The sequence below is a fragment of the Brachionichthys hirsutus genome, chromosome 21 (assembly GCF_040956055.1).
Source record: "Brachionichthys hirsutus isolate HB-005 chromosome 21, CSIRO-AGI_Bhir_v1, whole genome shotgun sequence".
Lineage (NCBI taxonomy): Eukaryota > Metazoa > Chordata > Actinopteri > Lophiiformes > Brachionichthyidae > Brachionichthys > Brachionichthys hirsutus.
Window position 1 is genome coordinate 2,316,415 of NC_090917.1, and position 72,089 is coordinate 2,388,503.

General features: G+C 45.6%; 1 protein-coding gene across 1 annotated transcript; it reads left to right on the forward strand.

The window, feature by feature from the left end:
• The first annotated feature begins 35,975 nt into the window (after nt 1-35,975).
• LOC137910139 (thyroid hormone receptor alpha-B) lies at nt 35,976-56,031 on the forward strand. Its single transcript, XM_068754568.1, has 8 exons — nt 35,976-36,031; nt 43,242-43,303; nt 46,218-46,318; nt 47,002-47,149; nt 47,306-47,511; nt 53,146-53,292; nt 54,374-54,632; nt 55,781-56,031. Exons 1-8 carry the CDS (start codon nt 35,976-35,978, stop codon nt 56,029-56,031), a joined length of 1,230 nt encoding a protein of 409 aa, XP_068610669.1.
• The last annotated feature ends 16,058 nt before the right edge of the window (nt 56,032-72,089 follow it).

The window sequence follows — 72,089 nt, forward strand, 5'->3', positions numbered from 1 at the left end:
AACGACTACTTTTTGACGCCCTCATTAACTGAAGGTGTAAACAATAGGCCTTGTTGCATGAAGCTGTGGAAGAGAGGCGGGGTCGAAGTCCAAATATCTCTCCTCCGGATTCATTCCTGAACTCGCGGCCCTTTGAAAGTCTGGCGAGGTTCAGTACTACAAACTCTATTTGACTCCTTTGGCCAGTCTAAGCTTTAGTTAGACACTTCATTTGGCTAAAGGATTAGACTACTAAGCCTTTAAGTGGTAATCTGGTCACATGAAAATCTAAAACCGGGTTGCATAGACAAGAAAACCTTGCACCTCCTTTGGAGATTTTCCTCTCTTGAACTCTGAGACTCCGCCCATGCCATCCCTGACTTGGCGGCACATGCATGCATCAGTGGCCATGTGGATTTCCTTGTGCAGAGCTGCGGCTGTCTGTCGGATTTAGCCGACTCCCCGTCTTGCAGGATCCCTCTGTAAGCCTCTTCGCTCTCTGCCCCGGAGGGGGGGTGTTTTCATTTTGTTGGCCAAGATATGAAGGAATCACAAAATGCCTGTTCTGATTACAGATCTCCATGAGACCTGTGTTGGGATAAAGGCTGGAGCCAGATGTGAGGAAACGACACTGAACAGAGAGCGACTGACCACCAAGGTAATGCATGTGTTCAGTACTTTGCAGCTCGGGCTGCTTCCTGGATGAGTGAAGACGATCCTGCCTCTGCAGCTCCTGCGATACCTTTACGGTGTAAATGAGTCTAAAGAGTGTGGAGGTGGGGCTGGTTTTATTTTCCATGCTGGAACACAGTGTCTCATTTCCACAGGTGCAGAGATCAGATTTGGCTTTGGGTGGAGGGAGGGGACCCCACCCCGCATGTAAAGTACCATCTGAGCTATATGTGTTGATCAACCTCCCACAGGTTTGGCTTCAATTTCTCCTTTTCCCAGACGAGGCATACGGGCCAGACTCTGTCTCTCGCTCTCGCTCTCTCTCTCTCTCTGCTACCCGAATGGCACAATGTGATTCACGCAATCGACCCGCTTCGTCGTCCACGATGTGCTTTTGTATCTGGATTATAGCCCTTGCCGCTGCAGGGATAAACATATGCAGACGCAGGATCAGTACGTCCGGCATTTGTGCTTTGTGTCATCGTTTCTATCTACAGACTAACGACTCAGATTGTAGTCAGGAACCAGACGGCTTTCATCTAGAGCCAAAGTCGTCTTTTTTTTTTGTTATCGGGATATCCCGGTTTTCCTTTTCTCACTCTTTTTGAAGTTGAAATTGGATTTTAGCTCCTGAATTTGGTATTGAATCCAGTTTAAAAATGTAAAACTTCTTTCTCTTGGCTGAGAAAAAAAAGAGAGAACAGTTCAAAGCTATCTAATGTCCACAACGTGTCGGTGACATTACCAGCATATGAGGTGTCGGTTATATATACATTTGATGGATTGACACAGCAGCTGTTGATACGTTACAGCAAACGGGTGCGTAGCCTTCATCTCTCCCTAGACGAGGGGGTTCACTGCTAAAAAGTTAAAGCTGTGAGATGGTCGGTTTGAATGAGAATTGAAGAGGAAGCTTCCAGATCGTTTCACCTGAAAAATCTTGCAGAACTGTCAAACACACTTCGTGCAGGAACCAGTTTCTGCAAATTACACAAATGCACAAATGTAAATGTGCATGGATGCTGTCTGTCGATAGTCAGAGAAGGAAATGTTGTCGCTGTCAGAAGGATAAGAGGTGATGCGGCGTGTACGAGCACATTCTGTCCCTGTGAGCCCGAGGCAACGGCAAAGAAGAGTACAACCGCGCCCCCCCCCCCACCTGGGCATGCAAAGGCAAACATGCATGCGGTTATTCTAATGGACAAACATCCACACTCACGCAGGCAGAGCCAGACAAACACAAACACATTTATATTCATACATGGATCATCTCTAAACTCGGCTAAAAATTTAGGTCCGACCAGAGACGGCATCCGCAAATCAGGATGGACCGACCGACTGTGAGTGGGCGCCGAGCCAGCGCCAGAATGACGTTTATTCTCTGTCAGTTTGACTCGCCACTTGGCTGGGTAATCCTGCAGAAGCGCTTTTGAACCAGCTCTCCACGCTAAACCTCTACATTTCAATGTGAGTGAATTGAATTTCTCCGCTGGGCATTCGTCCCTGCCTGGCACGGGGCTAAGAAAAAAGTACGCTTTATGAGGAACACGGCGATATGTAGAAGTCGAGGATTAGTCAGATGGATGAGCGCCCAGACTGTTGTCTCTTTTTCTGGAGCGGTTTCTTGGGCAGGTTTCACTCATTCGTTGAGAGCGCAAAGCGTGCAGAATGTTCCTCCACTCTGTTATTACTCATTGTTATTACTCATTGTGTCATTTCATTCATTCTCGTGCGATCACATCAGCTTGCCTGTTAGAGTCTGGCTTGGTTTGCCGCCTGTCTCTCATAGCCGTATTGGTGTTGGAAGTTGCAACCAAAGGCGCGCCCCACCTGATACCGCCGACGGCTGAATGTCTTTCATTGTCAGGCCCTGCTTAGATTCCAATTACTTAAATCCCGTTTGATCTGATTCCTTATTTGTTCTGCGAGGATCCGGCACCATTTTGACAAGCAAAATGAGCGTTCTTCTAATCATCAAATCATTGCTGAGTCGACTAAAGTTAGGGCTGAAGCCACACCAGTATTTTAACGATAAACCGTCTTTTCTTTTTTATAAAGAACTTTGTTTTCCAGTTAATGCACATCAGTAGGTAAAAAAAATGCTATGATGTAGTGAGTGAAGATAACTTAATGTTCCCTTCGCTCAATGCTTTTAGCTGGACAAACTATGTAAATATAACATTCGTGTCAGAACAGCTGCACAGCTGTATGGATTGTCTGCAGGCCAGACCTTTCTTTCTTAAAGTGCATCCCATGCTGTTGGAGCATATACTTCATCACTTGGATGTGACTCCGGATTCCAGGTTGCAAACAGAAGGGGAAACGAGATGGACGCGTGGATGAGAGTGTGTGGTGTGTCGACAGCTAACACATGCTAAATTCTTAAATCCTTTCTCACGAGTGCTGATAGCGCTAATGCTGCATTTCTTTCTTTTACATTATGCCTCCCGTTTCCCACTGCCCCCCCCCCCCCCCTCCCCCTTTTCGATTCCCCTCCAGGCGGTGTCAGTTGAGGCTCTGAACAGGTGCAGCAGGAAGCGACATGAACACCAACAGTTGGCTCCTCCAGCCATATAATACTGCATGTATACTATACATTCCAGTCCTCCGAGCTCACACTCGTATGGAAAGCAAAAAAAAAAAAAACAGGTTCCGAGTACTGGACCGTGTGAGACGCCTCTTCGCCCCCTGGGCAGCTCCGGCTGCCCTCGCCCTGTCCGGGTTCAGCTGCGTCGCGTTATCTCTTACCTCTGGCTGAGGACAAAGGAGCCGAGCATCTGCTGGTTTACAGGTTTAATGAGTAACACATCGGTGCAGATAAGTCGAGTTATAACACACCGTGTTAGGAGAGAAAGTGGGTCATTTCATCGCACATGCATCCGAGGGGAATACGGCGGATGTTTATGACCTTATATAGGCGTCGGTTGGTATAGGATCTGACTTGGTTGGTTCCTGCATGCAATTATCCTGCCTGAGAGACGTGGATGTAAAGCTTTCAGTGTTAATTTCTATCTAAAAAAAGCTAACTTTGCAACCATAAACACCTCTTTGAACCAAACACAAGTTGTCGTCCCCCCCCCCCCCCCAAAAAAAAAAAATGTTGCTTATTATGTCTAAATTGCTGTAAACATGGTTACAAAGCTGTGGAATCAAACATATCCGTAATCGGGAACAGGCTGGTCTTCCGAGACGGGCGAAGACACAGATGAATAATAATTTAAAAAAAAAGATGAGCAAATGTTTGGGAAAGACCGGAGGGAAGGAGCAGCGAGAGTGGGGGGGGGGGGGCGCAGCAACCAGCTTAGAAATGCATTCCAGCCGCTTTAACGTCAGGCTACAAATATTCCGCGCCGCCATACTCCTACTCCTACACACAAATGAAGTGAACTTCAGAGGACTCTCATAAAGCCTGGAGACAAGGGACGGACATTAAAAGCCCAGGGTTTGAAACTGAACCCGGCGGGTGCCGTCCTCGCCGTCGGAGCGGCCGGTTCCACGGCAACACTCGTGTCAGCCTGCTTTGAGTTTCACCTCCTTTACACACTATCAAATGCAGACGAGGGGGAAAACAAGTAATCTGATCAAGAGGATTCATTAAAGGCGGTTTTCAGATGTGAATTAGAGCCACCTCTCCATGCACAAACATGCACGCCACACTTGAGTAGCACGCTTCGCACCTTCTCGTTAAACGCCCATAAGTTGGAGGGCTGCTTTCGACATGCCGGGACGAGCCGAGGACGTTTTCCCTCTGCCGCCGTGAGCAGACTTGACTTTTACAGATCGTGTTGTTGAGCGTGATTAAATTCACACCTCTCCTTTGTCTATCCTGATGGAGGGTTGGACATGAGCCAGGCTTTGGCTGCGTTCTTGTTCTGGCCCGACTGATATTATTTTATTGCATCTTCTCTGCAGCGGTGTGTGTTGTTATTTTCTGTCATTCGCTCCACGCTGCCAACTGAGGGATTATCTCGATGATGTAAAATTACCCACGTGCCTTTTGGCAAAGCAGCTTGTGTGCGGAACTTCAGCCAAGTCGGTAAAGGTTAGCTGTAGTAGTGTGGTTTGATAAAACTGTGTGTGTGTCTGTTTGAACCTTTTTTCAAATATCTTCAAATATCCTGGTCCCGGGCGGACGTCTTCCTCGAGCCCCGCTCCACGTCTACCTCCAGGTCATTGATCCAGGTGTGTCCTGGTCTGGCTTCGTTTCTTTCTCCTCCTTGATTCAAATGGGGGGGGGGGGGGGGTGTCTTGTGCATCTTCTTTTGCTCGTCGTCGGCCTGGGGAGAGGTTGACCGATCTGCGCTCTCCTGTATTTTCCTTTACTGATAATAAATCGCCGGTCATTCTGAGGGATCTCTTCATCTGGATGACTGCAACAGACAGCAAAACAGGTTTTGCAGTCTTTTAGAACGCCGTCGTCTCTGTCAGATCAAAGGAGTTCCTTGCATTTTCCATCTGTTGGTTATTCTTTTTTATATATATATATATGTTTTTTTCCTTGTAGTCTGTGGTGTCAGCCTTGACCGTTGAGCTCTCTGCACCCTGACTCAGTCTAACCCAAGGCTCCTGAGGTAATATAAATCAACTGCCATGCTTGCAGCGCTCCTATATAACCTGAGCCTCTGCATGAATGCATGTCATCTGTACAGTCTCAGCAAAGTCTGGTGCGCCCAGTTTGTCATGTTATTCCTGCCTCTTCCTGTGTTTTATGATACATACTGTATACTAAGCTGTGCTGCTTGCAGTAAAATGGCTATAAATAGAAGGTGCTGATAAAGAAATAGAATTACCGAGTCCGTTTGAACGCTCAGCCAGGGACGAGGAGGCTCATTACAAGTCTGGGCTGAGCTAAAACCAAGACGAGAATTAAAAGGGTCGGCGTGTTTACCACCAGATACTTTAAATATCTATGTATTTGTATGAAATTTTAGGGTACACCTTTCAAGACTTGATGTATTTACGATTTTCATGGCTCGCAGTCATATACATCAAGCGACCGCACTGCGGCAACATCTGTCTCCATCTCGGAGGTCTGCCACCGTATAATTAGTCAGCATATGTCTGCGAGTCAGGAAATACAGACGTGTTTATGTAAAATATAGAAGCGTGTCCCGCTTTTTGTGTCCTGAGGCGCAAACGTTGTCGGTTTCATTCCAACCTTCGGTCCAAGGTGTGTCCAGTTCGCTTCATTCTACGGCGTTATCTCGTTGGTCGTTTTCGTCGCGTCGTCAGTCCGAGGTTCGGCGAGGTGGACGCTACAGTGCGTGCAGCGTTGCGACCGCATCACAAAATCAAATTAGCGTAAGTGGGGGAAAAACAAAACAAAAAAAACGTGCGAACAAACAGCGTCGGGAAACAAAATGGCGCCACCGCGAGCCTCACCCTCCACATCGTTAGACTTTTATCGCAAGATGTGGCTCGTCCTCGCTTTCATGAGGGTATTTTTGGGTTCCAAAATGCTGGTCCAAAAAATTGGTTGACCGTTACAGACGGCTCCCATACACCTCCCTTTACCGACGACTCCGGGACATTTTTTTATGTTCCTGTTTTTAAATTATATTCCCAATCGCAGATGGAACGGCTGGAAGGCAGTGCGTTTTGCAGAGGTTTCTGGTTTGCCGACCCAGAGAAGCGAGAGGAGTCTGAATCTTCTGGTCTTCGTTTGCTTGCTTAGCCTTTGATAGATAATAGGTGAAACGCACATGGATGGGGTGGACTCTCTTATTAGAAGACTTGCACAGGGATCTGGACTGGTTTTGTATGAGTGTCTGTAATTGAACTATGAAACAGCGGGCGTCCTCCAAGGTGTTACCGAGCATTTAAACTTAAAGCATTTAGCCCCGAGGATTTCAACACGCAAACCATTAATGAAAAGTAAGTCTCATTGCCGGTTTGTCTCCCGCAGCCTCCTAAAAGAAGTCTGAGACTTGGTTCTCAGTTGGGCTCAGCGCTAATGACAGACAGGCGAGCCTTTCCTTCGCACGCCTGTTATCTGCAACATATAACCCCCCCCTCCCCCGTCTGTGCTAACGCACGGTGTGTACACACACACACCTCTGGATATCTATTTGTCTTTATGCACACGCTGCACCCTCTGTGTTACCATCTGTAATTCTCCCACCATGTTAAGAGTCTTTCTTTACCATAGCAACCCCCCCCCACACACACACACACACACACACACACTCTTATTCCGTGCATTCCTTTTCCCCTCTCTTATACCCCAGTTCTGGCCTGGTTTTTATGACTGGTTTTTATGAACCCCCCCCAGCTTACTGCGTTCCTTCAGGAATTTTGGCCCACGTTCAACAATCTTAAATCAACTACAGGCCCGCGCCCTGGGCCCCCTCGCTCCGGGTCCGTCACCCCGCATGTTGACCCCGGAAAGGGGAGGGGGCGCCGACAGGCGACTTGTCCTCAAAAGGTTGAGCCTATTGTTCGATAGCTTTTGGCCCCCCGTCTGCTTCTTTCTGCGTGTCTTTCTTTTTCTCACTCTTTCTCTTGTTGGTTTTTGTCTATGCATAATCAATAGTACAAAGGTATTGAACTTTGCCTTTTTGACTTTGAGTTTCGTCCATCATTTTATGGCTCACTACTTTACTCATCCTGCTGCAACGCATTTCTTTACCAGACACATGCACTTCCGATCAGTTTAAGTGTGACAGCTGCGACAGTTCAACGATCAATTGCATGCAGAGCCCGTCTAAACGCAGCCGTGCAGGAATTAAAAGAGCAGTTCCTCCCGGCATGGTCCTCACCAGCTGTAGAGTAGAGCTGCAGGTATTTTTTAATGTGATGATCGCCTCTCACTTTGTCTCATCTTCTTCCCGAGCTCATTGCGACTCTTCCTTTTATTTTTTTTGGTGGGAAGGATTGGCCGGAAAGAAATGTCTTCCACAGATGTTGCCTATCCTGCAGGCGGCGCGTAGTCGAATCGGGGATTACTTTCCCTTCCTCCTCATCTGAGTTCGTAGCTGCCCTCCACCTCTGCTTGACCTCGTCCCGTCTCCGCAGCGCCGCGACTTTGCTTCTATTTTTTTCCTTCCAATGCATCGTACCTGTCCGTGATGCTGATTAGCCAAAGAGCCTTAAGTTGATTTGCTGCTCCGCTCCTCTGCGGTGCAAAGCCTGAGTCCGCCGGGCTCGGCCCGCCGTCGACGCAGGGGTCCCCTTGTCTTTGCTTTTATGTCGCTTCATTGACAGAAGAGTTATCGGACGCGGAGCTGCTCGCGATGTGTGAGATGCTCACATGCCTGTTGCACATTAGTGCAGTAATTTAGCGAGCTGGGCTGTGGCGCCAACCGCGGCCCCTGCTGCCTCACCTCCCTCGCTCTTCATCCTTCTATAGTGACAGTCTTTGTTCGCCCTTTTCTAAGTGGTCTGGTTCAGATTCCCAGATTGTTGGATCCTCTGAAGGAAGGGAAACACGGATAGAGCCGACGCGTTGTCTTGTGCATTCTCACCAGAGGACTAGAACTCAATACGAGCCTATTGTGTGTTACCTCACAGCAGATTGGCTGTTTATTTGTGTGCTTTTTTTTTTTTTTTTTACAGCTACTTCAAAAGATTCGAGTTTTGTGATTACTTTCCTGGCATTTAACGAAAAGAAAAAAAATCCCCATGTGCTCAAATGAAGTCCGAAGGATTGTCAGGTCGGGCTTTGGATTCCTACGTAGCATCAAACATCATTAGACCGACGGGGGTTGTGAAGTGTTTTGGGAGTGTGTCTGTGGCTTAACGGGCTTAGGGCATCACAAGTTTGCTGAAAAGATCCATCTTTTGTTACCGTGAAATGATCCTGGTTTTTTGTTTCCAAAGGCAAAGCTGCGATAATCCATCCAGCAAACCTCTGCGTCCGGTCAATTCACAGCGAGCGTTAGCGCCGCCGTTTCACCAGCCTAAGTTTGCAACGAGTCCACTCGACTCCCATGTTGCTTTTCAATGTCCGCTCACCCCAGTTAGAGAAACAGCTGGCGAACCACGGCTTGGCGTGCAGAATGGAGGCCCGAAACCTCACCCGCCGTCCGTACCTTGAAAGCCGCATTGCTTTAGAGCGAAAGGTAAAGTGAAAAAGCATGGAGGTCGACACGTGTTGAGGTGGTTCCAAGGTGAGATACGGAAATGCACTTAACGGGGATAGTGTCGTTTGCATTGGCCTGCAGCCAAAGTGAAACTCGATATGGGATCAACGGGCTCTACTTCTCGACCCCACATCGGGGAAATACCAATCGTGCTGTTACGGAGGAACTAAAATAAAAATAAAAAAGTCCCTCGATGGTGCATTTCTTAAAAATGAAAAGCCTATCTTAGCAGCGAGTGTTACGTCTCCAGAGGAAGCTGCGGTTTAACCGCTGCTCTACCTTTAGCCGTGCATGACAAGTCGCTGCTGATGACGCCGCCCGTTGTTTGCTCCAGTGTTAATAAAGCACCATCATCGTTTGGCAGGGCGATTGGTTCTCGTGCGAGACTGCCGGTACCGTTTTTTTTTCTCGCAGCCCGCCTTCGTGTTTATCACGCCAGACCTCGACTCCGATGCAGCGCTTATCAGGCGAGGAGAAAGGAGCGAAAGGAGGTTTGAGCTCAAGACTAAAGTCAAAGTCTGTTCAAAGAAGCTGGGAAGCAAATACCGCTGTAATTGCATTTTTTAAAAATGTATTCTTTCATAAAGTAATTCTGCAGGATCTCTAATATAAATTAAGATGGGAAAAATTACAACCTCTAATCGCCGCTCTGTTGACAATGACCTTTTTCTTTATCGGCAATACTTTGTTTTATTTGGCACATTCCTGGCTGGAGATTTCTAACAAGCACAAACCTCTCTGATGCCTGAGTTCGGGATTGATATCTAACTTTCAAAGGAATTAATAGATGAGCTCTTGCAGAGGCCATTTTTTTTGCAGTTTAGGGAAATAACCTTAAGTTCTCAGATGCTAAATGTTATTTTAACATGGGCAGCAAAAACAAATGAAATTGTTTCTGATGAAAATCAAATGTGCCGCGTACAAATTACATTTCCTGATTTATTCCTCCTGAAGTGATAAGGTAACATGATATAGTACAGTTCTAGATCTTCTCCATCTGAAGTGCACTGAGCTGTAACTCGGACCCATGCTCTCGCGGCTTTACTTGATAAAGGTCTCCCTCTGTTCGCACACATAGACCCACCAGTGTCCCCTCCGCAGCAGAGACAATGCTTCCTCACATCAGTCTTCACAGGCCGCTAGGCAGCGACTCGGACACCTTCCTTATCGATGTCCCGCGTCTAACAGAAAGGAGAGTAGAGGATTACTGAGCCTGGGATTGCAGCATAAATGCAACGCTGTGCTTAAGAACTTAATGCACTTTACATTACACGCGCTGCGATTTGGATGGAGGGGCTGCATTAAAAATCTGGAACTGAGCTCAGACAAACAATTGCGATTCTATGGCTGACCGTTGGATGAAATTCTCTTGAAGCATAAATGTTTTGATTTTTTTCTGGACCGCAGAAGATGGTTCTGTATGGATCCAGGCAGGGTTTCAGCATGTTTTACGACTGTTGGGTAAGAATCTCATAGAGGGCTGTTGACTTCACGGTTTTATTTATCTGTACTACAGTTTACTGTACTTATAATTTCTATCTTTCATTTTGTATGAATGGCGCCATGAAAATGTGATGTTAAACTAACAGAAGCAGCAAATGTTCTCATTTTAGAGGCTGAAACCAGCAAATGTTTCTTTAGTGAAATACTTTAGTGAAATTGACCACACTGCAAGACTACTAATATTACAAAGCAAGAAAAATGTTTGAAATGTGGAAACATTCATTTGATCTTTTAGCTTTTATTTATTTTTTGGGCTAAGCCCAAACAAGACCAATTGCAGCAAACTAATCAAGAACAATGTATTTGCATTGGCTCCATGTTGGCTCTAATATTACTTGGACAAATTACTTTGCTAAAGTCCACATGCACCAGCCAATCAGAGTGCAGTGGCTTTGTGTTTATTGGCTGCAGGTGCCTGTGGTGTAGCGGAGGCGGAGGCAGAGCCAAGAGGTGTAATGGAGCCTCTTTCTGTCTCAAGGAAGTTCTGGTTTCACCTTAAGAAATGCAGCAATGCAGGTTACCGTGACAACTGACACTAGACAACCTAAGGCTTTGTGTTTTTAGGACTGTCTGTGAATTTGAAATGTTTTGTTGTTATTTTGCGTTTGCTTGTTGGCCTTGGCTGATGTTGATCGGCCGGCGATGTGCAAACACATTACCACAAAATAGAAGGGACTAACAGGTCAATGAATGAATAAGAGAGTCATGGAAGTTTTCGATTGTTGTTGCTTTTGGATTTTTGCAATTTGCCTTTAGATTTGTTACTCAACCAGATCAGTGGAGGTAAAATATTTTTTTTTAATTTGAATTGAAATAAATGTGACGTTCCTGCGAGTTCAGTCGGTTTAGAGTTAATGTGAAGACCCAGCAATCAGGTTTGCGACGATAAACCAAACAGGTGTGAATTTTTGACGCGAGTTGGATTTGGATTTGAGATGAACTTACTTCTGACCATCGTGTCATTCTGTTACGGCCTGAACTGGCTTTGGAAATCACTTGAACCGATGAAAACATTGCCTTTCCTGATCTCGTAATTGTTTTGTTCATGTCTGAGATCTAGAAATAGAAACTCTTAGTGTTTTATTTCTTGGTTTGGAATGTTGTCGCTTCAGGCAAGGACAAATTGTCTCGTGGTAGAAAATCAGAAGACAGAAATGTTTTCCGCTGCGCTTCTTCTTTGTTACACGTGTTTGAACTCCCAAATGTTCACATTTAAAGCCTGTTTTACAGTGAAATAACGGTGCCAGTGTGTTTGCGTTGTGCGGTTTCAGGCTTAGATTGTGTGCATTTTGGATTAAGGACTTATCGTGTTTGCTATCTGTGACTGTTAAGCTCAGACTTCTTTGTCAGCCACAAAAACATTTGCTCGTGCTTTTAGGAAAGAAAAATGCTGATCAGACAAAAATGACTATTTTGACTGCTTGAAAGCGGAATGCAGATGAGGTTCTGAACAGTTCCGGTTCTGTTGAATATTTGTACGCACCTCTTTGTGAATTATCTGTACCGTGGAAAACTTCATTTTAAAGCAAATGTAGAGCTTTAAATGTAGTGTTTCCAGATGATGAGATACGGGGGTCATAGATCACTTAGCCGTAGCCACATGTGGAATTACGTGGTGGGACACATGGCTTTCTCAGTGTTTTGTGTGGTAGCCAGTGCGGATTAGCTCAACCGCTAGCTTCTCATTGTCTCTAATTGTGTCATAAAACACAACAGTTTTCGTGGGCATTTGCTAAATCGACTGTGGCAGGTTGTCTCTGTGTGACTTGAGACATCGCACGCCAAACGGGCGTGTTTGTGGACGCGAGTGGAGTGCCCGAGAACAAAGCCAAAAGGTGTGAAAGGTTAATTGGAAGTCAGGAAATTAAAGTTTTGGAAGTCAATAGCGCACGCCGCAATAACGCCTGTAGATACCGCGGCAATGGCCGCAGCTGCCAGTAAAGAAATGTCGCTTGGGTAAATGCTCCCATAAATTTGCACACCTGCGTTTGAACCCAGCCACCTGAGAGTCGTTAGAAAGAATTCAGGTTGAGGCGGCTCCTCGTTGGCGTCACTTCTTCGACCCTGAAGCTCTGTTCATATTTAATCATGTCTGGGTATCCGACAGCTACATTTAAAATACGGGGCCGAGTTTGCCCTCGGCACGTCGTACGTCTGCGGCATCATTAGCTTTAATTAGCATTCATCCTCGTGGCTGTACGTCCCCACAGTGGGAGCAATCCGATATTTCCTGCACCATTGATAAGGTCCTGCTAATGTCGAATCTCTTCCCAAGTCGGGTCGGCTCCAACCCCTCCAACGTGAGCTGATGTGACGATTTAAATACGTCAGATTTCTCTCTCTCTCTCTCTCTCTCTTTTTCTTTTAAAGACGATGGCACACGAGCTTCATGGTGGAATCTGCAGCATGAGAAGGCCTCTCATGTTTTACGCCCTCATTACGTACGTTCCGAGGAGATGAATGCGCCCACGGCCCCTGCAGTGGTCGGGGTTATGTTAATGGAGTGGCTGCACAAAGGAACTGTCTGCGTGAGTGTTGGCCCCATGGCTCCTGCTCCGCTTTCCGTTACTTTGATATTCCTTCGTCCTCTTCCACGTGGTTCCTTCCTTCACTGCCCCCCCCCCCCCCCCCCCCCGTGGATCCCCAGATTTCCCCTCCAGTACACCGTGAGTCAATGCAGACTAATCCCATGAATCAAATGTGTCACCTACACTAAGCAGGAATTCATAGGCCCTAGATTACCACTGGACACTAATCGTGTTTAGCCTCCATGATGATAGCTCCTGTTGTGGGCGGGGCTGCGGCTCCAAGGCCAGGGTGATTTAATGCATGTCTTGAGCGTTGTTGGATCCCGGCTGTCGTCATGCACTTGTTGAGCTTCCTCCTTCCTTTTCCTTCCTGGCTCCTGCAGAGGGAAGATTTCTGTGTACTCGTAAATATAGATGGAGAGTATGTGTTTGTGTACAGATGTGTACAGATGTGTACCGACTTCAAACTGTCTTTTTATGTCGCCGCGTTCACACATTTCTATAATTCTGTGAGACAAAGCAGTGGGAATACTGAAAGACCCGATCTTTATTAAACTGGAATCATTATTTTAATGTCATCCAAAGAGTAGACTTTTGCTTTCTTCTTTTTGGCAATTCCAATTGCGTTTTCATAAAAAAAACCACACACGCATTACTTCTTAACTCTTCAGCATGTTTCACTGTTGAGACTGAGACGATGCATTTCCTTTGGGCTCTTTGCAGCTCTGGCTTTTTCCGTCTACCTCGCCCTACGCCCTTTCCTCTCTTCCTCAACGAATGCCTCCTGCACACAGTGTCAGGGGCACGGTCCACAGCTATTTGCAGCTTGACCGACAGTAAATTTTCATTTTGACAAGCCCGTTGCACTGTCTTCTCTGTTTGCCACGGCCCTCTCATTACCCACCCCCATCATCTCCTTGAACCGTCCAGCTGTGCAGCCCCTCATCAACGACGCCTTGTGTCTCCTTGGTCTTTCAGCCGCTGTGACTGTCTATCTTTGTCGTCTCCTTATTGCCGCCCCCCCCCATCTCTCTTTGGCCATCGTTGCATTTTGTGACTGCCCGTGTTCTGAATCCCTTCTTTCAGCAGGACAAAACGACCGTCCTTGGAACATGCTGTCAAACCGTCCCGCGCCCCCGTCCTCTGTTCCACCCTATGAATAAATTGACACACATATGATGGCATAGAGGACAATTATTGTACTTTCTCTGTGTGTGTGCGTGTGTGTGTGTGTGGAGGGGGGTTTGGCACAAGTGTGCATAAATCTTTTAGCCACAAATAAGCTAAATGCTCAAAGCATGTGAATTTATTCCTGATGTTACTGGTTGAGTCTCCAGCTTTATAGGTGGGGTGAAAGGAATGCATCCAACCCCAGTTTAAATGTTTTTGTTTTCAGCAACAGCTGAAACAGCATGAAGAAACAATTTTTCGGTCTCCAAATTGCATCAGTTCCATATGAGCGGCGCAGTTCCCATGCCGCTCTCATGCGACGGTCTTCATGCTGCACGTCGACCACGTTGCTGTCCTTTAACAGCCGGCGCTGCAAACGCCACGTCAGACGGCACGGTGAAGGCATCGGCTTGTTTTCATGCTTGGTGGGGGGGGGGGGGTTAGCCTGTAGTGTGTTGCTGGACGTAATGTTCAGATTGAACCGCATCATAAATCACCTTAATCACAAACAAAGAGGCAGTGGGTAAAAATCTTATTGATGAGAGGAGGATCCATTCATTATCAGGAAGTTTCCTGTTGTTCATCTTCTATAGATTAATATGTGACATTATTATAATGTAAATATTGTAACAGTACTAGTAATCATATTTGTCTTTAGTATTTGTTTCATAAACACCAAACCAACTCCATATGTAACAAACGTATATTTTTTATGCTGTAAAAGCTTTTAAATTTAAGCTTTGCCTACGAAGCCCATGAATCACTCTTTAGAGTGTACCAATAGTGTAGAGCGGGATTGGTTTGAGAAGTTGAACGGGTTCAATGAGCGGTGCATGCAGGTAAACCCAAACCTACGACGGCCCGTGTTTAGCCTTTCATGGCTCAGTCTACACGATCAATAGACCATCTCCCCGAAGGCAAGCAGTGAGGCAGAATGCGATTTCTTTTCTATCCATCATTCCTTGTGCTGACAGGCACCCCCACACCATCCACAAGTTCAAAGCCTTGCATTTGCCACCAGCGAGGGGGCGGAGTGGTGGACTTGCGGCCCTCTGACAGAATTTAGCCCCAAGAAATGTTCACTTGACTGTCGTCTTAAGTGGGGAAACTTTTCCTGCTTCTGTTTTGGACCGACTCGGGGACCGCTGAGGGTTTCACTCTGGCGTGAAGATTCAAGATACTTTATTATCATTATGCGAACATAATAAAATCGTGTGAAGGCCCACGGCTTAAGGCACTCATCGGAACATAAAATGAAGTGAAGTCAACGTCCTTCCGAGGAATCCTCTCAGGATTGCTTCTTTGTATGTGTAGAGAATCTCTTTTGAATGAAACCTGCTAAGCGGAGGAGTCAATTGTTTGATCTGAAATAGCCGCTAAATAGCAATCCAATAGTTTGATGAAAAAGTCTTGTTGGCAGGCCGGTTCAAATGCTCAACTCTCTTCAGAGCTGCCTCTCCTCGAAATGTTAATGACACGGTGGTGATGTTGGGACCGAGGAGTCTGCCTCGGTCGGATAAGCATCAAAGTCATGATGAACACATGACTCAGTCTTTAGGGCTTCTTATCAAAGCATCCCTTTTTCCAATCGTGTCTCTGGGCTTGTAAAACTAATTTAGATCAATCAGATTATTAGATGTTTCTGTTAAGCCACAACCCTTATTTGGCTTCAGAACCCTTTCTTTACATCTTTAAATACTAAGACTTCCCAGAAATCTTCCCAGAATTGTCATCAGTATCAGAGTTTTCATGTTCTCCCCGCGTTCGCGTGGGATTTCTCCAGCTTCCTCCCACCTCCAAAATAAAACACGCAATTTAGGTCAACTGATCCCTACAAAATTGCCTGTCTCTGTGTGGAAGTGCATTCGATGTGCTGGCGACGCATTCGGGGTGTACTTCGGCTCTTGCCCACGGCAAGCTGGGGTCGGCTCCAGCATCTCCCATGATGGATGCATTAAAGTTTTCATGCATGAAGGTTGATGCGATCGCTGTTTCGATGCATGTTGTGTAAAGGGGGAATCCAACTAGTAATAGGCGTCTGTTTTGTGGACAAATCCTAGGTTTCCGGACATAAAAACTCTGACCCACTTTTGTGCCCTTTCACACTATATAAATAAGTTTCATGAGGAGGAGGGCATCATATGACCATTCTGTCTGGCTCCTTATTGTTAGCCCACCTCCCTCCGTGTGCGCTGTCTCGTTCGCCCATGCAGATCGACGGCGGGGGGGGGGGAGAGCCCCTCCGGCTAATTAGACTCTTGCCAGTGGAGTTTCACTGCGACAAAGGGAGCTATTCATTTCGACAGGATGGAGGAAAGGCCGCGCTGGCAGCGGCGATAGCATTGCTAGGAGGGGTTAGCAAAATGAAAAGACATGACTTTCGAGCTCGCCTTCTTCCAATGACGCTCAAAGCGCTCCGCCCTTGTCTTTTTCATCGCGTTCTTCGTGCATGGAGTCGAGTATTCGCCGAAAACAGTTGAAACTGCGGTACCGACAAGTTTTGATGGAGTCGCTTCAGTGACTTGAAGTTAAAGTCGTGACGATGGAGTTTGCTTGATGGAAGGCTCCACAACATGCGTTTCTCCGTAGTAGTAGTTGTGTCGACATTATCTGTAACTCTGTTCAAACTGAGTGTTTGTGAATGCAACACTCGGTCCGCAGTCTGTGAAGAACTCCAGTTCAGTGACGTTGAAACCAGTTCTACCAGCTATGGGAGGGATGGAAGCTGCTCGCCCGGGGCTAAATGTATGGAGTTCATGGTTGTCTGTAAAGTTACAGGCCGAGACTCCAGAGGAAAGTTGAGAAAAGAGGGCACTCAAACCCCTTTATAGAGGGAAAAGGGGAGGAAATGAAATGAAATAAATCAACAGAAGAAGGGAGGAAAGAAACTATCGTGCGCTGCCCTTTGTACTGTAACGCATTATTCGCTCTCATCCTTCTTCCCTCTCGGTCGCTCGTCCACTTTGCTGATGTCCGTTCCCTTTTTTCTTCCAGGGCACCGACAAGGTGGATCATACGACGCAGGAGGCCCGGGGAAGCCGTTAACGGTGCACAAACACACGCGGTATGACTGGTAGGTTATGTTCCGCACCGTCTGCACCATCACAGACTCGGCTGCCGGCGTGGCGACGCTGCCGTTGATGTGATCGTTCGTTATCTTTAGCACTTCTGCTGCGTCCATTCTGTGCCGTGATTACAAATGTCTCCTCGGCAAACGTCCCTGCGGATCGGACGTCCAGCCTTGACGCTAGAATGAATTGCCATAGGCATCATAAACATGGAATAATTCCTGGATAGCCAGCAAATCACAAGAAGGCGAAGGTCATTTGAATGTCAGATCCCTCATCAGGTCTGCAGCTCAGAGCGCGCTAACAGCTAGCAATCAGCTAGTGGACATAATGGAGTGTTTAGCAGGCAGAGAGTCAAAATGTGTCCCTCGGGAGACGTTGAGGAAAAAGCGCTAGCGTGGATGCTCGACATAGACGTGGCAGCAGGGTGTCTGTGCACGTTCACGGTGTTTACCGTAAAGCAAAACCGTCATCCGTTGAGTTTCACAGATGCATTTAGGCTCCGTTTTTAAGCCCTCATTTTAAATGATGCATCAAATCCAAGGTGAGGAAGATGGATTCTCCTTCATATGCTCCCAGCAGTTTCTTGCTCATCGAGTTTAGTTCAGTTCAGTTGACATTTGCCGAAAGGTAATGTCTAATGATTAATTACAGACTAACAGAAAGCGGTTTCGCTCCATGGAAATCAAGATGATGGGAAATTTGAAGAACCATAACGGCTGGAGTGATGGAGGGAGCGTGATCCAATCTGGACTGGAAGAATGAAACATAGTTTTTTCTTCTTCTCTGAAGCAGTCGACTGATACCTCTCATCTCCTCCTCTCCTCTTCCCACACAGCTGGAGAGAACGGGGATGCACATAATTGTGGTTTAATCCTGCTCTGTCCCCGCAGCATTAGGGAAGCAGCAGAGGGAGATAATGCACAGCTCGGGAAGGGAGAGGCGGAATAACCCCAAAGCTGTTGGGACAGATGCTCGGTGAGAAAGGTTTTAATGGTACCAAACTCACACGGGACCAAAGGAGACTGGTGTCACAAATAGAATGGTGCGGGAACTGGACTTGAGTGATGTGGAAGCCGGCCAGTGTGATTTACATCTGGTGACAGAAGTGATTATTTCCGGATGACGGTGATCTGGAAGTTCGAGGAGCCCCAACCGGAACGGTTTAGTCCAGTGAGTTTTATCCATACAGTCATCACTTTCTTCAGATAGAGACTCACAGGGATTTAGGTGCACCAGCTATAATGATTTAAATGCAGGCCCCCCCAAAAATAGGTCAACTATTTTCATTGTATTTATTCAATAGTTCTTTGTTCTTCCCAACACATAACTTTTTGAGTGATGTTGCTACCGGTCAGAAAAACTGACTGGTAGTGTTTGAAGGAGAGCGTCTTCCGTGGCGCCCGGTAGAGCCAACGGTCCTGGTGACTCATGAGTTCCTTGATCTGTGAAACGTCCTCCCTGTCCACGGTTCCAGGAATGACCTTTTGAGCGTCTCTCAGGCCGAGCTTGCCTTTCCGCAGCGGTCCCCACTGGACGGCATCTCATTGCCCTTCGGCGAGATGAAGGTCACAGTGCATTAGCTTTCTCCACAGAAGACGGAAACAGTTTTGGTAATGGGAAAAGAAAGTAATCGGAGGCAGAGGGGCCGGGGGACGGGGATATTTTAGAAGGTGTATTTAACTCATGGCTGAGTCTTCCGCAGTCGGAATGGGACGGCGCAGACGTTACGCACACTTTCAGGTTCAGAGGTTGTGTGTGGGTGTAAGTGGCGAGTGGGTGCTGTGCGTATGACGTGTGTTCATCTGCGTGTACTTTTGTGTGTGTTTTTAACTGCGAGCCAGGCCGGGTGTTAGTCAGGGACAGACGCGGGATTGGTCCGCCATTGCTGGGCTGGAGGCAAGCATTCTTTACACCTCATAAATCGCACCTGGTGCTGCAGGACTGCTGCTGACATTACTGCTGACGTGCACGCGCGCACACACACATGCAAATGCCTCATACACGCATGTCCAAACTGTGTAGCACATGTGTGCACGTGGGATCTTTTATTGCTCACATGCAGTGACGTCAGAGACCGAGAGACATTCATGTCACCATAAGCAGTGAATTAGAAAAGTAGTGTTGCGCAATCCTTGTGTGTCACATTTCATCCTCCATGCACGGGAACAAAGTAGAGATCATCTAGGAAGCGTTGAAGATGCATCAAATCCAACCCATGGAATTGATTCTGCAGCCCCAAATAAAACTAATCCTGTTTTAGATTTGTCCTGGTCCTCATTATTTAATATCAATCCCAGTGAATGTAATGTTTGGAGGATTTAATTCTTATATAATTTTTGTGTATCTCTTTTTTTTTTTTTTTTGTAAATGCATCCCAGAGGCGATGCAGAGCTCCCGAAACACATTTTTACGCATGAATACAATAATACCGCTCCGTTCATCGGAAATTGCTCTTAATCTGTTGTGCTATTATTGTGTTATTTTCTTATCGGTTAAAAAGCCAGGTGTAACGGCGCTGGCAATGGTGCAAATTACAAAACAACCCTGAAACATGCACAGTGAATCACTGGTGTAAGTGCAGCCAGGAGACAAATACTGGCGTGTGACATTCGGGTATTTGGTGCATTATCACTTGTTGTTGTTGAGAATGTGTACTTCTGAGACGTGGTGCAGGAAGGAATGCAGTAGAGCCGGAGTCCATTATATATTTTCTGACATTGTGTACCTTTTCTATTCACTGTCTGCATACACACCGAAGACTCCAGTGACCTCAGCCGTACTGTATATGTCACTAATGCGTACACCGCCTTTACCTAAAAAGTCCCTTGTGCTTTCTATAAGATATGAGATAAAGACGGGCAAAGCGAGATGTGATAACGTTGCGTTGTCATACTTTCCTCACAAACAACATAATTTGCCTTGTGGCTTAATTCTGAGTTCCGTTAAAGAGAAGGAGAACAGCGGGGTGGGGGGGGAGTCATCAGCCGCCGTCTCCACCTCAGCCCTTCTCTCGCTGGACTACATTTGCGTACGTTGACCTGAAGTTTTTTTATGTGCAGAAATTGAATTGATGGTGTAGATGAGCTCAATTTCTTTTTTTTTTTATCAGACATTTGCCTCTTTTTTTCTGTGCAACTGGAAAAAAAAAAAGGTTTTAGAAAGCAAACGTTTGAATACTGAATGGATGGCCATTACCACGGCAACTGCCAAGCTTTTGGGGAAGCCTTACTTGTCACACTCGCACCAGAGAAGTGAGACGTCGCTTTCCCCGCACTCTCTCTTGCCACTTTTTAACGTGAGCAGCAAATTCACACCCGCACCGACACATATTTACATATAACTAATAAATAGTTTAGAGTCATACTAATGTGAAAAGTGATCAGTGATTAAATGAGTCATTCACACACTCTTCAGAAATGAACCCTCCCTCCTCCAGCAAAATAGCACACGCAGACGTACGGAGGGGATCTCGGTTTCACCCTCCTGATGAGTATCTTCCATGCTCTCCGTCAGAGCATTAGCAGCTGAGCTAATTAGCCGTGCGCCGCCGTCCTGTCCACAGCTCGATGATCCTGGGCTCCAATCCCGCTCAGGTGGCTGTTTGCTTGCAGCCGAGAGGGAATGGCTTCCTGGCAAGCAGGCAAAGCATCTGTTCTGTGCAGCCGGGTTTTGCTGCTATATTTCTGAATGTCTTCGTCTCAGTAGCGTTTATTTCTGGTCCTCACAGTTTATCGAGCAAAACTGGATAAAAGCTTCACTTAGAATTATTTTTGCAGTTTTTTTGATCACTCCCAAGTTTTTCTTTTTTTCTTTTTAAACTTGACTAAAGGGACTGTTGTGATTTGGCAGACGTATAGGGTTCATTCTTGTCTATCAGATTTAATTGCCAGGTCTATTTTGTTTGGTATTCATGGTCAACTGCCAAAAGGGAGAAGCTGGAATTCCCCCTATGTAAGCCATACACTGCTGGTGCCTTATGCTTATTCATATAAATCGGGTAGGTTTTATGTATCCTACATATAATTTTCAGCCCATATTAAAGATATGAGAAAGGATCGCGTCTCCCTAAGCAGGCTGTTTCTGATTTTACCAGATCATTAGAAACTATTTCTTTTCCTCTCCTTCTTTCTCCACTGTCATTCAATCAGACATTAGTGGGTAAATGATCTGGAGAACTCTCATAGGTGGTCCGTGATTACGTTCCCACTACCGGCTGAATGATTTGAAGGGTGGGCTCCGCAATAAGGCACAGAAGAGTACTGCAAATTCAATAGTACTTTGACCCATAGAAATGTTCCACATCCACATCTCATAGAAGTATTTACAGAGTGCGTAGCATTGAAATAGCAGTGGAATAAAAATACAGTAAGTAGGTGTGTGAGTGATGTGTTTTGACAGTCAGTCTTGGCAGATGCTGCACAGTCCAGATCTGACGATAGCTAATGCGCTAACTCTGGCAGCATTCTGCTTTTTAATGGGGTTTGTGTGTGTGTGTGTGGGGGGGGGGGGGGGGGGTGCACATGTTTATGTGTTTGTGTGTGTTCATGTGGAAGGGTGGGTTCTCACAACACCAATGCCGACCTCTAATTGTCCAGACGGGAAGGCCTAGTACAAGCGCCAGCAACCTCGGGCCGCCTCGCATTGGTGGGCGTGTTGGGGGTATGTACTCCGTTCTACCAATCGGCTTACGGCTCCCCCCCCCACCCCTGGAAGTCGTGGTTCGGAGCATGTGTTTTTGCAGCAATGATGAAACTGAAAGATCAACAAAAGCTTTTGTCCGCTGTTTGACAAAGACAATTCCTTCCTGTACTCGCAAGTGTGAGATGAAACCTCTTTGGAATAAGGAGTGTGTGTGCGTGTGTGTGTGTGTGTGTGGGTGGGTGGGGGTAGGGGTGGGGGTGAGACAACATCGAAGGGCAGCTTGTAAGTGCAGCGACAGATATATGGAAAGAACACACTTTTTTTTTATTGTCAGCCAATGGGCCAATGCAGAATCCAGATGTAACCCCTTCATGCATTTGTATGGTGACATAATCCAGGTGTGATCATCTTTAATTAAATACTATGATTATAGTATTTGTTTCCTGCACTGCATATTTTTATAATTACAGTTTCATCAAATGTGTTTTTTGCTCCGGTGGCAAATGAGCAAGCTTTAAATTAACGATCTGCTCTTCCTGTCTCCGATGGAGCGTTCCCGTAAAACAATCCTGCATTAGGCACGGTTCATTTTTACTGTTCATTGCTCATTTGTGCACATTTACATACACATGCTTTGTGTATTAGGGCAGTCAGTGTATGTTGCAGAAATAATGCTCCTAATTTGCCCTGCCTGTCAGATTTGTCAGGGTTGAATTAATTGGATTAATCAGGTGCCTTATTCCTGATCATTTATGTGTGTGTGTGTGTGTGTATGTGTGAGCGTGAGAGATGAGGGAGTGCTATCTAGGTTATCCATTTAGACTGCTTACTTAGTGGCAGAGAAGCCCGGGGGGGGGGGGGGGGGGTTGACTTCCTAAATATATTTCAATACGACATATGTGATGCATGTTGTAGAAAGTCAGTTTATCTCTATATAAACGGGCCCCCACAGGGGCCCAACATTCAAAGCCCTGCCTTAAACTTCAATGAGCTTAAAGACCGCATGTGGCTTTATGGTCCAATTACACAGCAAAGATGAAAAGTCTGCACAGAACCCCCGTTTGTTGCAGGTTGTGCTGATTTAAAATTGATTTTCAATTCCCAGCGTAGCTTTTGTTGGAAAATGATTACATGCGCATTGTTTATTCTGATTTTAAAAGAAAAAGAGTAGACATATTAGAGTTGAAAGACCATAAAGACCCCCCCCCCCCCACACACACACACACAAACACAAACTCATGCACAGGAGTCCACATATGGGAAGAATATGGATCCAGGAGGACACATTATGTCCTGACAATAACAGGCTACACAAACAACATCAGCAAAAATAATTAGAAGAGCCTTTAGCTTTAGATGCTAATTGCAAAGATACAATTAAATGCAGACTGTTAAACCTAAGGGACCAATGATCCATAATGAGGCGCCCCGGAGCCGCTGATTTAGATTCACAGGCAACAGAGGGACGGGTTCTTGGTCGGCCGGTAGTCCAGGGTTAAGATGAGCATCAACAGCAAAGAGTCATGGTAATAGGTGTGAGGGCTGAACTAACACACGGTAACACACTAATTAAAAGTTAAGGTGAAGAAGTTAGTTTCAAGTTTGAATATAAAGGTCTCAGTGGAGTTAGATTGTCTGGCGTTAGCGGGGAAGGAAGTCACATGGTGGAGGGGGGGGGGGGGGCTTTGCGTTGAACCGACTGCTTTTTCGCTCCGGGAATGGAGGGTTTAATGAGGTCAGGGAGATATAAAGGCTCAGTCCATTTACACTTTAATAAGTCATCAGAAGCACCAGAGGTCTGGCCTTGACACGGGTCGACGGAAATCTGATCCAATTCGTCCGTTTCCGTTGAGGTCCGAGCCGCAACATTTTTTAAAGGCGATGTGTAGACGGTTCGACCACGTTGTGCTTCTTCCAGAGATCCGACACTGGATGAAGCAAAACCGCAAATCAAGACTCCTGCATCGGAAGGGAATATTTATGCTACGTGGCTAAAGATATAGACCAGGATCAGATGTAACACAAAGAATCTTCTTGACAGATAAAAAAAGAAAATAAATACTCAAAGGTTGCTTAACTTAACTTAACCTGATAAAGTAAATGATACGTGATTATTGCCTATGCTGCCAGCATGATATTGCTAGCGTGTAACGCATGCTGGCTAACAATCTAAATTTTCCGGTGGAGATCACTGGTAATTCTGGCTCGGCAGTAAACCGGCTGCTCTTCTGTTCTGTCGGCTGTTGACTGATGGCATTCATAACATAGCTAAGATAGGCGTGTCACCGATTCACAATCTATGAAGCTGGAGATGCACAGATTACAAAAACACACACACACACACACACACACATCGCCAACTTCGACTCTCGTGCGGCGTACCTGGACCAAAGAGATACGACTTCGACATCAGTTCCCAAATGCAGGTACTGGATTCTAATCTAAAAGTGAAATAAGATAAATATGTCATGTTGCTCCTGGCTACTCATGAATAACTGTTTTACACACTCTTCTTTTTTTAACGTGTTCACCGTAGGACCTGAGTGAACAGAAAAGGCTCTGTTTAATATATATATATATATTTTACTTACTCAAACAATCTTCAGTTTTACATATTTGCTTAAGGCCTTGTAAAAGCTAACACTGCCTAAAACCTTTCTTCCTTTGTCGCTAATTGTTAGCGCAGCCCTGACTAATGTTTTTAAAGCTCCATTTGCAGTGGCAAAAGTATTCTTTTATACTTATATAGTTGGAGATATGAAGACCTGGCGTCAAAAATCAACATCCTCAGGCTCGAATAGTTTGTCGTCTCATTACACGGGGGCCGGAAAATTTCCTGATTCCTATTCAATTCTTATGGAATTGATGAATTCGGGCCTAAAGTTTCAAGCCTCATCCAAGGTCTCTATAGACACGGAAGATCACGCTGGAGGGATCATATGAGCGTATCAGCGCGCAAATGCAGGTCACAAAGTGTAAGTCAGAGCGACTGAGGCTGATGGGAATGTCAGCAGGTTTCGAAGCGAATCGAACACACTTATTAAATGTTCTGCATGATTTCGCTAACACGCCGTCAAATTTGAAACTTTCCGTCCCCGTGGCTGTAATAGGAACACACTTGGCTGATTTGTTTGACACAAATGCAACTCTGTGACCCGGTTCAGCAAGCCCGACGGTATTGAACCTTTATGGACCAAATAGAGGGCGTGTTTCAGATCGTTAGGCGTCTGATTGGTCCGTCTTCGTTTCTGAGCCGTTTTCTGAATTCAAGCGTCGGGACGCGAGTGGGGCGTAAAAAAAAAAAGAAATTCAAGATTTCCACAAAAGAAAAGAGGAAAAAGATGCCTTTCCCCCACAACGTCTTACCTGCGGCGTTACCTGTCACTGAGGCGGCGCCGCGCTGACGGAAAAGAGAGACTCATCGCTGTTATCAAGAGAAGATCAGAAGTGAAAGGAAGTAGGCTCCCGGCAGAAAAAGAAGAGCACCAGTCAATTATATTATTGATGGCTCTGCCCTGCCCTTAGATCTCAGATATGAGCTCTGCTGGCATGTTAACATTAATCGGCAGCCCATTAGTCTAATGATGTGGTCACATGATCTCCGAGCAGCTGGTACAAAGCTGGCGTTCGTGGTGAGGCTTGCCGTTAGAGGAGGCGGGGCGAGCTCTTTTAGCATTTAAATTAACGTACACTTTAAAACCGGGGGGCATTGCATGTGTGCAGTGTCTCCGCCTTCAACCACTGGGTTGCAATGGGGGGCCTCCTAAAGCCTGTCCTCATGTAACTCACCCCCCCCCCACCACCTGGAGGCTGTTTAAGGGCTTTAATGTCGTCCCGTCAGCCTCTCCCTCCTTGCACATACTGTACATGCTGAAAGCACGTAACACATGCCTGCAGTCCAGACTGGATGACCCTGAATGTCTCGTTCTTCTGTCAAACAAACCGTTGGGGGACGACTGCATGCAGCTTGAGTGTCGGGACTCGGGACGCACCTGTTTAGTCTCAGAGACCGTTGCAGGAAAGGCTCCTAATCTAAACACAACCCTCCGCCCGGTGTAAGCGGAGCAAATCCAACCTGCACCGCCGCTGCTTGGTCTCCCATGGCTTCGTATAATCTCCCGTTTTATCCGTGCCTACGATGCTAACGCCTCCCTTGAATGCAGACTAACATAGTTCTCAGTAGCCCTGCTCCGCCGCTGGGCTTAATGGTGCTCAGCAGAGCTTATCCAGTCTTCTCCTGTAGGACTAGTGTGGAATGAATGCCCTGACCTTTACACCCCAAGGTATCGGTTAACCCGTTCAGCCACGTCCTGTTGTTGACCCAGGTGTCGGTTGCATCATGGTGAATAAACCCGAACCTACAAGCCATGATTTGCGGTAAAAGTAGCTGCAACTAGCATCAAATCGAATAAGGCCCCGTGGGTTGCGGGGTCAAATTAACGCAATCTGTAAAAGTTGTTTGTTTGTTTGTTCGTTTTTTTGCGTGAGCCAGGCAGGCGAGAGAATGGGCTCAGTGCACGTAAACCCGATCAACCCCTCTGACATTTCCGTGTGAATACATGGCGTGGGTGTGTTTCTGTGCTCGAAGCTTGACTCCTGCTCGTCCCCGCTTATGTACGATGCCGACCTTTGCACGTATGTCTTTGACGCGTGATGAGGCACCTGCGTTCCATAATGGCTGTTCGGTATCTGGTCCGACAGGATCGTCCCGCTTCGGTTCATCCTCATCGTCATTCTTTAAGGCAAGGTCTGACACTTCCTGCTAGCTGAAATTTAGTTGCTCAAACAGTTTTTTTTAAAAAAAAACAGCCACCACCCGGGCCTGTAGCCTTCACGCAGCCTACCCCATCATTACACAGATTCCCACCAACCAAAGCCGAGGTGAACACAAACGTAGAGACGGCGCTGACAAGCTGCCGACAGGTCTTCCTGCCTTTTTTTTTGTCGCCCCCTCCCTCCCTCTCTCTCTTTTAAAACCTTCACCACATGAGAATTTATTTCCTTTTTGTCTCTGGGGACTTATGGCTGCACGCACAATTAAAACGTGCTTCAACTCTGGCACGCTTTTTGGGGGGGGGGGGGGGGGGGTTCTCTTTATGAACCATCACGCTTCTCTTTAATTATTAATGATGGAGCACATCCAGTGGGTTCAGGCGTGGACTTGCTTCTGTGGCGTTTGACTGGTGGAGCCTGTCTGAAGCACAACCTCCTCCTTCCAGCCCTGAATCCATACTTTAACTCAAGATTTCAAGTCACATCAAGACGGCACCAAGACCAAATTGTTTTCCAGAACATGCACAACCTGGTCACAGCTTTCCTCAGGTTCTATAAGCGATTACACACTGGCTGCAAACTCTATGGAAAAACACCACTCCTGTGGATGCACACAACCAGGTGCATTGCCTCAGGACTTCGTCTGCATATTCCCCGTCTTTGTGTGTGGAGCATCTTTTCAATAAAGACACAGAGAAGGCAAGGTAAAGATGAGATGACTGAGTCACTGTTGTCTTTTATTCCCCAGGGATTTTTAAATCATCGCTCTATTCATCCGCTGCTTCTTTTACTTTCCCCCCCCACTTTTTATTCTTTCTTTTCACCAGCTTGCATTTATGAGTGAAAAGAAAACAAATTCAATGGTCAGAACGGAAGATGTGTGTTATTCTGATAATTACATTTTACTAATACATAGAGCTGCTAAAATGAAGGCAAATAAATCAACTCTTTTTAATTTCTGTATGAAGTGAAACATTCTGATAAGATGCTGCTGTATTTTTCTATTGAGTATTATACCTTAAGTGTCCTTTTAATAAGTGAGAACAGTTAGATTAGATCTCATTTGGTTAAGCCATAAATAATTACACCATCAATCATTACATAGTGCTTAAATAAATAAAATTAAAAAATATATTTTTTAATCCAAAACCAATTAAATTATCGATCATCTGCCAAAAATATCTACCACGCGTCTCCGTCCTAGGAACAATGAGGAGTGTGTGTGTGCAGCGGCGGTTTTGTGCACGTGTATGTAAAATGCATTTGTAATCCTAGTCAGATGGACAGTTGCTTAATTTGGACCCCCCCCCTCCTCACACCACCTGATTCTAAACGTCTCCTTAACCAATAGTCACAAAATGTTTGAGGATATGGCGGCGCCGCCGTCCTGTGAAACCACACCCGACTGCGTTTTAACGAAGGTCATGGCGTTTCCGTTGACATGTGGGCGGCCGCTCTTTGTTGCATGTGTCTGATGTGTGTGGGTTTGTTGCTAATCAGAACCAGGACCACACAGGCATTTGGGTGGAAGCCGGTGGTCGCCGGTGCCCCAACCAGACCCTCTGCCAAGAAAATCAGCGTCCAGCCCGTTAGCTCCACGATCGGAGGCCCCTCCTCCTTTACCACCTTCTCATCTTTCATCGATTCTGCTGCATGCAGTCAGGAAAGGTTTCATATTATAGTTTGAGGGGGTTCAGTTATGGACCAGGGGCTCGTATGGGCCTCACCAGACCTTGTAGGCTTCATTACACCCTTGGGTGGGAGGCGTGGGGGCGGGGGGTGGGCGTGGGGGCTGTTTGTGTGTGTCTGTGGTTGCTTTGCAGTATGTGTTTTATTGCTTATTATAGAGGTGACGGAGACGTGGAGATGAATGGAAAGGCTGGCAGGGAGTTGAGGAAGGTGACATGGAGTACGATGTGTGTGTGTGTGTGTGTGTGCAGGTTTGTGCACATGTGGTTCTTCAAAACATCTGTATCAACATTCAGATACAGAACGGTACCAGTCCAGATAGAGGACTCGGTCTCGCCAGTTTTCCATCTGAATCACAGCTCGCCCGGATTCAGCTGAGCCGCTCTTGGTGTCGTCTTGTCGGGGGAGGCAAGTGTTCATGTACCTGGACGTGCCTCAAGGGCGCAATAGCAAGAAAAGTCCATGTTTTCCTTCTCAGCAGTGGTTTTTTTCATGCCTGAGAACCTGTCCAGACTCACTGCCCTAATAATCAGGCTCCCGGACCTCCGCGTGCAGCCGGTCCCGAAGCCACAGCTCTCTCCAATGTCCACAGGCTCAGGGTTTTTATAGACCCTGAGCCAAAAACACAGACCTCCCTCAGTAACGAAACCAGACGAGCTGAGACCTCGGGCTCGCTCTCCCTCCGGCACAAACGTCCCAATTAGCTTGGGCCTTACTGTTTCGCCTGGTAAACGTTTGGTGTATTTATTTATCCGATTCTAATCGTGCCTTTTCATCACTCAGTGCAACGCAGAAAACGTAGAATCTAAACATGGATCTTTTCCCCCGTCCTGACTGCTGTCTTTTTTTGGGAAGTTTCCTTGTTGCTCTACCTCTAATCCGGGAGAAGGAGACCCACAGGTTGTTGGCATGGCAACAGCACATGTGTGGGGGCAGCAGAAAGATGACGAGAGGGAAATGAAAGAAAGTGCAGAGTAGAAGGATTTCCCAGATTGTTGGCACAGTTCGACAAAGTTATCTGTGCAGTCACTGTGTGTGTGTGTGGTGCACACAGACACACACGTCCCTTCTGTGCCATCCCATCTAATTATGCAACATGCAAATGGAGAAAATAAAGGGGTTATATAAAATCATACTGCTGGTCACAGTCATGCAGGCTGTATTGTTATCTGTTGTCCATGAATAAATAAACCTTTTCAAACAACCTTTCAATTTGAAATAAAAAATAATTATTTAGTTGAACTTTATAAATTATAAAATAAATTAATTGAATTTGACAAGAGGAAATGGAAATGGATTTATTGAAGCTCTTTAATAAGAGGATTCAATCAGGCTGCGCCCTTATAATAATGAGCTAGCGATGTGAATAACGTGTGTATGATTCAAACACCCTTTAAATTTGGTCGCTATTCACAATTCTCGTATTGCAAATGTGCAAAGAATTCCAAAATTCCCATACTTAGCATCCCTTGGACCCTCCCCATATGGGGATTCACTCCACAGGAACATAACTCGCATGAGCAGTCATGCATACTTTTCAGGTTAAGAAACTCTCTGACCTTAAAACTGCTTACATCAACATTTTGTCCTGCATCTGTTACTGCCTTGGCTCCTTTTTTCCTTTAATCGCTGACTGCTAAAGAGGCCGATAGAACGTTGTGACAGTTTGCAAACAGACAGAGACGGTAGCTGTCGACATATAGAAACAGTCCTTATTAAAGAGCCACAACTTTCTATACCCCAAAGCAATCTGGTCATCTAATAATAATGGAATCTTTCTTCATCCTTGAGATGTGTTACGACACTTCCAATAGCTGTGAGGAAATGAACAAGTGTGGGGAAGTGGGCATCTCTGGGAAAACAATCGGGAAAGCACACAAGCATACAGTGTCCAACACTTCCACACAGAGCGCCACTTCTCTTAAGGTGGACTGGTCAGGAAATGCAAGGAGCGGAGAGAAACAGCTGACTGGAGCATTTGTTGGGAAATCTGCTTTGCTAGCAAAGGATGGAAAAAAACGTATCTGCATGCTGGGAAATAGAGGAAAAACACCAGGCCCATCGCCGTCTGCATGGAATTTGATATATCTGCAAAAGAAGCATATAAGTCTTCTGAGGCGTCGGGCCCGGCTGCGTTCGCTGACCCACCTTTAGGAGAGAGGGAAAAAAACTTGTCTTCCATTGGAGGAAAAGAGAATTAGTGAAAAAAAGAGAAGTGAGCTGGATTTGTTTTCCAAATGCAGTCACATTCTTGGCAGCTCCTTCGCTTGGCCCTGCCAATGTGGGGTCAGGGTGAGAAGAGGAGGGCCGAGAGGTAGAGAGAAAGAGCAGATTGTTTGTCGTTTCCTCCCTTCTTGCCCACTGTGCAATAGATTAAAATGTAATATGCAAACATTATTATTAGACGTACTTTAGTCTTTGACTTTGACTCACTTCCACCTGTAAGAAGACACTTGTGAGCTCATCGCCGTCCAAGAACTAAAGTATACATCGATTTTAGTCCGCCGCCGACAAAACGCACCAATTGATGTTCAGCATCAAGAGTTACAAACACCCTTTTTCCACGACCTTTAGCCCAGTTTCTCCATATGCGAGCTTTTACAAAATAACCCACTGCCGTAAATGCATATTAACTTCTAGTCATCTGCATGAAGTTATAGTCCTACAAAAAAAAAAGGTGCACTCTAGAGCAGTATCTGCTGAATCTGTTACGCATTACCTACGTCACATGCATGCTGTATGGTAATGCATTGGCAACTTCTAACTTCTTGCCATTGTCTTAACAGAGGGACTTTCTGCAGAGTAGGCAACATCATATCCAGTGCCAAAACCTTCAAATGAAATAATCGTGCAGTGCAACAGAAAGTAAATGGTTTCAATCATTTTTTTTTCTCTCTCCCCTAAGAAATGTATCAAGAATGTGCATTTCTGGCCTCTCAATTTGAGAAATGATCTTCTGTTCTTCTTCATACCACCGTGAATCGACTTTAAACCGAACCTAGAATGTCATCTTGGTCTTTTGAGGATTTTTTTTCCCCCCACCTGTTTTTCATTCTCAAGGATAAACGCTTGGCCTACCATAATAACAACAACAAAGTTTAACTTAGAATGAATGTTATAATGATTTGCAACTTTTTGCATTTTTCCAGAAAGGATTTGCCAAAGAAAACCAAATCAAGACGACACGAAAAAGACCTTTTGCAAAAACAAAATGTCCATTTTGTTTATTTATATGAGCCTGCCGTGATGCCACTTTGTTACCATGTCTGCTGTAATGGGGTAATTCAACTTTGTAAGGCTGGGTTGGGGGGGGGGGGGGGGGGGGGAGGAGGCCGGCAGCTTCGTTGATGCAGCCATGCAGACGTCATTGGTAAATTTACATCTTCCGCTGCTCATCGTTACCAGGCGCCGAGGCAGCTCTGATGAGCAGTTGCACCACCGGTACCTCTTACTTTGAGGAAGGGGCAAAGCCCTGAGCGTCCAGTTGCATTAGTGTTGTTCATTTCCGTCCATCTTTGTGGTCCTTTTGCATCTTTATATAGTCAATTCATTGATTTTTTTTTTCTCCCCAACGGGAACTATCAGCAATCACTGGAGGGGGGTTCTTACCCCGTATTCATAGTCGCCATGTTGATGCAGAGTGAGTCATTTTGGCAAGATGTTTTCCAGAGAACATAAATAACAGCGATATCTCCGCGCTTTCAGCCTTCCAAGACCTTAGGCGACAAGGGAAGAAAACGAGCGACGGTGACAGAAAAGGTTGCGATAGCAAGAGAAACGGCAAAAGGAACGGAATCAGTATTGGCTTAGCATGTCCGATTGGTTTCTTATCTGGTGCAGACATATAATCACGATATGTGCACACCCAAACACACTGTTCATGCAAACAGTATTAAAAAGCTCCAGAGGCCGGGTAGGACACAGTGTTCCCATTGCCAGCAAAGGCAACACTGAGGGATTTACTGTGTGTACTATATACAAGCTTATAGATACGCAGTGCAATGAGGGCTCTTTGGAGAAATGTGGCGTAATGAACTTTCCCCTCAAGAGCACCAAACAAAATAACATGTCTGGATTGAAATAGATCGGCATCTAAGTTGGCGAGAGATGAGATTGATGCCGGCAGGAAGGCTCAGTGTCAAAGTTCAAACGGTTTGAAACCAGATTTACGCCTGGGTATTTTTACCAGGTTACCGCTTTGAGGTTTGCATGTTGTCACTCCTGATGGATGGATGGATGGATGCAGTTTACGCTTCTGTCCAATCCCTGACGAGCATGATGACCCAAAGCAACCCTCGTGCGCGTGACAATAAATTGAACATGACATTTTCCACATGGTTACTCTGCAGCGGTGCAGATAACATTTCTTCACTTTGCACAGACCTATTAGCACCTATTAATAATCCCTTTGCTGTAATTAGCTGGGCAGCGTGGCAAGCAGAGACGAAGCATGACACATGATCTCATTACCTTGACTACTTGTGACCCTTGGATACTAATCCCCCCCCCCCCCCACTACCTCCATTTCTTCTATGATCAGAGTCCTTGCACCACATCAACAACCCGGCTCTGTTCTATTACTTAACCACTAATTGCTTGAGCCACCCTCGGGAGTCGGGAGCGCTGACCCCGTGTCTGCTGTCATGGTGGGAATTCTAGCAGTTCTCCTCTTCAGTTTGAGCTAAAAATGTGCTCGCCACAGTTGAAAATGCATTCGGCTCCCTGTCCTTTGGAAGGGAAGAGAGTCAATGTGATCCCCTGTATCGTCGCAGGCCCTCTGAAATAAGAGCGTTTGTTACCTTCTGAAGTTTACAGATGAACATTGCTGAAGGGGTTTGACATGAGCACCTCCTGCTAATCAGGGGAATTAGAATCTATTTAATGGCGCCTCTCAAGCATTAAGGCAGACGTGTTTGGAGCACTCAAGCGATGGACTTCACGGTCAAAATGTAAATGCTGTCATTGGATAGTCCCCTTTTCACTTCTCGACATTTGTTGGAAGCAGGGAAAGCTTTAATTAATATTAACATTAACCTCGGCTCTGTTCCCTTAAGTGTCCCAGGAAGCCATATCAGTGTGTGAACATGCACAGAACAAAAAAACAAACAAACTGGAATTCGTTCACCTAAATGGGAACCTAGATCCTAAATTTGCCTTTTGTCACTCACCATTATGTGTCTGCGATCTCTGATAAGTGGGGTTATTTTTGCTTTCATTCTAAATGGAACCTAAATGAAGACTTTATTTGACCTTTCATCAACTTTACCTCAAGCCACCCTCCACAGGCCGCTGCACGTTTCTCTTTTCCCTCTGGCTCTCGTCTTCTTATCTCCTCTCACCGTCTATCCTCAGCCCACTTCTTCTATGTGCACAACCCAGACTGCTTGACAGTGTGTTTTCATTCCTCGTCCTTGTGTATATATATATATTCTGGGTGGGAAGGCGAAGGAGTACTTAGATGGATATGGGATAGAGAGCCCTATGGCGTGCAGAGAACGGGACTGATTACAGCTATTTATTAGACTACTTTCACTCTTTTTTTTACCTCAATGATGTGGTATGTGCTTAGACTGTTTTTTTTTTCCGTTGCCACAACTTAACTCATGAAGAGACCCAACCAGCGCTAGCTAGTTCACACCAGAGCGTACAAAAGCTGCACGATGACCCAGCGGGGGTCGAAATAACAAGCTATGCTAATGAGCTCCGACTGAAAAGAAGAAGCTAGTAAGCTAAGCTTGCTAAGATCCACTTTACAAGCCAAACGTAAATTTTACAGCTCCTCAGGTCCTCTAAATGCTTTCGAGAAATAATACCCAACCATCATCCTGTCAGACGCTACAATCACACCTACAGTTTGTAGCGTAGCACAGGAGCTAATGGCACGTCTCCTCCGATTGCAGGCCCTCAGAGGTCGGTAAACCTCCAGCGGGAAACGGCCCATGCAGAGGCGTTTAAGAAAATGCGCTCATGAGCTGTTTCAGCATCTTTTAAAAATGGGAAAATGTGCACAGCAGCTGCTGTTTCACTTCTGTTTAAAAAGATTTTACGCAAAAAGCACAGAGATAAATAGTTGTATGGCCACGGCGATGATTTATATTGTTAGATTTGACTTCTCGTCTCAAGCTGTCCAAAGTTCTGCTCTTCTTAAACTCAGAGAAACATTTCAGCGCTGGGAGTTGCAACACTTCTCGGTGTGATATAAGCCAGCGTGCTTTTACGCTTGCAGATTCATTAACTGCAGCGACACCGAATGTGCTTCCATGAATCACAAATTCAACCCGATTTAAACAGGTAGCAAGTCACTGCCTCTATTAATTAATGAATGTTTTTCAATTAACCTTTTTTTTTTTTCTGAGACGCGTGTTGTTTCTCTGATGCACCAACAGCAGGGGAGGCAGCTATGGATTTTGACAAAGCTAATTACCTACTGTTTGTGGCCGATGCCAATTAGATTCAGAGTGATTGCACCAAAAAAGGGAAAATAAATCAGTAGTTTTTGTACATTTAAGGGTAAGGAAGTCCGAGATTTAGTGATAATTAAATGTTCCACAGTTCTAATCTCACTTGATTTGTCATTCAATTATATTTATTGTAAGGCTTCAATTAATCAATTCAATTAACTCATTGCTTAGATTATTATTATTATTATTATTATTATTATTATTATAGTTATTAAATTAAACTTTTGTGGTTTTTTAATGCCAATGAAATGTCTTAAATCCTTTTATTGAATCCCAGAACCAGAATCCCAGAACAAGAATTTCTTTAAATCAATTTGTCAAATTTGAACAGATAATGTTGTTGCTGCAGGACTTCCATCAAGCTATCAGCCTTCAGGTGACTTTGCATACGCATACAAACGCTCATAAATGCAGTATCCTGTGCATTTATTACCTTTTATTTTCCAAATAAAGTCGTCTCCAGATTGTGTCCACGACTGTGAAGGCCCGCTGTTGGGCTGCAGCCACAAGTCTGGCAACCGTAGCCCCCCCCCCCCGTTCCTGCCTCACAGACATGGACTGCCAACTCAGAGACTTTCAAGACCTTCTTTGTGATTTTATGGAGTGTTTCAGAACATCAGGGGAAAATGAGATATACACACAAATCTATTACGCTATGATGTAACTTAATCTGGGGGGGAGGGGCTCTTCTGGTAGAAGGGCCTGCAATGAGAGGGAGGCAACTATGGAGATGCTTTTTTGTGTAGCAGTTGTGAAACTGAACATTAAAGCATGTAGGACTTGACTTTGGGTTAAGATTTGCAAATGTATATATTTCATAGATTGCTTTTTTTTGTATTTCTATCAATCTATACAAACAAAATGTATTCTTTCTTCAAAACAATTTTGGTTTTCGGTATTTAAATAAAGTTTTTGCCTGCATCAGGGCTGATATTTATTTGTTGATTGGCTTTGTGTTTCTTCCACCATGAAACTGAACTTTTATTTGTGCATCAGTTCCATAAATTAGAATCAGCCGATCCGAGCTGACGTCTTTGTGTCCGTTTCCTCCTTTGTTCTCTTCTAGGCTGGCTTCAACTCCACCCCCTGTATCCTTGAGACTGACATCCACCTCCAGCCCCGGTCCCACTGCTCGCCAATTTACCTCAACCGGACCGCCAACCTCTTCCTCGTTTTGCAGTTTCATAGCGAGCTGCGCCGTTCAAACCTCGCAGGGGGGGCTGACTCCTTCTGGAGGCCCCTCACCCAACCCGCCTCTCCTCGACGCTTCCTCCCCGAGACCCCAGGGACGGGACCCTGTCATGTTTCACTGACTGTCCCTTCCCAACCAGCGAATGACAAGTGTGCAACCGAGGGTGGGGCTTGCCTCAGTCTCTCATGATTGGCTGCTGGATGGAATTAAGGTGAATGGAACTTGTTCCCGAGGTGCAGGACCCTAACCCACCAGAGGGAGAAGAGAAACGGTGAGTTGGAAATTGTATTTCTGTGCTTATAGAATTTTCAGCTGCTTCTTTTTGATTTGTTTTTTTTTTCTATTTTTGACATAAACGTGTCTCTGAAATGAAGTGTGCACTTCTTCATGTGCCTGATGCTTCACATGGAGGTTTCCTCGGGACAGGAATGTATTTTTCTGTCTTCCGGTCTTTATCGTCTAAATCTCTCGTATGGTTTTCTGATTTTACTTCCTTTTTTCAGGCGAGCCAGACACTATAGCCCCTCTTTCCATCTGTCGTCGTCCCCCCCCCCTTCTTATCCGAATTGATTTCTGATAATGAAGCCTATAGCTACGTGCGACCCGTTTTGAACCCTTGAGGAGCAGAGACAGTCAGACCAGCTCAAACACAAAGCCCCTCCTCATTAATGAAAACATAATATTAGTGGAATGGAGCCGCTGTCATAGTGCTGTTACGAGAGGAAGGTGCCCTCTCTGTGGAAGAGGGCTTTGGGTAAAGCAGGGGTTTAAGACGAATTGAGTGAGCGAGCGCAGAGATTTTTTTAATTGAAGGTTAAACAGAGCTTTCTGAGGCTACCTGAGCGGAGAAACGATTGTTTCTTCTTGAATTCTTGCACGATGGTCCTGATCTTTCTTTCTGTTCCGTCTTTATCATCAGCCCTATGACGGCGGAAACACCTCCACTGTGGACAGCCTGAGCTTTCTTCCCCTTTGTGCCACAGGTCAAAGGTCGCAGGAACACTTGAATCTCGTTCTATGCCAGATGAATCAATGAAAACAATCTCATGGGAACTTGTGGGATCTAAACAAAGAAAGGATGCAATGTATGGCATTTAAAGCTAAATGTTATTTTCTCATTGCGATTATAATTAGGGCCGAGTGATAACTTTATCTTGACGGAGTATCTGTTCTAAATTTTTGATGGTTACGAGGATAAGCTTTGGGCATTTCCACTCGGTATAGATAGAACTAACAGCCTATCGCTGAGCAGAAATAAACAGCCAGGCAGTGCTGTCTGCCTGGCTGGGGGGCGGGGGGGGGTCATGCAGTTTGGAGCTGAGATAATAAAAGTTTAGGATTTAACAACAGCTGTCATTATCTATTCGTCTAACTGCTGCTGAGCAAGCGGAACAGAGATGGGAAGCGACGTGACGACTTCGACCGCTTCGCCGTTGATCCCGATTTGAATGGTGTCATAAATCGGAATATTTGCTGATGGTCCCGAATCGTGTGATCGTTCCCCCTGGATTAAAACGTTATATTTCTGAGAGGGCGCTTGGAACAATAGCCATAAATCGGGCGGCGGCGGCGGCCTTTAATGTCTTGTGTACAAATTTGTGTCCTGGACTATTTGTGAAGTTGCGTCGCCATCCCTGTCAGATCACATTTACATGATCGCAACAATCTGAGTTATTGTTATCAGGCGGAGAGACTAGCTGGCTGCTTCCAATCCAGCCTCAGATAGATTCCACGTGTGCCGCATTAGAAGCTCATGCTAAGAACGTCGATCCGGCGGAGCCCGGGTGGATTCCTCGGCCGACATGTGACACCTGTCAGGAGATTAGCGGGTCTTTCCAGGGGACTGTCGGTGTCGCCATGGTTACGGGCGCCTTCCTGCTTCGGTCGCCATGTTTGGGGTATGACTATTCTCTGGGGCTCTGCTTGGGCTGCAGGACTTTCCTACAGCGTGGATAACTAAAAGCAAAGGGGACTCAATCTCCGCTGGCTTCAGGCCGAAGCAGTTGCTGCTCGGAGGAGATGCTGGCGGCGTATTAGGCACGGCGGTGGATTTGAACAAATCTCTGCCCCTCCCTCCAGCGTGTTGTCACAACACTGTTCGGAGGTGCTCGGGCCGATTTGAAGTGAATGTAAGGTTACCAGCTTGCAGAGAGAGAACTAGACCCATTTAGAGAAATGAGATCAGCGTCATAGTTTAGACCCCCGATGAAATCAGAAATTCTGGTGCCATGCTGTTGCCGGTTGCCTCATTAGGGTGCACAAATTGCCCCACCCTTTAAGATTTAGTCGTAACGTCCATATTGGAGTTGCAGCATGTGTCAGATATCACTGCAGCTGACTGATGTTTCAGTCACCTTATTTCTCTGGATGAAATTGAAGTCATTCTTTTAACCATTGTGGGTATTTGAACATAACTAGGGTACAATATTAACTAGATTAAGCCTCTATTATCTGTCAGGAAAGACATTTTAATGTGTAATTAAAGAGAGGAAGACACACGATGGGCGTGTGAGAAGAGAAACCGCTGCAACTATCTACCTGCTCTGCATGATCAAAGAGTCGCCTTATTTTAGCCGCCATGCGTAGAATGGATTCAGGCTTTTCTACCCCCTGATCATGGAGACAGGATGGTGATGCAGGATTAGAAGGCGTTGTCAATCATCCTCACGCTACGGATTTTTACATCTTCTCGCCGGCGGTTCGGTGTCGGGCGGCATTTTGGAGGTCAGGCTGTGGAACTGTCATTTGGCTTCAGCAGAACGGGAGTCGCTGTACGTGCTCGCCTTCGTGCCAAATGACGAAGGTGTTTTTGTTTCGTCAGTGTGTGCTTCATACCGGTTTTTGGGCGCGTCCACGCCGCGTGCATTAAGTCATGTGTTACACATAGCGAGTTTAACAAACTTGCTGAATGCAAGCACGCAAAGGCTTGACGAGTAGAACTGCTTTGTTCAGAATGTGTTTTTTGGACTGTTTGTGGCTCAACTAGTTTCTCCAGTAATGCAGTAATGGTTCTTTTTCTGGATGAAGGCTTCCTTAAAGTCTCTCTGTCTGTGCGTTTTCTGCTTATGTACAACGCACTAATTTCATCATTCAACTACACAGTTTTATATCTTTAAAGAAAATGCTCAACCTATTTGTGCGCCTCTAAGAATTTCCTTTTAACTTAATGATCTTTCTCTTATTATATAGCTTGTTTGTCTTCGTGTGTGTGTGTGTCCACACCCTGAAGAAGGCATGACACCCATTACAAGAAAATCCTCACAGCCTCTCAAACCACCTTGAGTGTCTCCGCCTGGACTTTTGGTTCATTGCGTTTCAGTCACAGAGATGAAAATTGAATATTCACTCAATGGTGATCCGATCTCCCTCGGATGTATTTTTAGGCAAACTATCAAATAGAATATGCACAGAATCCACAAATTTCAAATGTGCAATAAATGCAACTAAATACAGGCTAAATGTAGTCATTTAGGCTGTAAAGTTCTTTTTAAACCTCTATAGATGCAACAAGCTATATATATATATATGTGTTTGAGGATTTAGGTCTGTGTTTATTACTGGTTTATGTGTGGGTTGCTGTGCACTTGCTTGGACAGAGGGAGTTGTGTGCTTTCACTCAATGGTGGACTATGTCCCCTTCTAGCTCGGCCTGTAATTTAGACGACGGCGGGACACAAAGTGTCCACAAGCGCTCGACGTATAGGAAGGAGCAGAAGCAGCTGTGGAGAATGAACGATAAGCACCACAAAACATAATTTAGTTTCATTTAATAATCTGGAACAGAACTTTAACATTTGCTTCATATATCGACGTCACTCCAGAGTAGACCATATTCTGGAGTGACGTCCTTTTGCTATCTAGAATTTCGTACAATTTTCAGATCTTGTGATTCCATAGGGAGGACATGAGAGTGGGGTGGTGTTGGGGAGGACGATGCAAAGGACAGGGTGAAGTGGAGGAAGTTGATTTGCTGTGGTGTGACCCCTGATGGGACGAGCAAAAAATGCAGTCGTATAGCAGTGTTTCCATAGCGACGTTCACCTGCTGTTACCTACTCTTATGAGAAGAGGGAGGATTATTTTTTCTGACTTTCTTTCTCATTTCCACTGTCGGGTTTTATTTTTATTTCTAGCTGACTCAGCAGATGAGTTTTTTTTTTTATTTTTTTTTTACCCTTCTGTCTTGCAGCAGTCTAACAGGCCCGGTTCCCTGCCAACCCGACCGTGTCCTGCTCGACACTCCTGCTGTCAATCGCTGGCTTTCCTCCAATCAGGGCTCACTGGGTGGTACCGCCACCACCTGACTGGCCCAGAGCGCGAGGGAGCGGCAGAGCGTGTTTCAAAGTGTCAGCCGCCTTAAGATAGCTTGGTAGAAACATCTGCGTGAGACTGTGTGAGTCCATGCACCAGAGCTGTGAAGCAGCACGTAAGGCACGTTTAGTCCTCTGACATGCCAATTTTACAATCCTACACACTGTAAGTGTACTTTACTTCCTCTTTTAGACTTGCCTTTTGCTTTGCCTGTTTGGTTTTGCAGCTTGTGCCGACGGTCCTCGTAGATCAGGACACCAACTGTTTCATTTATTCCACCGTGTGTGCGATGGAGAAACAGTGCAGCATTGTTGTTTCTGCGGGCTTGGCCCAGGTTGCCGAGAGGCACAGTGTAAGGGACTTGCACTTCGTGCATTAGAGGTGTGTTGCAATCTGCATCGCTTCCCAAGTTTTTGGAGTTTGAAATTGAAAAGCGCTCTGTGGTTTGCCCCGGCGGCGCAGGGCTTCAAGCCCCGACGTGCAAAAAGGAACAAAAATTGCATTCCTTCCAAAAAAAAAATTGGATCCATGAAGCGACGTGTTTGTGTTTGCACACATGACCACGAGTCGGTGACACATTTTGAAACCTGTCCAGACTGCCTGCCTGCATTTTTGTTTTCCCCGCATAAGTGTCCAAATCTGATTTCTCTTTAATGTGTGTGTTTAGGCTGTTAGTTTAAGGATTCAAACCACCGTGTTAGATGAGAGGTTTATTTGTGGTTAAAATACCACCTCTGACCAGACGTTGGAACCGGGTTGCTCTTCTTTTCTCTTCTGGAAGCCACTTGGCGCCGTTTCCTTCTATATCTCTCCGCTGAATGCTCCTACAGTAATGAAAGCACAACTTTTATTTTATTTTTCATTTTTTTCATTTTTTTTTACCGCTTCCCGAATGCTCATTTGGGAAGAATCAAATCATAATAGAAGGTCAGAGCTGGAGGGGGGTGGGGGTTATCATGTGAGGGGGTCACTTTTATTATCATCTCACCATTATATTGTTGCATTGCCTGTTCTCTGGGCGTTGCTGTGCATCAAAGGAAATGGAAAACCTCAGGGAGAATGAAGCTCAACATATTGCAGGTCATGCAGAAGCGTTGGCGTGAATGAGTCTCGAATAAGGAACGTCTCTTTTATCTTATTTAAACAGCATGCGACCACATGGGAGGAGTAAGCTGTCATCGAGCTGACAGTTTATTTGCGGTTGCCTCCGGTAGATTTAAAAAGTGATGCCAAAGTCGGTGAAAGCTCTACGTAGTTCGGACCTGGCGACCTTTCCTGTCTTCCAGGCTTTGAAGCGGCGGCGTCTGATCGCCTTCATTGCCTTTCCACATTCCATTACGGCAGCGGCGTTATAGCCCTTAAACGGGCCACAGACGAGTTTAATGAGCCCTAATAAGAAGCTGCAGGTAGAACAATCACGGAAAAAGAAGCTTTAATTAAAAAAGCTACTCTTCAAGGTCGTGCCTCATAACCTCAAAAGGCCAACGGGCGCCGTCGGTGACGACCTTTACCTTTACCTGAGGTGAAACGGTCGCGTTCAAACAGCCACGCATGAACCACGACGAAAAACATGTCATGTTCAGACGCATGTCGAAAAAGAAACAAGAAAGGCGAGAACAGGTTTTCGTCATGTTTCGCCCTGGGAAACTCCTCTTTGTCGACTCTTGTCTCCTCATGTGAGCAAATAACAGACTGACAGAATTCTGATGTATGAAACCAATAAACCAGGCAGAGGTAAAGAGCGCCCGAGTCAGCTCACGTGTGCTCCGCCCGGTAGGATTTTAGTTCTTTAGAATTCGAATAATAAAAAAGGAAGGATTGTCCAGTATGAAAGAATCCACGAACCCCCGCTTCATGCTAGATATTTACAAACTGATTATGGGCAAGTTTTCCCAGCATGCTTAAAGGAAAGAGAATTGTTTTTCATGTGGAACTTAAGTAATTGCGCAATAATAAAACCACAAATTTGCCGACACACCTGTGCAAACTTTAGTGTTTTATTGCGTTTATATACTCGTTTTCTCTACGTGCTGCAGGCAGAAACGTGAGAATCGGGAGACATTTTACAATCGCAAATCTACAATTTTGATAATCTATAAGGAATTGATGTGTGATAATTAAGACTTTGTTACATTATGTACACGAGCCTCAGCTGGGGTAGGACATTTGTTTATATCACCAGTGTATATATAAAGTTTGTATACACTACCAGTCAAAGGTTTGGATGATCGCTGCTCTGCGCGCTCGTGACGAGGCTCACCTGTGAATCTAAAATATCTCAACTATCAACATGTTTAAAATTCTGTCACTTTAAAAAAAATATATATAATAAATTATATAAATGTATATCATTTCATATAACTTCCTTCATAGTTTCAGTGGTGTCATTTGGTATCTACAGTGTAGAAAGTAATATAAATAAAGAAGAAAAAATGTCATCAGGTGTGTCCAGACTTTTGACTGGTGGTGTAGATATACAGATCAGTAGATCTTCCATTTACACGTGGCGAAACTCCAAACACACACAAAACACACGCACACACACACACAGATATAAGATTTATGAGACAAAAGGCGTAGCGTCAGGGAGAGCAGCAGAGGACGGATCATTTCCCTCCCTATAATAAAGAACATACTGTAATGTAAATCCATCACACGGCGAATGGGACTTATCGGCTTGTGTATTCCATCCAGAGACTGAGCCCTTGTTTTTTCTAATGGAGTCCCGTCTCTCTGCTGCAGCTGGTATTAAAGGGCCCCGTTTGCTTCCTCTTTCACCTCAGCCGGCTCCAGTCTGCAGCTTCACGTGCCTCACCTGTCAGGTGCATGTTCTAACATCCTCCTAGAGACCATCAACACAGGGTCTTTACATTAGAGCCATTGCCTGGATACATTACCGGTAAAATTGCACCTGACGCTTGCACTAAGTGTTTGATAGCATTCTCGTTAGCAGTATTGGGGAGCTAATGGCTTGAAAGCATGACAGGGAAAGCGGTGCTGCTCTGTGGGGTCTACTTCTTCGCTCTCATCGGTTGCGCTTTGATGGGCAGAGCGATCCCAGATGTGATTCGTCCCGATAAATGAATTTGTGTTGTATTTACAGACTGCGGGCTTACATGCGTTCTCTTTCTTTTTCTCTCCTCTGGTTTGCCCCTTTCGTTCATCTTCCAGGTGGCTCAATGGCCCGAAGAGGAAGAGGAAGAACAGCCAATGTTCGGTGAAGAGCATGACTGGTGAGTAACTAATTGGAAGGGACGGGGTTCGAAAAAACTTCCACTCCAGTGGCGATTTTTAAAGTATTTGATCCAATTACCAAACTGCCTCCTGCAGCTGATCGACCACCCGTTTTGCGCATTGCACATCTATTAGGACTATTAAGGTAAATGTGCAGGAAACCGGCGCAGACCTGCACAGAAAATGCATCAGGAATGAGCCAATCGATGACGACAATGACACGAGGCAAATGGCCAGAAGGGGAACATCAGGATCAGTGAAACCTAAATATCAATAAAGTATCTCCCGGCTGGCGGGCGATGGTTTTTATGGACTGTCTGGCGTGGCAGCTGGGAAACAAACCCCTTTAAAAACCCATCTCTCCTTCAGAGAGCAAGAGCTCTTTCAATTCTTGTTTTTAAAACCACTTTCCCCAGCATTTCTGCTGTGCTGTGTGTGACACAAAAACCCACTCTCATGGCGGTGAATCCAGTCAATGGGATGACTCCGTGGAAGCTTATGGGACGTTATTCATCGCTGCCTAACGCACGTAAAGCTTTTTGATTTGTCGGCTCCAAGGAGAAAATATAAAACATTTTGGCAACGCTCGTCAATAAACGAGAGCCATCTGCTCAATTTTCTTTCTTGTCGGACTTAGAGTTCTGTCTGAGTGACGGCTCAAAATCCCCTCCGCTTAAAGGAGTACGTAGGAAACAGGGAGGAGTGGGAGATCCTGAATGCGATTGGGCGGGAGGAATGCAAACATCAAATCCGAGTCTACATGTCTACAGGTTTTCCCTCCCATCTGTCGCTTTGGCTGCTTTGCTCTGGAATCCTTTATTCTATTCCATATGGGCCTATTTGAATTGGATTACACAGCGATGATGTCAGGAGCAGCCAGACAGCAGAGTCAAGATAAAAGAACGCTTGAGTTGGTCGCACCACAAGACGGCACGCTGACCAAATTGGCACACCGGTGAACTTAGCGAAGCCTTTTGCAGCCGTGGCGATGTTTCCTTCAGCTGACGGAGAACGGTGACTTGTGTAAAGATGGATGGCGGGCCTCCGCTTCCTCCTCAAGTCAAGTCAAAACATGCCGGCAACGTCGACTGGCGCCAGAGTCGCAATCAACGCGCAGCTGTCAATCGTGTGGTGTCATCGCCTTAGCATAGCATCGGATAATGGCTCATTATCTACAAAAGCAAAATGAAGACATAAACAAACATCAGTGTGAGAAAAATGCACAGAAGTGACAGACAACAATGTTTTGGTCTGGCTCATGTCCCAGCTTCTAGAAAAGGTGCTGATACGATTTATGGTGAAGCCAGGAGGCGTTTTTGCTTCACTTATGACGGCCATCTTTAGTATGTCAGCTGGGGGTAGAGCTCAAAGGAGCCTGAATAACGTGGCAGAAGTGGTTCACATCGCCGTGTCTGGAAATCAGCAACTTTCTGGAAGACATTCAACAGTCATTTATCAACCAACGCCCCTTCTGATGTCACAACCCCCCCCCCCGATCAATACCCGTTGATAAATTGAAATTGAAGATCTCATGTCGTGGCGGAACCAGTTAGGATGAAATATTTCTCTTGCATCAGTCTCTGTGGGAACTCTCCTGCCCTTCTGTGGGTTTGGCTGGTGGAGCTATCGTGGGGTTTTGTTGTGGGGGGGTGTGGGGGCAGCCGGAGCCGGAGCGCTGCATGAGTATTGATTTTTGGCTCGGCTTGCAAACACCGTCGCTGCAGCCTGGCTCAGGGATCGGGCTGCTGCTGCTGTTTGCCTTGCCAACACACTGGAGCTGACATTTCCCCTATATGATCGTTCTCTGATATCCTGGTTATCTTTCCATCGGCCCGTTTCTCTAAACTCCACCTGTTTGTTTTTTTTTTTACCTCTTCCTCCGTCTTTTTTGTCATCTTGTGTCCTCGCTGTTTCTCTGTAAGGGATGAAGCTAGCAAAATGCTCTGCCTATCCCTCTGGGTTTATAATTGATTTCAAAGGCATTTTTCTTAACAACGGAAAGAGGGCTGGAGCTCTTCAAAATCATATACAGTATATATTTAAAATAATTGCCCATAATGCCACTCGTGCCTCATCTGCTCTCATATCTGCGTCTTTTCTTTTCTTGCCTTCCATCCTCTTTGCATCCTCCCCCTCCCCATTTAAAATCTGTAACCATGCCAAAAGGCAGAGCCCAACTGACACTGCCAGTCGCAGCTTTCACCACGCCTTAGCACACGCACACGCACACACGCACGCACACACATGAATGTCATGTGAACATTATAGATATATACAGACTGCAAAGATGCACTGACAGCTGTGTGTGTGTGTGTGTGTTCAAACCCAACCACCCACATCTGTGTATTTGCAGTGTTCCAGCTCCTCCCCTCTCAGATTCTAAGCTATAGATTGTTTAAAAAAAAAAGAAGGGGGAGGGTGCTTGAAAGCTGCTATTTCCTGTGTCCCTGCGCCCCCTCCCTCCGTCTCGCTCGGTCCGAAGGAAAGGAAACAAAGCAATCCTGTTCCTTATTTTAATACAGAAGAAAAGCTGCAGAGAGAGGAAGACGAGTACAGAAAGAAATGAACTATACTCGAAGCTAAATTTAGAACAGTGAAGCTAATGCAACATGCATATCATAGAAGTGCAGCACGTTCTATTTTGTGAAAGTCGTATAATAGAAATCCAATCGAATCTTTAATTTTCGGGATTTCTATTCATCTGATTGAAGAGGAGTTAATGATGAAGGCTTGCCATTATTTTATAACTCTTGGCCGTTCAATAGGAGAGTCATCAGATAGGTTTGGTCTTTCAGACGATGCAGAAACGATGAGTGGGGTGTCGTGTGCTTGGCGTGATGGATTCAGGAGTGGACCTTCATTCTAAAATGAAATCACATTCCGTCTGACTGTGACTCTGCTCCTCTTTCTCAGGGTACATCCCCAGCTACCTCGAAAAGGATGAGCCATGTGTGGTGTGTGGCGACAAGGCCACAGGTTACCACTACCGCTGCATTACCTGTGAGGGCTGCAAGGTATACACACACACACACACACACTCTATAATTTGAGTAAATACTGTAGAACCACATAAATGAAAAGGAAAAAGAAAACGGAGGATGTGTAGACGTGTTCGACCCGTCGGCTATAAGGTGTAGCATTTATCGCCTTGCTGCTGCTCATCCTGTTGATGTTGATGAATGGCATGCTACCTCCGGGCAGCACGGTGGCGCGGTGGATAGTGCTGTTCCCTCACAGCCAGAAGGTTCCAGGTTCGATTCCTTTCGATATGTAGTTTGCACGTGTGGGTTGTTTGCGGGTTCTCTGGCTTCCTACAACTTTGTCAGATTGTCTATAGGTGGAGCATGCATGGGTTACCGGTATCTGTCTTTCATTTGAAATTGAGCTGGCGTCTCATCCAGGGTGTAACCAGCCTCTCACCCGTAGCCAGAGATAAGCCGTGTAGACAAGACGATTGCGATCAGCCAAGAATTCCTTGATGTATGACCGTTTGCACGATCAACCATCAGATCTCTTCTTCCTGCAAGATACATTTAAAAAGCTTATTTTACACACATAGATTAATTTCCAACCACAGCTGTTCAACTTGTAATTGTGCCTTCAAGCAATGATTTTTAACCAATGGGCTTTCCCTTTCACATGTCCTTCTATTGTCTACAAACCATCCATCCATCTCTACCTTACTGTCTGCCTGCAGGGTTTCTTCCGCAGGACCATACAAAAGAACCTCCACCCGTCCTACTCCTGTAAGTACGATGGCTGCTGCATCATCGACAAGATTACCCGCAACCAGTGTCAGCTGTGCCGCTTCAAGAAGTGCATTGCAGTGGGCATGGCCATGGACTGTGAGTGTCGCTTCTACGCATTTACACACAAACTCATGAGATAAACCTGTAATTAGCACACCTTCAGATGTAGGTGCGGTGCTAAATCTGACTTAGTGCTTCATTTAATGTCTTGAAATCACACTGGCTCACACGTCTCTTTCTTTCTTCCCCAAGTGGTGTTGGATGACTCGAAGCGGGTGGCTAAACGGCGTCTTATCGAGGAGAACAGGGAGCGACGCAAGAAGGAGGAGATAGTGAAAACTCTCCAGAACCGTCCAGAGCCCACTGGGGACGAGTGGGATCTGATTCACATGGTGACAGAGGCCCACCGACACACCAATGCTCAGGGCTCCCAGTGGAAACAGAAGCGCAAATTCCTGGTAGGGACAGTTTTTTTTTATATACTTGCAAGCAAGTTCTCGCTCAATGCTGCAAGTCTGCAGAAAACAAGACTTTAGACAAATAATTATAGAGTTGAGATTTTCAAATGATCGCAACCGGATAAGGTTTTGTAATCAATCGCTGGGATGAAGACAACATCGCGACAGAAAAGTCTGATGACAGATAACTGAGTCACTTCTTGGACGTAAACGATAGAAAGCTTTCTGTGTGCACGACTGTGGAACACGTCTTTGCCCCTCTGGATCTCAACGCACACACTTTTTCTGTCCTGTCTAACTTCTTTGTATCACAGATCTGCTCAAGAGCAGCAAACAAAAATGAGCGCTTCATTAGATGATGAAACGACACCGGGTTCCCAAAACACCAACGACAATTTGCTCAAGCGATCAGGATGAGTTGCCACGGGGGTGATTTTAAACTTTAAAATGTGCCTTAGCGTGCTTCAGTTTGAAAGCGATCTAATCTACAAACAGGAATACGGATTATATCCGCGCGCAAACATGCATCTTGAAATCAAAAGTGATGCCGTTTTTGTTTTGCCGGGCTGAGATGAAGCGCTTCAGAATTTATCGCTCTTCATTTCCTCCTGTCTGTTTCTGTTTCGTGTCTTAATTCCTCAGTTCTCTCCAGAATTTGGGGGGGGGGGGGGGGGGGGGGGTGTATGTATTCTAATCCTCCCGGGCTCTTACCCAGCCATAATTCCCTTTATTGTTTTTGTTCACACCTCAAGTCTCTTTTTCTTTCTCTTTAATCCGTTTCCCATGTTCATTTCTTTGTTGCCTCTCAGACTGTCCCTCGGCGTCTACCCCAACGCCCCCCCCCCCATCCCTTTTTTTTTGGGATGAATTCCTTCCTTATCTCTGCCACCGCAAAATCTTTAGTTGTGAGCACGTCTGAAAGTTGGCAGGGATGCCGGCGGTGAGAGTTTCTCTTTCTCAAACTGTTTTTCTGCTGCGCCGGTTCTCACATTTATCCTGGACAGCCCCGTCAGGGTTTCCTCTCCTCTTTCCCGTCTTACTCAAACGCAGACGGAGGCTGACCTCATGTTCTGCTTCGGGATTATCTGAGGCGCTTACCGTGTTTGTTTTAAGCGTTCCGTTTCTCACAACGCCATTTTACGAACCCCTTCATCGCCGAATGAAGGGGTTTGTAAAATGCGGGGCTCTGTCTTGTAAGGTGCTGATTGGTGCCAGAAGCATGGTGGGTTCATCTGGGGAGGGTTTAAAAGCACTTATGTGTTGCATTGTGCTCTTTGTCAGACAGGTAACTGTGTACCCAACGATCGCTGGAATTGATTTCCGGTTTGTGGCGATGGAAGGATCGCTCTCCGTCTGGCACGCGGGCCTTTATGGTCGAGCAGCCAGACACACGCCACTCTTCATGAAAATGGATATGGCAGCCTGCTGGGAGATTGTAAAGGCACCTGAACAATTCTCAGACCATGAGAGGGAAAATCCGCGGGTGTGATGTGATAGAAGATTAGACTATTTGGCCACTATTGCCAATGGGGTTTAGAGAGGAAGGCTCGACACCAGACGTGACCTCATTAATACCATTCCTGCTGGCAACATCGTGCTGTGGGGGGGGGGGGGATTTTTCTGTGGCAAGGGATTGGAAGGAAAACCCTTCTAGGCTCAGGTTCTCAGGCTGGAACAAAGGTTTACGTTTTTACAAGACAACGGTAGCGACGTCGGTAAAAGTCCTAGGAGTCTGGAGAGATCTGAATCTTCCAACCTGGTTGAGCTTCAAATGTTCTGCCAAGAAAAACTGGAGGAACTTGAAATACTCAGTAGGTGGAACCAATAAATTATTTATAGTGGGAAGCATATAACAGCGAATAATTAAATTATATAGCCTGTAGATAAGCAGCTCGTGTGACGCCAAATGGCTTTCGTTGATAGACCAAACATGTCGTCGCCGGGGTGTGGATCCGTTTGACTGTCTCAGAGGACGATAACGGGATTGCAATGATTCTGCAAAAAAAGGAAGGAAAAGTTTTAAGTTTAAGATTTACGACCAAAAAAAAAAAAAAACCACACGACTACTTATCTTCTTTTAAAGTATGAATTTATAGCTTCTCCATTTGGTTTTCAGCCAGAAGAAGCAGGCATTGTGCAGAAATGTCCAAAAGAAAGATGCGTTTAGCCTGTGAGACGATTCCAAAGTACCGGTACCCTTGAGACTGTATTTGCTGCCAGATGTGCAATTACCACAATATACTACGCGAAGGGTCTTAACGGGGATGAGAATAATACATCGCGAGCCTTTTAAAAACATTTAAAACATAATCCAAACGGCTGTCTTTGCTTTGTCGCAGGTGCAGCGTCTTGTGTAGATTGATGAAAATGGCATTAATTGAATCCATTTTGGAAAACTTGAAAGGGCCCGTAACGTTTCCGTACGCACGCTGCAGGTGAGGAGGAAGAGGATGAAATGTTCCGGATCATCTGAAACCCTGTCTTTAATTTACTGCATCATGAATCAAGATTTAAGATTAAAATTAAATCAGGGCGAAGGGTGTGCAATGACCAGGATTTAGAAAACTGGTTCGCATAATTAGCATAAAGCCTCAATGACTACATTTTTACTTTCAGTTCAGACCTTTTTAGCTTTCCTGAAAATGGCAATTTTGCTGAAGGCTAAAGAAGGGGAGTGGCTTCCCGTAGCGTGGAAGAAGTTTAATCGCAAAAGATCCAACGATGACCCTAAGCCAACGGTGATATGCGAGAAGTGCAAAAAAGACTGTAAGACAAAAAAGCGGGCAGCACAACAAACTCGCCACATCAAGCAGACTAACACTCGGCCGAGTACAAAGGGAGCCAGAAATCCTGGGAATAGAACTCAGCAGCTGTTCTCAGTTACAGCACAAGAACATTTCTCTGCGTTTTTTCTCTTTCATATCAAAATATATTGGAATTTCAACAAAACTTTGAACTACGAAGATGATGCAAAGACTCGTCGCCCTTGCAAACTGCACAACAAAGCATGGTTAGCACGAATGCTAACATCCCGGCAGGACGTACCGCGCCGCTGCCCATCCCGACTCTGACTGTTGGGCGGCCGTGATTGGATCCACCTGATAAAAATGAAACTCGACCGCTGTTGAAAAGCCCCAACGGTCGGGATTGTTGGAACCGTTTTGACCGACCAGCAACACATTTTTTGAAGCCGTCTCCATTCCTGTGCGTTGCCCTCGGCTCTATAAGCGTCCGCTGAGTCTGAGTTGCAGCGACGCAGTGTTCTCTCGCTCGCTCGCAGTCTGTGGTCTGGCCTCTGCAAATAGCTTTTAAAAGAGAGTCGGTTTGTGACGGCTTCGTGCGTGCATGCGTTTCCAGACAAACGCATCCAGATGCAGTTATTTGGGAGACTTAAATGGCTTAAATGGTTTGTGTTGTCAAGTGTGGCCGCATTTTTTAATTCAATCATATGTACTCGTATGGTGGAATCTCATTGGTTTCGTGTAGTCAGCCCACATTTTTCGCCCCAGGTGTTTTATTTCGCTTTCCAGGCCATGCGAAGCTGAACACCTGCTGTCAGAGCTTCAGATCACGCAAATCTCTTATTTTCAACGGCTTACAAACTTGTTATCTGCAGCCCTTTGCTGTGGAACTGCGCAACGTCGTGCGAACGAGACCAGCTGGACTGGGTTGGTTTAAGATGTTCGGCTCTGTGCACGGAGGACATATGGTTTTAGTTCACAGTCAGACACTCAAAAACAGCAGCGTTTTGGAACCATAGATCTGCGTTGCTTCAGTCCTGAGGTTTCGCTATCGCCTGATCATGCAGATGCACCACCGGGTGATTTACAGCAGTACCGGGGTTCAACCCGTGCTCCTCGTGTTTTTAGTCCATTTCTATGTCAGCGCTTTAAAAGTTATCAGTTGCATTAAAGGTGGTTTTAGAAGCCAGGAATTTCAGCCTTGAAAAGTAGCTCGCCATCAATTTCCTCGCCTCCTCTCGACTCAAATGCATCGCAGATGGTATTAATTGATTTTAACGCTGTAACGTCACGTCACGTACAGCATGAGCCACGAGAAAAGTTCTTCCATCCGTCAGACAGATTCAAACATATCGGACTCCAGTTATACTGGAATGAACTTTCCAGTTCTAATCCGTCTTATAAAAAGGTCAAAAGTTGAAGCGCGCCACATAACTCGCATGAACCCCCTCCCCTCTCGGTTTTACTCGCCGTTCTTATCGAGATCCTGTCATCGTGTGTCTGTTTTGGCACGTATAGCGAGATTTTTCGCTGTATGTTTTGAGGAGTTTCTTCGGCGGAGACGGCGCTTCCTGAACGACCACCCGGAACGAAGACGCAGTCCCTCCTCAGCGCTTATCCTCAAACTAACGCTCCAGTTGCAGGAAAATCATTTTTGTTAGTCCGCTGAAGCCCCTGTAAATAGTTGGAAGAGAGTTGAACTGTCTTTAGGGTAATTTATTTTGCACGTCAAGCTCCAAACATCGTATTCTGTCAGGTTTTTGAGATATCTGAGGTTTCTACAGAGACACCAGGAAGGAAAAATGACCCCGACTTACCCCAGTGAAGGTTTACTTCACCCTTCGCATGACAAGAGTAGTCGCCTTTCAAAGTTAAAGCCACCTCTGCTTGAACCTTTGATTTGATTGGTCTAATTCAGGCGGTTCCTCTCCTTCTGGGTTGTGATTCATGGCTCCATTTGTAAGGTGAATATTTATATACTTTTATCTCGTCCCATTTATTGTTTACGGCGAGCCCGAATAAATGGCTGCCCTTGACGCTCGCTTTATTCAAGGCGACGGGAAACAAAGTTTTTCCATCATGTTCGCCTCGGTTTGCACATCTCTGTAAACACATGTATTACCGATCTGCGGTTTCCGCTCTGAAGGCGCGTGAGTAACCGCCATTTGTCTGGTGATGTGTCCGATGCCTTTATCTGATTAAGCGGCTTTAATTTGTCTCCCGAGGCCAGCGAGCACTTTGTGGAGAGGCACAGAGGCTGGCATTTAAAACACTTTTGTTCTCTGCTATATTTTACTTTTAAGTCTGACACAAATCTTATTGATATAATCTAATTTTATTCTTTTGTGCTCTTCTGTTATAAAAGCACATTAATGCTACAACTTGTCCTCCACACGCTCGCTCGCTCTCTCTCTCAAGTTTTTTCTTTATCCTACTTTGCTCAGATATCCTCTTCTTCACTATTATAGTGTTTCCAGTTTTGTATTTATTTAAATGCTCAGGCTGTATTTCTTCTGTCAGGAAGTAATAAAAACAATAAACTATTTGCTAGTTTGTGCATGACTTCCCTGCAGCAGTTAAAATAAACCTCATACATGGAGGTTCCTGCTGAGAATGTAAATATCTACAAACAGGTTTTAGATGCATTGGAAGATTTGTTTTAAATGGGTCAAAATATATAGACACACATATTCCATTTCATGTATTCCACGTGGGATTGGCTCAAAATAAACACTTTCATGACAGCGATGCCGCCTTTAAGGACTATAAATGAGTATGATTGGTTCAGTTGTGGGTTTTTAGGTCTCCTCCTCGATCCTGTCATCGAATTGTGACGCATCTCAGTTGTCATTTTCCGCTCTAATCAGCCGCCGTCGCTTATTCCCCCACGCAGCCAGAAAAAATCGGCCAGTCTCCGGTTGCGCCCACGTCAGACGGAGATAAGGTGGACCTGGAGGCCTTCAGCGAGTTCACCAAGATCATCACTCCTGCCATCACGCGTGTCGTCGACTTTGCCAAAAAACTGCCCATGTTTTCTGAGGTGAGTGCCGGGGCCGGATCGGCCGGCCCGTCGTATAGATACACTCATTATCTCCACATGGCTGCAACACTCTGGGAGAACAGATCCAGACAATCAAGGAAGCATTTCAGCTTCTGTCTGCCCCGCCTTAACTCAACAGCGTGTAATCGTGTTTATTGTCTCTGCTGTTTGTAATGAGACCTTCTGTAATTGCATAATTATCAGGACGCTGGAACTGCATGAGTAGGAGGCTGTAATCAATCACAGGCGAGGGGAATAAATAACAGGCACTCCGGAAAGTAGGGGTCATCCGGATGTTTTTAGAGATAGTCAACTCATTCGTATTGTTTTTTTCTATTATGATGATTCGAAATAAATTCCTCGTGCAGCTTCTTGATTCCGAACCGTGGAAGATAAGGATTCCAGACAATGAAGGTGATCAGTCAGACGTGTTGTCTTTTATTCACAATGTAATTTATTATATTTTTAAAAGAAGATTTTTCTGTTTTTAATGAGATGGAATTGCAGCCCGTTCACTGAATTAATAATGTTGCATGCACAGAAAGTAAAGCGACATATAAAAATGAAGTACAAATGTAAAAGATAAATCACGCCAATGAATGCTAATTCATCTGCTCGGCGGCTGAGTGCAGTGAGCTCAGAAACGAGCTCACATTAAGGTGAGATTCCATTCAGCACATCCCCGTCTGATGGTTTATTAATTTCCAACCCTAATAACCATGTAAATCAAGGCGTATTAGTGCTGATATAATATATTCATCAGTGGAATAGCCGTCTTCTTCCTTCTTCTTCGCCACGATTAAAAAGTAACGTCTAGAGCTATTTATAAAGTGTCTTGAGTTAAACCACTCGGGATGTGATGCCATAAAAATAATCCGGTTTCTTTCCCTCTACTCTGCTTTTACCAATCCCTTTTATTCCTTTATTTCTCCTCTGCTTCCTCTCTTTACTCGATTCCTCGCAGTTAATTTATTTAGGAGCACAAGTACTGGCACTGAGTTCTCTGCTTTTTTGGCGCGACACTTCTCCCCCCCCCCCCCCCCCCCCATCTTAACAGTGGTCATGCCTTGTTTTCCACCAGCTACCTTGTGAAGACCAGATCATCCTCTTGAAGGGCTGCTGCATGGAGATCATGTCGCTGCGAGCGGCCATTCGCTACGACCCGGACAGCGAGACGTTGACACTAAGCGGGGAGATGGCCGTGAAGCGGGAGCAGCTGAAGAACGGCGGGCTGGGCGTCGTTTCGGACGCCATCTTTGATTTGGGCAAGAGCCTGGCCCAGTTCAACCTGGACGACACGGAGGTGGCGCTGCTGCAGGCCGTGCTGCTCATGAGCTCGGGTGGGTGTCCGCTCCAGAGCGTCGTTCTCACGTTTTAAAGCTGCCTTTTATATCTGTGCTTCTCATTAATGCTGGAGTTTGACTTTAATTTTCACTCTTCTGTTCCCGTGGAGATCCAGTTTCCCCACACACGCCGCATTCCTAGTCATTACCTGCTGCTTTGCTAATTATTATAATGCAGCTTATTGTGAATTAAATTTTAATTATGGCCAGAAGATAAAATCCACAAATATATTCAGTGTTGAAAGGAGCAAATCCAAAGTTCCCACTCAATGTCATTAAAAGGGCGTCGCTATTGGCGGGGGGGAGGGGGGGTTCCGTGCAGAGTATCACGGTATCCACACGTCATAAAAAAGTGGACAAGGAAAAGCACATTAGAATTGAAGCATGAGAAAATATATTTTTTTAACCTGCCATGTAGCAGAGAATTGACTGATTGTCTGCGTCGCGTAAAATGTCTTCCACGGGAAAATTCACTCCATGGACCGGATCGTCTGATCCGAATCGGAGCGTGTTTGCGTGGTTGCGTTGCGTTCAAGCACCTGCAGCCGTTGGGAAGTGCAGACGGGAGTCCGTGGCTCTGCTAAACGATGGGAACCAGCGAACTATCTGACAGATTTATTGCCTTTAGCTCGAGCAACACGGACCTGATCCGATGAGAGCCAGCGTGTTCCCGGGCCGTCTGGCGGCGTGTCGGGTTTTTAGGGAGCTTCGGTCGTGTCCCAGGACCACACAGTAACTCTGCCCTCTGCTTTGTCAGCATATTCCAGTGTGTTATTCTAGTGTAACTATCCTTAATGTAACATGCATTATTATTGGAGGCTTACCACATCATGAATAACTCCAATTAAATCGCGAGGAGCAGACGCTCCTCATCCAACTGAGTAATAAAGGCCAGTAATAACAAAAAACATTGTTATTGAAATTTAAATCTTATTAAATCATCCAGTTTTGTTGTGTATAAAAACTGTTGGAGCATTTGTGAAACATAAATTATTTCACATTTAAAATTGTTGATAAAAATGCATGAAATTTCTCCCTCGAAGGAGAAGTCGACGTCTCGTTTACTTTACGTTGATGGCTTCTTTTCATTCCTTTTCAAATCTCGTTTCCTCTTCCATCCCATCCCATCCCTCCCAATTCTCCAGATCGTTCCAGCCTGACCAGCATCGACAAGATCGAGAAGTGCCAGGAGACGTACCTGCTGGCATTCGAACACTACATCAACTACCGCAAGCACAACATTCCCCACTTCTGGCCGAAGCTCCTGATGAAGGTGACGGACCTGCGGATGATCGGCGCGTGTCACGCCAGCCGCTTCCTTCACATGAAAGTGGAGTGTCCCAACGAACTCTTCCCCCCGCTCTTCCTAGAGGTCTTCGAGGACCAGGAGGTGTGACAGTCGGCCGCTGCCAGGCAACGGGGGTGGGGGGGGGGGGGGGAGAGGAATTTGCGGCAAACTGGGAGATGGGAAGGGCCATCATATTTATAGGGGAAGGACTGAGGGAGAATCCTCTCAGCTGGAATCTCCGTTTCTCCGTCGTCATAGTTACAGCATGCGGTTTAAGAACTGGAACCGACCACAGCAACACACCAGCAACAGGAGACGCGAGCAAGCCGGGGATCTTGTTTTTTGAACAACCTTCTCCTCCAACGTGTTTCTCCTCCTTTTACGTACCCCTTATTTTTTACATCTTTGAGGGGGGCCCTTCTGTCTGAGCATGATGTCTTAACTAGTAAGAGTTGTAACCATTTGCCAGGACAGGTACACAACACTCACACACACACACACACACACACACACACACACATATATCAAAGTACACAGCCATAGCCTGCACCACCTCGGTTCTTCAGAGCAGCACTCTTTGCAGGGTTCTATTCCCTCCTCTCTGGGAATAGATGTGCACGTTTGTAATCCCACGTCTCCGGCGCTCATGCTGGACAGCACCTCTCAGTATTATTTGAAAGTAATTTGCGTATATGCAGGCTCTCGCAATCAACAAACGCCTCAAGTTGAAATGTCAGCAGACGCTTTCAGCATTACTCTGGAGTGTAACGGCCGGAGTGGCGCAGACCGACCCGGCTGAATTCCTCATCTCAATCTGAGCCTTCAGCAGCAGCTGTTGTTGTTGTTGTTTGTTTGTTTGTTTGGGTTTTTTTTAGCCTTTTCTCCGTTCGTCCCAGTGAGACCGGTGCTATATTTATATCAGGCTACTCCAGTTTTACGAAACTGAGTTGTCTACCTTTGAAAAAAATGTGCAGATCATGGCTCCATATCTACCTTCATTTGTGTCATTGGACCGGGTCCTCTGATGGAGCGCGCGCACACACACACACACACACACACACTCGCTGCATGGAAGGAAAGACAGTAAGACAAGCAGAGAGAGAGCGTCAGATAGAAGGGATAGAGCGAGGACAGGGGACATATTGCGAGCCAGGGTTCAGAAGTCGATCTCCAAAAGGTGTAGCCTCGAAGGATGTTTTAAATTACAGCAACTGGCAGCAAGACAGGAAAGCTCGTCTAGCATGCACCCACACACACACACACACACACACACACACACACACACATTCTCTCTCTCTCTCTGTGTGTCTCTTTCATACATAAACATAAAAACACATCACCTCAACCTAACGTTAATGCCTCATTTCACTGCATGCACTACGCAGCAGTGTTGATATACAGCCCAAACCTGCAGGGTTTAAACAGAGTCCTCTCCATACGGACTCGGCTCGGTGTGGCCCCTCCAGGCTTCCATACACATTTGCCTTTTATTACCATGGGCATCACTGAGAGCAGGCAAATGCCAAGACGGCTACCATTTACCTCAAAGTGGACACCCCCCCCCCCCCCCCACCCCCACCAGTTTGGGGTAGCAATACTGCCCCTGTGGTGTCAGGCACTACCTCACCTTTGTGGGCACAGGGCAGCTGCCCACAGCCTACACACAGACACGCACCAATCGAGTTGGCTCGTGTAGATTCACACAAAGGTCCATATTGCACACTTTGCAGTCATGGAAAGACGAAAACACTCGCAGCAAAAGCCCTCGGTGCTATCACTTGGTTTAAAATGAAATACCACTGAAGACAGGAGGGCCGGTCGTCCACCCCCCCCCTGGAACGTTTTACCAACTCCAGGGAATGGTACCCATTGCATTTGGGTTATGTCTTTTTTTTTTTTTTTGTTACATGGGACCAAGTGTCGTCTGTTGAAATTTGGATGTACCCGTTTCTGTCAGAATAGAAATCGACTCACGGAGGCAATGGCGGACAGTGTGGAGGTGCAGCCCAGCAGACGCACCCCCCCCAACCCGAGCAGATCCATAGCAGAAAGGCCGTGGTGGGATAGCGCCGCTGAATTAGCATGCGCAGAAAGGGGTTCAGAGCAAACCAACATTCCGTCAATCGTGCATTAGGCGTGCAGAGGTGGAATGTTCGCAACCAAAACAACGCCTTTTGCCACTTTTCATCACTAATGCAGAAGTATGTCACTACAAATACCCACAGCAGGCGCGACGATTCAAAAATGGTCCATTCCAGTTCTGGGCCCAGTCTTAATCTAGCTGGGTTTACCACTCCGACTAGAGTAGAATGGAAGAAAGTAAAACGAGAGTAAGGCTGTCAGCGCTTTCTATGGCGTGCAGTAGTTCCTACTGGCCACTTGTACAGGATGTGGAATCTGCACCCTCTCAGAAATAAGCAGTAGCATGTGGCAGGGATCATTCATTATTGTCACAGATGGCCGAGCCAGACTTCAGGAGTCTGGAGCAAAGCTGGGATGAGGAAGGAGAGCCGAACTGGACCCCGCCACCCTTGGGGACAATGGCGTGGTCCGGTCTGAGTCTCAGAGGAACCCCCCCCCCCCCTTCAGGAGCATCTTCCCTGTTTCCAGAGATCCACCATGCCTGACCCCGACGCTAAGCCATAGCGGTGCCCTTTTCTGGAGCCTTGCTCTCATTGAATTGTACCCCCCATCCCCATTATAACAGCCCCCACCCAATCTGGCAGGAATTTGGAGTGTAGTTTCCACACTACTGCAGCAGTCCCCGCCCCTTTAGCCAGTAACCAGATCTTAAACCTTGTCGGATTAGCTTTCCTGCGGCTCTGTGTAACAGAAGCTAGCAGCTGCAGTGGGCTCAGCCACAAACCTGCCCTGTAGTCGGCGTTCGACCAACAGCCCATCACTTTCACCCCTCATCCTCTCCATCAGTACCCTCTCCGTCCCTCTCTGCTCCTCCCCCCCAAAAAAATGCCGTAAACGGCGCAGGATCCGGGCCGCTCCCTTTGTCAGACAAGGCCGGTCGTAACTGCCCTCTACAGCGACGCCACCGACTGAATGTGAACGGCGAAGCAGCAGCAACGCCGAGCAAGGAAGAGACTTGAGCGTGAGAATGTTAGGAATGTCGAAGAAGAGAGCGCGGGACGGGGACGGGGCAACCGCCATCATTGACGTGGGTGAGAGCGGGTGATGTGGCTGGTTGTAGAGACGATGTTAACAAACACTTGGAGGAAGGGGGAACGGGGACCGTTTCCCTTTCAGTACCCACAACAGCCCCCCCCCCCCCCCCCCCCACTCATTTTCCTCCAAAAGGATGACCTCCTCCATCCTTCATATGGTGAGGATGAGAACGAGGTCCTGCACGCCAACACATCCTGGTAAAAGAACTGAGAAATAGAAACAACTTTTGATGTCCTTTGTTCTCATGAGCTGACTTGGTATGTGTGTGACAGAAGGATTATTATGCTGCTTTACCTTCTGAGTCTGATTTAGATTAAGAAAAAAAAAAAAAAGATATATGATTATAAATACATGAAAATGAGAAGAGATGACTTTAAAAAAACAAAAGACTCCTGAACAAAATTATTGGAGATTTCATTTTATTTTATCATTGTTTTCTTATTTTTCTGTTTGTTTTTTATGCTTAAACTGCTCTGTGTAAAAAAAAAGAAAAAAAAAAAAAAAAAAAGCTGTAGTCACTTTTGACCATGCGTGCAGTGCAAAAATATCTCACTTCTTTTTCACATCTATAGTTTGTGTTGATAAGCCAACTAATCTGTTTGTGTGTCTGTCCGGCCGTCCGTCCCAGTTTATCAGGAGGAATTTACAATCCACAAAACAGGATTTTTTTTTTGTACATATATATATATATATTTTTTTTTTTTTTTCTTTTTTTATGTCTTTGGAGAAAAGAAAAAAAACTAAAACATGAAAAGTAATGCAACAGAAATGTCATACCTCACACAACACGAAACTCAAAGGAACTTGGGAGGATACTTTGCAGGCACATGCGAAAGTTCAGAGATACATATATATAGATTCTAAAAATGTGTATGTTCAGATATTATGTGCTTGTGTGTGTGTATCAGTAGAAATTACAAAAGGACTCTTCCCTCAAGCTCTGGCGCGCTCGCTCCATCTTTCAGACCTGCAAACGCGAACGCGAACGGCCCAAAGTCTGAGGGAATACGACTTTTGCAGCGGCTGAGTGCTTTATGGTATTGAATGTAGCTGAGAGGAGGCGGGGGGGGGGGGGGCTGGACCTGAGCCTGGGGCCCGCACCCCAACGTTCACACACCAGCAGTGAGGATAGTGGTGTCACATAGACGTTACAAACAACCAACAAAACTGAGAATATATATATATATATATTGCCCATCTGCAAGGTGCAATACTACGTTGTGTATTTTTGTATGTTTTCTGTTTTTCTTTTAATTTTTTTTTTTTATTTCATTTGCATTGTGTTTTTGGCCATAACCAAGGATGTAAATACAATAACAGACACTTGAGATTATTTACAACGGAGTAAATTTAACCGCTCCATCCCGCTGTCATGAAAGAAGACACACACAAAAAAAACAACAGTCATGTGTGTAATGCTTCATACATTTGTTTGTGCGCACTCTCTCACACGTGCATGCTGATCCATATTTAAGTGCCCCGTGACAGTAATCATAAACCCTGTGCCTCTTGTTTCGAAAATGATTCATACACACACACGCGGTCATATTCTCATGACACGCTAAACATGAACGCCTATAGTTGTGTGTTTGCTCATCTGTTGTTCCAAAACCCGTGATGCCGGGTGTTTGCCAGCAGTCACATTAGCTAACGTTTGGAAGGGGCGCAAGCTAATGTTTTGGCATGATTGTTGGTTAAATTGGTTGCAACACGTCCACAAGGTGTTTGTAAAAGTCCAAAATGGACTTCCCCCCCCCCCCACGTCACCTCCCAGAAGCCAGCCTTAACAACCTTCCAGGTCTGCTTTGGATAAATTGCTTAATCTGGACCAGTTGTAGACCGCTGGTTGAGGCTCCGGTTCTACTTGATAGTTCATAACGACCGTTTGCGAGCTCACAAAGGCGTTAGATGAGACGCAATGGCGGATTTGACTGTAGCTTCAGGGCTAGGGTTCCGCAGGCCTTCACACGCAGCCTCCGTTTGAATTCACTAGAAATGGAGCCTCGGCCCGTGAGGGCTGTTTAAACTGAGGGCCATACTTGTCTCCATGTCTGGTTAAAGCGGAGAGTCATTCGGGTCTATTGTGAAATGCCGATCTTAAGATAACTGCATCAGGTCAGACCACAAGAAAAGTTGGGTTCGTAGGGCTGGCTTCTATGAGGCTCCCAAGTCCCTCCCTCCTACATCATGATGCCAGTCTGTTGTCACATGTTAACACATTAATGGACAAGGGTGGAGATTGTCTGTGATGTTTTTTGTTTGTTTGTTTTTGTTCTATGTTGTGTTTGGTCCTCCCATGCCAAATGTAGAGTTTTTGAAAGACATGCAAGTAGCAAGATGTCTATGCAATTTCCCTCCAGCTCCTTTCGAAAGACCAGCTTGATTTAACATCAGCAAGCTGGTCTTGCTTTTAAATGAAATTTGGCCTGGCTTTAAAACAAAACAAAACAAAAAAACAATCCAGAGGTTCTTTGCGTGACCTTGGTACCCTTTGGTACTTTGAGTGGGCGAAGGTCAGGACTGCCTGGAGGAGCTGGCCTTTAGCTCGGCTGACCGGCTGGTCTCTGGGACAGCAGCTCTTCACGTAGTCCGAGTCTCTGAGAACAAATAGGAAGGGCACTGGGGGTGTTGTGCAGAATAAGGCTTCGACGTGACGTGCTGTTTTTTTGTAAACTGCTCACACAGTGGTGTGTGTGCGCGTGTGTGTGTGTGTGTGTTTGCGTGTGTTGTTTGGAGGTTTGGGTACAACTATGTGTACTGATGCAATGCTCTCATTTTTGGTGGGTTGATTGTTAAAACCTTCCAGGAATTACACCTAGTCCCTGATTCCACTTCGACGTGTGTGTGAGGCTTAACCCGTTTTTCCATCGCGGCCACTTTAATGTAATTCTAAATAAGTATTCTGGGTGCCTGATGTCCATCGGTGGGACATGCAAAAAAGCAAATGCAAGTTTACACAACTGATTACCCCTGCTTATGAGACAAGAGGAAGGATTTGAAAAATCTATGTCACCCCCCCACCGCTGCCATCAGACCCGCTCTGACCACCAGTTTTACTCGAGCACTTAACTAAACTAAAATGCACTTTGGCCCAGACCAGCCCACAAAACGTGGGACAATCGTTGGCATTTAGAATTGTGACAAAAAATAAATAAATAGAAATTGCATCCAAGCCAATTAACTCTTCCGCCATTAAACCTTTTATTTTAATTAGCTTTATCCTTAAAAAAAAGTGTTAAACAATAAAACACCGTGAGATGCAGCCTTTAGGCAGGCATTAACAGACTAATTCTAAAGTTTACATTTATGTTTGATGTGCAATAAGTGCAGCTTATTTCGTCTCATCCGATCTTACTTATACATTTGGAGGAAAGCGCTTATCTCGTAATTGCATTCAAAATGCGCCCACCCATGAGAGCATTAGCGAGACCTGTTCCTGACACGCACGCCTGCACACGCATTCACGCACGCACACACACACACACACACAGACACATTGAAACACAGACCATTTCTTTTTGTAACTGGGTAAAGGAAGCTATTGAAGGATTCTCTCAGGTAAAAGAGCATTTTCTAATAAATGATGATGAACCTTAGATGAAAAGCCATTGTTAGCTCATCTTTTTTTGTCTTCTCAATTCACAATCCGCAATGTGCTTTTTTTTTTTTTTTTGCATTTTCCTGTGCTGTGCTCATCCGTCAGATCGATGGGGGTGTCCAGGATTTGGATCCCGAGTCTCAACCCGCTACGAATAAACCAGACTCTCTTTGTGTTCTTAACCTTCAATGAAAACCTGCTTCTTAACACGTGGAGGTCGGAGGGTGCAGCCTCTGTCACCTTTATTTGGTTGGGTGCGTTTTTTTTGGGGGGGGGATATGTTTCTGCACCAGATGGAGACCCATTCCTGTCAGAACATTACATGCATCCCATTATCATATATCACAGGTTTGCCTCGAGGAGCTTTAGAATCCGCCTCCATCTTTACAATTTTCATTCAATTCAGGAAAAACTAAAAAAGGGCACAATTACCATTAAATCCGGCGATCGATGACTCGATCAGGTATTTATCTGCTCCAATCAGCCGTGATGTGAACCCAGCACCTCCATGGGAACGCCATTTTTCAGGCATGGTGCATGTCGAACTCAAGGACGCCGGCGCGTGAATGCATTCCCATTCATCTCCATGCGAAAACGTGCACCTCCACAGCTGCTTTACTCCAAAGGAACCTGGACCGTTTGTGTGTGTGTGTGTGTGTGTGTGGCTTTTGGAATTAAGTTAGGCTGCTGTCCCTCCTCTGTGCATGGCACATGGGCTACCTATCTCCTGAGGGATCGCTGCAGGTAACGTAAAGCTTTCCTCATTAATGAGGTATAATTCCGCTCAGCCACACATCATCCATCTGAATAATCATTCGTATGACCCGTTCAGTCATGTTCGCATCACCAGATCTATTGCACTCCACCTCCTATTCACTTATACAGTATATAGGTGAGTTTGCTTACATGCATGGGAAGGCTGATTGGCACCTCATACCTGTTCCTCAGTGGGACGAGTCGGGTAGGGGGCCAATACGCCAGCTCTTTAAAAGGAGATGGAGAACACTGATTGATTTCATTCGTGTTAGGCCAAAGACACATGAATAATTAAGCACGTAAAACACAAGCCGTTTGCGTCATGCACCATTTACCCAGCAAAAAAAGGGGAGTCGAACTCACGACCGCTTAAGATCATTTAAGGAGGGCCGTAAGGAGACCGAAACAAAAAGTCGAGGCCGGGAGAGGCCAGACCGCCAAACGTTCTACTCTGTCTGATCACGCAGGCTATCATTGCTCACCTTTTCCTGGCGGGAATGGGCTTCCACAGCGCCGTGAAAACACACCAGGTTTTGCTTTGTCTTTGGTTTTATTGGGGCCAGCCTATTTCCAAATTGAGCATCGCATTTTTTTTTTAACTCTAATCATGTGACCGAGTGCACAAAGACAGATGTGCAGCCTTGAGCGTTCTTCTTTTACGGTGAACGCGCCCCCCAGTTGTGCATCCGGCGCTCTCTCACCCCGTCAGCTGACGTCCAAGCCGGGCCCAATCCACTCTCGGCTGGGGGGGGGGGGACTTTGTTCTTTGTCCACAGGCATGTTCTATTTTTGGTGTGCACAGTCTTGTCTTTGTGAAAATGCACTGATTTGGCATGTCCGAAACGAAGGCCCGTGCATGCGTGTGTGTTTCAACCTTTGCGTCCGCGTTCTGTGTGTGGATGATGCGCTGTTGGTTTCCATGGCGTTCACATCATCCCATTGAGCCTCTTTGCTTTCTTTCCCAGGACCCCCCCCCCCCCCCCCCCCCCCACTCCAAAGCACCTTTTGAGGCCGCGGTACGTGACAGAAGTCTGCAAAACAGAGTCTCTGTCACAGACTTGTATGATTTCCTTTGAAGAATGTAAGTGCTACTGTGTTCAGCAGAGTGAAAAGCAGGGGGGGGGAGGGGGGGTCTCTAGTCATTTACACGTGGGAGGGGCAGAGGCAACGTGCAAGACGAGGATGGGTGTTATTTCAATGAAAAGTCTGCAACGACTCCCAGACTGTTGCTCGCTGAACAGAGTGGATTTCTTTTTGCCATCCAGGCAGTGTATTTATTAATTGTTGTTATCTTTACAAATGATGGCCTTATTGTAGCCCTCCTCCTCTGTGGTTTTGTTCTGCAGCATCATTTTAGGAACGGTAGAGGATTTATCAGGACGGTTCGCAGTCGGAAACGTGCATCGGAAAATAAGCAGCTGGGGATTCCCAAGAGTGATTATTAGCTTATGACAATACGCAATCTCAAACGACTTTACGTGTGGATTGACAGCCTCTTTTGGAGCAAAGTGCCAAATGTTTGGGGGGTTGATGCCGCTGTCCCATGTTTGAAACAGCTGCCTTTTACGCCAAATCCCAAGATGGAACTAAGAGCGCTTGTGGAGCGTGGTGTGGCATCAACTTATGAGTTGATTATCATCTGTGAGTTGATTTATAGTCGTCGGGGTGTGTATATATATATATATATATTTCTTTTTTATAAACGGCTGGGAAATGACACGCCTAGACAGCTAAGAATGTACACAAATTAGCTCATCTATTAATAGTCCGTTAATCATAGATATGCATCAGACATGAGATTAATCATACAAATATCTAAGCTTTGGGAGATCTGTGCTTACAAGACAAATATGCAACGCTTCGTCAGGTTGAAAATGAGCTTTGAATCGGTTTCAGAACTGCTCAGGTTTGATAGCCCGGCCTCAACGGGTGCTTTTTCCCGCCTCTTTCTTCCCTGTGCTCGCCATCCAACGCATCCCCTCTGTTCTGTCCTACATCCCGAGAGACTACACAGCACACATTCCATCTCACCTGCGGCACGTAAACCCTCTGCAAAAAACCAGAGGGGAATGCTCAGCCAACTGTGAAATCTGACGAGAGGGACCACTCTGTAGCAGGTCCGAACCACTTTCCACAGCACCAGCAAGTCACCATCCAGCACCTCTTAGAGGCTCCGTGTCCGCTGGAAGCGTCCTCTTTACTTCACCGCCTCTATGTTTACAGCAGGAAGAACTCGTGTTGCTTGTATTTTTTATTTTTTTGCAAAAACACCACGCTTTAAAGCGGCATCTTCAGCAGCAGGATAGATGTTTCATTAAAAAGCGGACTCAACAGGTTCTATGTCTTGTATTCAGCAGTCAGTGCTGGTTGGTGTTTCCGTGTCAGACTAGATTTCTAGATGGGCTTATGTTGTAAAAATGTCTGTGAGCTGTGTCTGTCTGTTTTCACAGTTACTGTTTTAACACACTGGTGCAGTAGAAGCGGATGAAGCAGAAAGTGGATGATAATTCAAGAAAAGTAAACGATGAAGGTGGGAATATGTGGATCCCGATTAATCGCGTTGGCATGAACAGCGCGGGTGTCTTGATTTATCATGAAGATTCAACTTTACAAGTCTGGATCGTGTGTTTAAATGGAAGCATAGAAAAATCTACGTCAGATGGAATTTGATTTCTTCTTTCTTTTCAAATCTCTATTGTCTCTCTTTTTCTTTCTTTCCTTGGATGCTGGAAGGTTGCTGTTCAACCTGCTCAGTACATTTGTGACGATGGAAACACATACTATAACGTCAAGATTTCAAACCAGCAGTAGATGTTTAACAAAATGGGGAAAAAATAAACTTGCAAATGAGCCATATCTATTTATAGATAGAGATATGGCTCATTTGAAAGTTTATTTTTATATATCTATATCTCTAAAGTATATATATATATAAGAACCAACAGCTAATACAGCTTTTCTTACTTTTGTATCACTCCGTCAAGAATTCCTTGCTTCACTGTGACTGCAAAGGCTGCTGGGAAAATTGTGATGTGTTCTGTAGGTCACTCAGGGGTCACGACCTGACCGGTCAGGATCAGGGTTAGTCAGAAGGTGCCAAAGACTAGATGTGAGGTCTTTCTGTCAACCTGTTGCCACAGATCTCAATGCAAACTATAATTCAGGCTTGTCGCGTTTTTTTCTGAATGAAATGTACGAAAGGAAGCTTTGTCGCCCGCCCTGACCTGGGACTCGGATTGTGCATAAATCACACCTGAAACTCATAAAATCCATTACAGGAAGGATGTTGAAGCGAATAATCTTTGCATAATGTCACTAAAAAGAAAAGTTAAAGTTGTATAAACCATCAAGCGGTGGTTGAGAGAGGTCTTCCTTGAAGTTTTCTTCTTTCCTCCCTGTCTGGGGTGAGTTGTGTGCTCAATGCTGCCCCTGGTGGCAGCTTGCAAGCGAGCATTTATTCCCCCCCCCCCCCCCCCCCTTGTAAGACTCAAGGAAAACTTTGTGGGATTCCCCAAACTGCAAAAGATTGTCAATTATATCCCACAAATGGCCCCATTTTGGACTCTGAGAGCCTTTTAAATAGAAACACCTACTGTGTGGCGACTTTAGAGATCCTTCTTGGAGCAAAACATGACGACTAACTGTTCTTTCCATCTTCAACATTCTTGCCTCTGAGTTTTGTGAGTTGCAGAAATGTCCTGGCTTGAGATATTTTGAGAGCTCATACAAAGCCAAAGGGAATAGAAATCCAGATGAGAATCTGTAATGAAATAAGTCATTGTTCTTGCAGTGCACTGCAGAGTTAGCAGATACATCATAGGCAGTAGTATCTTGCAAAGCAGTGGCGAGGAGATGCAGTACACAGGGAAACATATGGCCATTCACTGTACTACGAACAGATCTCTACTCTTTATGTTTATATCCAGAGGTGCCAGATAATACACACTTTCAGGGTAAAAAAAAAAAAGCAGTTTAAAGTACTTTCCGTTTATTCAGCGGACTTTTTCTGTGACTGATAAAAGTATGCAGGATACTACACGACAAGCCACAGACAGCCTCCTGGTATCTGGTGCAGATTGAACCAGACGATTAAAAAAGTATGTGAAATTCTTCTTATGATTCTATTTTTTATTATGATAATTGCCATTTAATTCTCAGATGTCGTCACTGTCACAAGCATGCAACGCAAGGAACAATATGTAGGACTTCAACTCGCAAACAAAGCACAGAGCATTTAGGCAACAGTTTGGGTTCACACATACCCCCCCAAAATTTACTGTGACACCTCCATCACACCGATCCCCTCTACACCCCCCGGGTGTCATGGGGGTTTTTTGTGGTGGGCTGCTTATGACAGTTCCAGACAATCAACGTGTTTTTAAATGTTGATGTGTGATTTTTTTTTTTTTTTCTTTCCAATCTTTGTTTATGGTCAGGGTTTTAAAGGAAGATATTTTTATGGTAATTGTTGCTGGTCTATTTGACTAATATATTTATGTAATAAATATGTGACTGAATTGACATCTCACTGGCTCCTTTTGCCTCTCAGTTGTCCAGCCAGCTACATCATGTGCTGAACGGGTTTTCATTAATGTTCTAATAAATGAAAAAACACAAAAACTGCGTGTTGCTATCGTCTCATTGTCTCCGTGTGTCTTTTTTAATCTCTAATCCCCCTTTAAGGACAAATGCATCAGATCAACCTCTATTCTCTTTCTTATCCTCACATTTGTGACTCTAAATAGTTCAGATCAGAGAAATATATTGTTTGAGTTCATTTGCATTATCTCACAGGTTTCAGATGTATGAAAATGCAAACATGCTGTGCACCATAATCCATTGATGATCACGTAATCCTACTTAGATTGAGGACAGCTATATTTTCGGTAGCATGCAGCTAAATGATGCAAACTGGGCGGGCTGGAATGACGGCTAAATGAAGAGTAAGCAAGGTTTGTCTGCTCATGTCTCTCCATTTCCTGTCTCGACTTATTGACAGATCGAATCAGGAGTCGGTGACGTTTCCTAGTGGGAGTCTGCCTCTTCATAATTCGACTCTGACTGACACGTCGCTGCACAGACGGGGAGACTGTTGGCTCACTCAAAAGTAATAATAATCGAAACTCGCTTAATTTATATCACGTCTGCTGGTGATGTATTGAACACCCTCGATGAGCTCCAGCTGTTTCTGTCTGCCAGATGTTGCTGAACAAATGACATGGCGCATACCTTGCAAATCTTCGTGCCACGGTTTGCGGTTCGTACTTCTGCTACATGTCGGGGCAAGTTGGATTAGATTGAACTGAGCGGCTCGGTAAATCATCAGAAGCCTGTCGCAGGCCGAAAGAGTCCCAGTAAAACGGGTTCAGTTGCTCACAAAGAGATTCCAGGTTGGAATCCGACCTGCAGCAAAGGGCAAATAATGAGAATGAGGAGGTGGAGTAAAGGTCTGCAGGTCGACAGTCAGTTGGTTGGAGCTGTGGCAGGATCCTCGCTGCTACTTCCTGCCAGACGTTAGTGTGTGGCAGCTGATGTGACTTCCTAAATAAGTGTCCTTGTGTAATAATTTGGTGTGGGCAGGGTGGATCTTTTCACATGGAATCTGCCATGTGGGTGGAAGCTGTTGTGGGGGCTGTGATCTCACAAAGGCAGCTTTTCCGCCAACCAATCCCTCGCTGTCTGTTTGGACCAAAGCCCAGCCCCCTCAGATCGCCCTCCTCCTTCTCTCGCTCTCGCTCTCTGTCATGCGTGTCATATACATACACCCCCCCCACACACACACACACTCCAGGCTCCGGCATAGTAGGAATTTTCCACTCAACAGCAGGAGAACATTGCAGCCAGCTGCACTGTCAGTTGCAATGTGTGGCTGAATCTCACAGACTGTTTGCCAACACCCCCCGTTTTCTTCCAATCCTCTTCCGATGGCTTCCCCCCCCCCGTGCATGAATAAGCTGCTCTGTGCATTTAAACCAGGAGTGACACTCCTAATCTGTCTCACCAGCATGGCCACTAAGAGCATCATGCAAACACAAATGTGTGTTTAACAGGACAGTGGACAAGAAGACTCCAAATCCTAGTATCCTGTGGGGGGGGGGTTTGCCGGCCTGCTAATACCTCGCCCTCCTCTCCGTCTCCCCCCAGGACTCTCTTCCTCTCTTGACACAATCTCTTTTTAAAGAATCTGCTCCAATAGTGACTCCGTTTTTATTCCCCCTCCCCCCCCCCCTTTTATCCTCTCTATTTCTCAGTTCATCTAATCCTCAGTGTTTCTGCTCCGCCAAGTAAACCATGTGCAAAGACAAATGGCGGATTGAACATGGACCATGTGTACATTACAGGCCTCTTATGTAAGTGTGGTGCCGACTCCCCCCCCCCCCCCCCTTCCTCTGGCCGCTGCGTGTCCCTCGGGCCTCTGGAAATCAGGTCAGGTGAGGACGGAGGGAGAGAACCGCTGTGGACAGGTGAAGAAAAATAATCTATACGTTGCGTTGGACGCCGACACCGCCCGAGGTGTGCAGCGATGCAAATGGATGCTGAGAGTAATAAATAGAGTCTCCATGAATCCAAAGAAGCGGCATGGGCCACCTGTTTGGGTTTAGTGTTCCGGACGGTGTTTATCGTCTATTGTTATTTTAAATAGACTTTTCCCCTCCTCTTCCGTGTGCCCCGCGTGGCCAAAAGTATGTGGACACGTCACCGGAAGCCCTTCAAAGGCTGAAGTTTGGATTAGTTTATAAAGCCTTTGTCTGCATTTCCGTTAGTTTCTCTAATGTTCACAAACACGACACACTATGTTTAAACTATAGATGTATAGGTGCGAGTGGGGGGAGGGGGGGGGGGGGGTGCGGTGCTTAGGTTCTGGCTCAATCGCATCTCCTGCTGCAGCTGCGTTTACATTATTTAATTGACTTGTACTCAGAGAAACTGAAAGGCTGCACGTGCATTTGTAGAACCAGAATGTCCATCCATGCAGTAGATTCTAGAGCGCTGCTGGCGTCAGGAATAAGTCATCCTTCTTTGCATTTCACCGTATGTATGGCGCTCATATGCATTCAAACAGGTTTCTATTTGTTCTATGACATAAAAAGCATTATTATTTACTTTAAACAGAACAGAATAGAATAGAGTTGTGGTCCATACATGCAGAGATCCTTCATGAATTTCCTAGCATTGAGACCGTGGGAAATTTAAAAAAAAGATGCTTTGAGTTGGAAAAGATGTCATGTGGGACATCTGTGGAAAACGGCCTCCTGGGAAAGAAGATATTTTCAAGATGAGGAATTATTTACCGTAAGTCAACAGTGGAAATCACATGCATGTAGATTGTGTGCTTTTTAAATAGCAAGACTGGGAATGTTAGAAATGAGATGTGAAGGAAAATAATAACCACAGAATGCAGAAGTTCTGTGCTTATAATGCGAGGAACCGCAAGACGCAGATAGATGTAACCTCATGGGTTAACTCATTTCAATTTATATTAGAGGAACATGTGAACGCTGTCTCGGTCAGGATTGAAGCGATAGTTTGCAAATTATGGTATGATTACAGGCGAGCATTGATAAATGGGGATTAAAAAACTGAGTTCTGAGAGGAGAGAGCCTGTGAGGCACCAACAGGGGGGGATATGTAGATTAAACAAACGAAGAAAAGTTTATGTGCGAGGGTCCAAAGGGTCAGTGAGCTGAAGTATACAGAGGGTTATTCCAGGACAAGGTGGGAGAAAGGCATGTCTTCCATGTCCTGGATACCAGTTTGTAGTCCTAACATAAACACAACGCACCTTAAGATAACCCTGACTGCAAATGCAAAGCCACGTAATGTGCAGGCTTGATTTACCAATCCTCACTTCTCTTTCAGTAAAACACACGAAGCCTCCGTGAGCCAAAAGCCCGCTGGTAAGTGCAAAAGCATGAATCATCACTGCATGCGGTGACACTTTGTGTACTGGCCAAGATAAAAACCTGAGATAGGGTTGTAGCATAAGCCTGAGCTAAGTATCCAAGATCGCACGGAGCAATTCGCTGCAATAAATTGTGTGCATAGCGTAAGCCAGAGTTCATATCTTGTGTCATTTCTGTGCTGTTTTTACTCCTTTTCAAGGGAAAATTGTAAAATCATCCACCGCTGTACTAAAACAAGTGATCCTTCAGTGACATCAAAATGGTCTCACGCCAATATTAGAACTGAAAAAAAAGCCAGTCTGTCAGTGCCCCTCGGCTAAAGCAGTGGTTCTAAACAGAGGGACTTATTTGGAAATAGATCATACCACAATGGAATTAATTTACCAAGTTGGCAAAATGAAAAACTGAAACTGCCAACGTTTTAATTTCATGTTATGGCAAAGTGCTGGAAAAATACAAAAAAAATTCTATCTGTTTTTTTTGCTCAAAATGTTTCTTCTTTACACCAATACATTTTTTTTAATTTAAACTATGATAAAATCCATAAAATGACATCCATGTTAAACATCAACCCATGGGAAGATTTTGGAGCAGGGCTGCACAGAGTGTTCTCTTGACATGAGAGCTGCAGGAGGTCAGGAACAACTGGGGTACAACTGTGTAGGGGGGATTTCTCAGTGGGACGCACCTTTTCCAAACAGTTGCCACAACGTCAGAGCACACAGTTGTAT

What these genes read in the sequence shown, in the direction of transcription:
- LOC137910139 (XM_068754568.1), top strand. Translation starts at nt 35,976, where the DNA reads ATGGAACTTGTTCCCGAGGTGCAGGACCCTAACCCACCAGAGGGAGAA. An exon ending in CCAGAGGGAGAAGAGAAACG is followed by an intron (nt 36,032 to 43,241) that starts GTGAGTTGGAAA and finishes TTCATCTTCCAG; the next exon opens with GTGGCTCAATGGCCCGAAGA. An exon ending in CGTGCTGCTCATGAGCTCGG is followed by an intron (nt 54,633 to 55,780) that starts GTGGGTGTCCGC and finishes CCAATTCTCCAG; the next exon opens with ATCGTTCCAGCCTGACCAGC.